General features: G+C 32.6%; 5 protein-coding genes across 9 annotated transcripts; 2 read left to right on the top strand and 3 right to left on the bottom strand.

The window, feature by feature from the left end:
• Positions 1 to 8095: 8095 nt before the first annotated feature.
• LOC111696496 (uncharacterized) lies at positions 8096 to 12446 on the bottom strand. The gene is made up of 7 exons (XM_023466109.1): positions 12238 to 12446; positions 11994 to 12041; positions 10491 to 10594; positions 10108 to 10138; positions 9701 to 9772; positions 8671 to 8733; positions 8096 to 8349 (listed from the first exon to the last, which is right to left on the bottom strand). The coding sequence occupies exons 1-7, from the start codon at positions 12284 to 12286 to the stop codon at positions 8189 to 8191; spliced, it is 528 nt and encodes a 175-aa protein (XP_023321877.1). The 5' UTR covers positions 12287 to 12446; the 3' UTR covers positions 8096 to 8188.
• Positions 12447 to 14203: 1757 nt separating this feature from the next.
• On the bottom strand, positions 14204 to 28407 carry LOC111696494 (kelch-like protein 10). 4 transcript variants are annotated; one of them, XM_023466104.1, is made up of 11 exons: positions 28270 to 28406; positions 26351 to 26474; positions 23644 to 23690; positions 22810 to 22846; positions 21820 to 21885; positions 20367 to 20427; positions 19296 to 19430; positions 18093 to 18188; positions 16782 to 16898; positions 15028 to 15160; positions 14204 to 14511 (listed from the first exon to the last, which is right to left on the bottom strand). In XM_023466104.1, exons 1-11 carry the CDS (start codon positions 28357 to 28359, stop codon positions 14302 to 14304), a joined length of 1116 nt encoding a protein of 371 aa, XP_023321872.1. In that variant the 5' UTR covers positions 28360 to 28406; the 3' UTR covers positions 14204 to 14301. The 4 variants fall into 4 exon arrangements, with proteins under 4 accessions (XP_023321872.1, XP_023321873.1, XP_023321874.1 ...); XM_023466105.1 differs by having other exon boundaries at positions 14204 to 14490; positions 28270 to 28405; XM_023466106.1 differs by lacking the exon at positions 18093 to 18188 and having other exon boundaries at positions 28270 to 28407.
• A 1140-nt stretch (positions 28408 to 29547) lies between these two features.
• LOC111696503 (uncharacterized) lies at positions 29548 to 41735 on the top strand. Its single transcript, XM_023466114.1, has 16 exons — positions 29548 to 29658; positions 29888 to 29940; positions 30753 to 30872; positions 32464 to 32517; positions 33350 to 33418; positions 33671 to 33775; positions 35042 to 35092; positions 35591 to 35701; positions 37809 to 37898; positions 37992 to 38085; positions 38634 to 38720; positions 38812 to 38942; positions 39193 to 39340; positions 40549 to 40640; positions 41363 to 41432; positions 41640 to 41735. Exons 1-16 carry the CDS (start codon positions 29577 to 29579, stop codon positions 41702 to 41704), a joined length of 1422 nt encoding a protein of 473 aa, XP_023321882.1. The 5' UTR covers positions 29548 to 29576; the 3' UTR covers positions 41705 to 41735.
• A 5038-nt stretch (positions 41736 to 46773) lies between these two features.
• Positions 46774 to 52376, bottom strand: LOC111696491 (uncharacterized). 2 transcript variants are annotated; one of them, XR_002764097.1, is made up of 7 exons: positions 52104 to 52376; positions 50146 to 50196; positions 49478 to 49555; positions 48748 to 48825; positions 48200 to 48277; positions 47533 to 47612; positions 46774 to 46935 (listed from the first exon to the last, which is right to left on the bottom strand). XR_002764097.1 is itself a non-coding variant. In XM_023466101.1 (7 exons), the coding sequence occupies exons 1-6, from the start codon at positions 51257 to 51259 to the stop codon at positions 47550 to 47552; spliced, it is 414 nt and encodes a 137-aa protein (XP_023321869.1). In that variant the 5' UTR covers positions 51260 to 51483; the 3' UTR covers positions 46774 to 46935; positions 47533 to 47549. The 2 variants fall into 2 exon arrangements, 1 of the variants encoding a protein (XP_023321869.1); XM_023466101.1 differs by lacking the exon at positions 52104 to 52376 and adding an exon at positions 51194 to 51483.
• Positions 52377 to 53737: 1361 nt separating this feature from the next.
• Positions 53738 to 57170, top strand: LOC111696514 (long-chain specific acyl-CoA dehydrogenase, mitochondrial). Its single transcript, XM_023466124.1, has 4 exons — positions 53738 to 53791; positions 54728 to 54815; positions 55171 to 55283; positions 56054 to 57170. The coding sequence occupies exons 2-4, from the start codon at positions 54732 to 54734 to the stop codon at positions 57147 to 57149; spliced, it is 1293 nt and encodes a 430-aa protein (XP_023321892.1). The 5' UTR covers positions 53738 to 53791; positions 54728 to 54731; the 3' UTR covers positions 57150 to 57170.
• The last annotated feature ends 666 nt before the right edge of the window (positions 57171 to 57836 follow it).

Genomic DNA, 57836 nt, shown 5'->3' with positions numbered 1-57836 from the left:
ATAAGATTAAGTAAGATTATTAAATCTAATTTAAGTAAAATTATTAAATCTAATTTAAGTAAAAATATTAAATCTAATTTAAGTAAAATTATTAAATCTAGTTTAAGTAAAATTATTAAATCTAATTTAAGTAAAATTATTAAATCTAATTTAAGTAAAGTATTAAATCTAATTTAAGTAAAATTATTAAATCTAATTTTCAGGGACTTTAATTCCTAGATTTTTAAAGAACATTTAGCCCTGTGAGGTTTTGGGGCCTCTAATATTTTGAAAAACAAAAAACTTGATTCTTGATTAGACAATCATTTACAAATCAGACAAAAGACAGTCACTAGAAAAAAGTGCATCAAGATGAATTTCTTTTATCAATGAATTGTAACTCAGTAAGTAACAGGGTATTTTTGGGGGGAAATAATGGGGGGGGGGTTGCAAAATGTAGATATAAACCATGTCTGTAAAATATATAATTTATCTCCCATATTTGCAAAGTTTCGTGTGTGCAAATCTACCTATGGCTTTATCATGTTCATCTGCAGATTTATCCTATGCAATGTGCAGAATATCCTAAACATTGCAAATATATGAGAACATATTTCACAAAGGACAGGTTTACAGGTTTTTAACAAGTTAGCCGGACGCCTTCTGTCTGCATACGTTATGTCGGAGATAGGATTGCCCAACCAAGGATGTTCAATGAAAGGAGTGCTAAATCAATGATTGTTTATAAAAGGACAGGCATGCTGTGACATTTTAATGCAATAACAATTATATATTGTGGAATGATGGCAACATCAAGGATTAATATAAAGGATATTAACAAGGTTAATTGATGAAAGGAATGCTAAATCTTTTTTCCTTTCGATCATGCTTCTTTTTTCCTTTCGATCATGCTTTTTTTTCCTTTCGATCATGCATCTTTATTCCTTTCGATCATGCTTTTTTTTCTTTTCGATCATGATTCTTTTTCCTTTTAATCATGCTTGTTTTTTCCTTTCGATCATGCATCTTTATTCCTTTCGATCATGCTTGTTTTTTCCTTTCGATCATGCTTCTTTTTTCCTTTCGATCATGCTTCTTTTTTACTTTCGATCATGCTTCTTTTTTCCTTTCGATCATGCTTCCTTTAACCTTTCGATCATGCTTCATTTCTCCTTTCAATCATTCTTCTTTTCTCCTTTCGATCATGCTTCTTTTTTTCTTTCGATCATGCATCTTTTTCCTTTCGATCATTCTTCTTTTCTCCTTTCAATCATGCTTCTTTTTTCCTTTCGATTATGCTTCTTTTTTGCTTTCAATCATGATTCTTTTTTCCTTTCGATAATGCTTCTTTTTTCCTTTCGATCATTCTTCTTTTTTCCTTTGGATCATGTTTCTTTTTTTTACTTTCGATCATGCTTCTTTTCCTTTCCATCACACATCTTTTCTCCTTTTAATTATGCTTCTTTTTTCTTACGGGGTCAAAATTTGGCATGCTGCATAGTTTTCAAAATTGGGTTTTTCTACATTTGCTTTTCTTTCAATATGCCAAATACACTTGTGAAACGTTGGAAGTATTATAAAGTATGTTCGCGTATTATCTATATTGTATTATCTATATTGTTCTGAGAGGTTTTACATCAGAAACCTCAACATATTTTACATAAGTTCACTTTTTTGACAAATTGGGCCGATCATCAAGAAATTCAATTTGACTTAAAAATTATCGAATAAAGTTAAACAGAATGGGAAAAGTAATAACAAAATAAAGTTCAGTTGCGGTTTATCATATATTCTTAACTTTTTTATAACTTTGAGTTTCGGACGATCGATGTCCGTAAAATCGAAAGTTACGACCTCCTGGGATATAAGAATGAAAAATTTAGTCTAAGATCGGATTTCCAAATTCTCAAAAATGTTGTTAGGTTTTGCAATCCTAAATCTATATAATAAAACAAGACATTCATTTTCATGTTCCCTAAAGCGCGGCCGAACGGCTGGACCGAATGGGCTGACATTTGAAGAGGGAACCCATAGGTAAGATAGGAAAAAAAAACATATTTATTTTGTTTTCAATATGGTTTTTTTTCTTAAATCCACGTGAAACCCCGGGCACTTCAGCTAGTGTTTTAAATAAAATTGTAATCGATACAATTGCATATACGCACATCCGTTCCTGGTAAAAATACGTAAATGCCATAGAGTAATAAAACGAAGAGGTGAAGCTTAGCTCAGATGTACACTTGTATATAGAGCGATCGTATTTCTAGGGAGTGGTTTAATGCAGATATTTGAATATTAGTATTGATAATTAGATAGACACTTAATATGGATTGTAAACACAGGATTGTATACTGCAGTACATTCAAGTTCAGTTGTTTGTTTATTTCAATACAATCATGTCTAAATATTGCATCGTGAAATGCAATGGTGAAATGGTAAATGCGTACTAATTCCGTGCCGGCCACTAATGCGTAGTGTAATAAAGTACCCTTAAGTATACATGTATATAACTATAGGACTGAAGTATACATGTATATAACTATAGGACTGAAGTANTATATACTCTATATATTAAGCACTGTACCCTGATAGCTCTATATCCTACATATACTCTATATATTAAGCACTGTACTCTGATAGCTCTATATCCTATATATACTCTCTGTATTAAGCAATGTACCCTGATAGCTCTATATCCTATATATACTCTCTCTATTAAGCAATGCACCCTGATAGCTCTATATCCTATATATACTCTATATATTAAGCAATGTACTCTGATAGCTCTGTCCTATATACTCTCTGTATTAAGCAATGTACCCTGATAGCTCTATATCCTATATACTCTCTGTATTAAGCACTGTACCCTGATAGCTCTATATCCTATATATAATCTCTGTATTAAGAACTGTGCCCTGATAGCTCTATATCATATATATACTCTCTGTATTCAGCAATGTACCCTGATTGCTCTATATCCTATATATACTCTCTGTATTAAGCAATGTGCCCTGATTGTATCAGATCTCCTTGAGTATGGGCCAGGTGGGATCTACTAATTCAATATGAAGGTTTAATCTCTTCTAATGTAGATTGTGGATTAGAGGGAGATGCTTTTTTTGGAGGGATAGGTGGGTGGGTGTTTTAGATAATTTAAAGAAAACTTTAATTTCAATAATTGTTTTCTGAAACTAAACGAACAGTCCCTTTAAACTACACAAACAGACCCAAAAACTACACAAACAGTCCCTTTTAAACTTCACGAACAGACACTTTAAACAACACGAACAGTCTCATAAAACTACACGAACAGACCCAGAAATTACACAAACAGTCCCTTTAAACTACACGAACAGATCCTTTAAACTACACGAACAGACCCTTTAAACTACACGAACAGACCCTTTAAGCTACAGAAACAGACCCTTTAAACTACACGAACAGACAAATAAACTACATGAACAGACCCTTTAAACTACACGAACAAACCCCTTTAAACTACACGAACAGTCCCATTAAACTACACGAACAGTCCCTTTAAACTACACGAACAGACCCTTTAAACTACACGAACAGAAACTTCAGAAACAGCCCCTTTAAACTACACGAACAGACCCATAAACTACACGAACAGACTCTTTAAACTACACGAACAGACCCATAAACTACACGAACAGACCTTTTAAACTACACGAACAGACCCTTTAAACTACACGAACAGACTATTTAAACTACACGAACAGACCTATAAACTACACGAACAGACCCATAAACTACACGAACAGACCCATAAACTACACGAACAGACCCATAAACTACACGAACAGGCCTTTTAAACTACACAAACAGACCCATAAACTACACTTACACTACTGACTTATAAACTACATGAACAGATTCATAAACTACACGAAGAAACCCATAAACTACACTAACAGACCCATAAACTACATGAACAGACCCATAAAATACACGAACAGACCCGTAAACTACACGAACAGACCTTTTAAACTACACGAACAGACTCATGAACTACACGAACAGATTCATAAACTACACAAACAGACCCATAAACTACACTTACACTACAGACTTATAAACTACATGAACAGACCCATAAACTACACGAACAGACCCATAAACTACACGAACAGACCCATAAAACTACACGAACAGACTCATTAACTTCACGAACAGACCCATAAAACTACACGAACAGACCCATTAACTACACGAACAGACCCATAAAACTACACGAACAGACCCATTAACTACACAAACAGACCCATAAACTACACGAACAGACCCTTTAAACTACAGAAACAGACCCATTAACTACACGAACAGACCCATAAAACTACACGAACAGACCCATGAACTACATTATATAAAATAATTGTCTGTAGACAATACCCCCAGGATCAACATAAATGATATTCTCTTTCTTATTGTCAACAATTAATCTTATTTGCAACTATCGGTTGAAGATACATAAACCCTTGAATCTTGATCCTTCTCCTCAGTTTTCAACAGTCATCCAGGAATTCATTTCAATATATGGTAGCAACCATTCTTAATACAGACTAACAATAGGTCTACAGGACAGCTTCAAAACTAATAGTCATGCTTCCTGACATATACAGACCAAACATAGAAATAATCTGAATAAGAATTATTACTTTTTAATCATGTTTATTGTATGTTAAGTGATCCTCTCTGGCGGTATTACAACGGTATCCTTTAAACCTTTATTTAAATCTGAAAACTTCTTTTGCTCTAAGGCAAGAATCCATCAGTCACTCCCTGAAAGAATACAACAGAAATTAATCAATGTTAAGCTGGAAAAAAAGGATATTTTATTGTCTTTGGTCAGACAAAGGTTTAAAAGGTACTGTTGTAAATCAGTTTTTGACTTGAAAAGTGTTTAATTCTAATACTTTCTTCATTGTTACTGTTACCATTCTATATTCTGATTTAACAAGCTCGAATGGATTCCCTTGCACCTAGTGATATGATTTACCGTTGTTAGCAAATAGGTTGTCAACCTATTTGACAACCTATTTGGTTGTTAGGTACTTTCCCAAAGGCATTTTTCCAAGGGTGACTTCCTAAGTATCAATTTCCCAAGTGGCAACTTCCCAAATGTTCAATTTCAGAAGTGGCAACTTCCTAAAGGTTAGGTTAGGCCCTCTGAGGCTCCAGGCTGCAATTGAGGCCGAGCGATGCGGCTAGGATGGGCTAGGGGGCCAAGCGCTGAGGCTAGTATAGACTTGGGAAGTTGCCGCTTGGGAAATTGCACATTTGGGAAGTTGCCCCTTGGGAAAATACCCGTGGGAAGTTGCCGCTTTGGGAAATGCCTTTGTGAGAGTACCTAACATCGGTTTACCTATTTTGCATTTATAAATCCGAAAGTTTACATTGTGGATATCAAGTTCAGTTGATTTAGCTTAGAGATATAACAGCCAGGAGTTTTAACCTCGAACAAGGAGAGGTTGGTTACCCTGACTTTTAGCAATCCTTAATTTTAAGAGTTTCATTATAGTGATTAATTCATATCTGTGTCTTTATAGAAAGAAAAGATGAAGCTGAGACATCTTTATGTTAATGATATTTTGTATTAAATTTTTTCAGAGCTGAAAACTTTAGAATGGTGGATATTGAGATTAATGCTTGATCCTCTCTTAATCTCAATATCGAGACTAACCTAATCTTGTACTTGAATCCTGAGAAGTGTATAAAATTCAACCAACCAGAGTCGCGTATATGAAGCTGATAATTTTAAATTTTGCGCGCCCTTTAAAATTAATACGCGGAAACGGGAGGGACTGTTTATATTCTAGTTTTTAAATCAAAAGCAATGACAAGATTTGAAAATTATATTATTATACTAGAAATTTCTGATATTACATTTTACAGTAAAATAATATGCTATAGAAGCAGAAATCTGAGAGGACAAATCCAAGAAATGCTCGAAAATAATGCAGAAAATCTCCGAACAAAAAAACTGTAATCAAGGAATCATTTAGTCTCCATCCTTCAACTCGAGCAGATCTATCCTGGATATAAATATATGTTTGTTAGATTGATGTTTAGTTCAATTGATATGACACCATCAACAACAGAAATCAAAACCGGGTTTTCAAAAAGATGCTGATTGGTTAAATTTTTAAAATAATCTTGTGTTTAGTAAAACCAGGAGTTTACGCATTAATCTTGATATCCACCATTCTAAAGTTTTCAGGTCTGGATAAATATAGAAAACAATGAAATAGGAAGACACCATTACAACAATAATTGATTAAATGTATCTAGTGAAATGGTCAATATGCACTGCATAATTACTGTGGCTCATGCTCATTCTTGGAGATATAACTTGATTCTAAAAGTCGTCTTCCTATCAATTTAGAATAAAAATTCTTAAAATAATGTAAATCAAAATCATACATCATTACTGGATTGCACTGTGTAAATATTTATTTCTTTTAACTAGATTATTGGAATTTATTCAAATATTAGGGAAAAGCGCGAAGACAACATTTAATTTTTTCATTTCTTTTGTGTTAAATATTATTTTAATGAAACAGTTTTAATTGTGTGTGGCGGAAATATTAATTCTTTATTTCTCGAGCCAGTGTTTTAATCAGGGAATTTTCTAAGTTGGGGGTTAAATATAATGTGTGTTGGGGGAATCTGAATTCTGTTTTTTGGGGAGGAAGTTTTTCATTTATTACTAATCTTTGGTTAAAACTTTTGTATAAAGTTTTAGGATGAATTCTATTTTTTTAGGTTTGTCATATCAATATTAATTTCTTATGAAGATCTGAAGGTTTCGAAAATATATTGGCTGTTCCCTATCAAATCCTCCGTATGTACTCTAGCCCTAACTTTAAAGATCATTGTGGTTTAAAAATTTCAGAGTTTATCTCAATTACAAGTTCACAGAAACGAAACGAAAAAACAGTTTTGATTGTCGGTTGTAAAAAAGTGTAACAAAAAAGTTTTCACAATAACGTTTCGATAAATCGTAATTAACGTTTCAAACGTTAATACTTTTGATGAACACTATCGTAACGAAAGCTAAAATCTAGAAAAATCAAAACGTTGACATCTCTAGTTCACACCTCATGGACAGTTAATTATTTAATAAAGGTTAAACATATATTATTAATGTTTAATTAATTATAGAGTTAAACATGGTAATTTTTAGCAGCTGATATACATTTGAGTACATCTATAGCAGCTTTGTCTTAAATTATCAGAACTGAAAACTTTTCTGTTTGCTAGCCTTAATCCCAAATGCTAAATCTCTTTATCCACTATGGACATTTTAAATTTTCTTCTTAATCCTTTATTTTGGTTATCTCTACTGGATTCTGACCAATAATATTTCTCTTATTGATCGTGCGCAAAATTTCAAAATATCTCAGATCCCCATTTGCAATCGACACTCTGATTGGTGGCATATAGATAATTTCCTGGATATTAATGTAGGATTAAATTAATCTTAAAGAGACAGTAAAGGAAAAATGAAAGGGGGTATAGGCTGAAAGCTAATCACTTTAGCTCTTGATCGCGACCCATAAAAGTTTAATCTGATGTTTCTGTCTCAAGAAATTGATATAAAACTGTGTTAAAATTATACGAAAGTTTATATATGTAAAATTTAGAAATCTTAAACTTAAATCACGTGACTAGAACTATCACCAATGGCAGAGCAGTATACTGGTCACGTGTCTCCGCCTGTATCACGTGACCACTTTACTGCACTGCCATTAGTGGAATTTCTGGTCAAGTAATACGGACGTATAAATAATTTTATGAATTAAATCTATTAAAAATAGAAATAAAAAATATAAAATTAGAATTGGAGTAAACCTAAGTTACAATTAGCTTTTTCTGGGATATCATAGTTTTCAGATTGGTTGCTTATTTGCTGAATTTGATCTATCTAAACCCACTACTTTTATACAAAATTGTATATATTTTAATTTTTGTATAAATTTGACAAAGTTGTATATCAATTTCTCGAGATAGGAATATCAGATATAACTTTCATGGGTCGCGATCGAGAGCTAAAGTGATTAGCTTTCAGCCTATACCCCCTTTCATTTTTCCTTTACAGTCCCTTTAAGATTAATAAAAAAGAGGAGATCAAGCATCCACAATTTAAAAGTTTTCAGCTATGACATCCTCTGCAATCAACAAAATGCTAACAGAGGAGAGATCCGGACTGAGCATTAGGATATGCTTCAAGATCAGTTAGAGTATGCTTCAGGTAACATTCAGTTCCAACATATCCCCAGTTAGTGCAACCCTTGGTCTTTGTGCACTCACAAGCACACTCATCAGGAGAACCAACAGAGTATACAACTAAAACAGCAACAAATAATTAAAAAGTTTTAAAAGAGACTTACAGCGGTACCCTGTAAACCTTTATCAGATCATTATTATAATCTGGTCTTTATGAAAAGTGGTTAATTCTGACAAGTTCCTTCATTGTTTCTCAACCAGAAATTCTCAAGTCACAGGGGGTTTAAATGGTACCAATTTGAAACAGATATTCTGCTTTATTAACAGCACTTGAAATTATTTTTAATGTTCCTTTAAATTAAATTTTTTACATGTTCTATAATGATAATTTTCATTATTTACACAACTTGGATCATAGTTGAAAGAAAAGTAAATTTTAACCTGCAAAATTGTTATCTCCAGTGTAGGACATATCCCGGCTCACACATTTCGGCTCCGCACACTCTAAACAGAAATCTATATTGAGAACCATTCAACTCTGAAAGACGACCTTTAGAATCAAATAATTGCTTAAAATAGTCCAATTAACATGAGACACAGCAGTTGTGCAGTGTAAACAGACCCATCTCACTTAAATAGTGATTTTTTAATTTATTTGTAAAATATTTGCTTTGTTTACTGGTTCTTATTGTAGGTTTTATACATGTTAAATGTACACCTAGCTAAATTTATTTAAGAAAGACCCCAAGTACAGGAATTAAGTTTTGCCAAAAACTCTGATTTTCTAATCCCCACTATCTTTGCAATTCAATATTGTAGACCTTAGATATTTAAAATATGTATTATGTAAGTTTGAAATATCAAAGGTTTACACCATTAGGTTACACAAATTCCAAAGACTCCCTCAACATAGATTAAAGAAATGTGAGATTACTTTTCTTCGATCGATAGGATTCTTAACGACAACTCTATGTTAACGGCCGTTAACGACTGTCAATGACGATCCTTCATTAACGATAAAATACAATTTTGATCAGAAAACATTATGGTCATTTGCTTCATTAAAAAAAAACATATCAGACGACTTTTTAAAAAAATTTTCATTGTAAAACAAAATGGAGTTAAATGTCGAAAGCCAAAAACAGAACTAAGCCTGAAAAAATATTAACAAAACCTTCTTTATATATTTTTACCGCCTTTAACCAACATTACCAACCATTCATTGCCCCAGCAGAGAGAGGTTAAGTTATTAACGTCCCTTGGGCTGGTTATATAGAATAACCACCTGCTCTGCAAAGTTTTCATGACAACATTCGCGAGTTTTCATTTCTAAAGACGATAAAATTGTGAACAACTGATTTTTTGGGAAATTGAAAATTCTACTTTACCCCTCGATCAAGTTTGTCTACAAAACAAAATTGGCCTTAAAATTCACTTAATTTCCCTGTAAAGTTGTTGAAATAATCATTACCTGTCTTATAGACTTTCAACCACAGTTCTGTTGCATCCAAGTATTCTACCACAGTATTTTGCCAAGAAACAACTGTCAGCAAATTATATGAAATACAAAAGGTATTGTATGCTGTAGACAGACAAGTTTCTATTCATGTATGGGATGATATTTTCTTTAATTAATGTCAAATTTGAAAATTTGTTGAAGCATCGGAGCGAAAATCAAACAAGTATCGGACAAGCTTTTTTAAAAATCAAGTTTACAAGTAAACAAAGAAAAACTGTTAATTGTCAGCTTCTCTTTGCTTCCATGTTTATGTGTTTGAAAGCTTGGTAGGAATCCAAAGTCGTCTTTATTTAAGTGATACATACAACAACGACTGCAGTATAGACTCCATTATAATTCAATTTAAACTTTAAACTTACATTTTCCTCTCCCTAGAGTACATTCTTCATTCTAAAATTTACAAAATATAAATTTTAGAAAAGAAAAAAATTTGGGAGTTTTTCTTTTTTTAATTTGTCTAGTTCATAACAAGAAAAGAAATAAAGATTCCAGTATAATTCAAGCAAACTGAAGAATAGAAAGGTGAAATGATATGTGAATTTGATGTGACAAAGCAAAAAGCTGAAAAAAGTTAGTTATTTACTACTTATTAGGTGAATTGTGCAGTGTTTTTACTGTTTACACTGCACAATGGCTGTGCCTATGTTCATTGGACTATATAATGCCATAGCTTAATTCTAAAAGTCGACTTCCTATTTCAGTTTTGTTTGGTTATCACTGTATTGTTTTAAGTTTTGTATACCTTGAAATCAAACCTATCACAATATTGGTCTTGGTTGCACTTAATTATACATTGAAACCTTGATACAGGGGATACAGTAGCACTCTTGTAGAAGGGTAGACTACCTAAATATATAAAATACAGGGGATACAGTAGCACTCTTGTAGAACGGTAGACTACCTAAACATATAAAATACAGGGGATACAGTAGCACTCTTGTAGAAGGGTAGACTACCTAAATATATAAAATACAGGGGATACAGTAGCACTCTTGTAGAAGGGTAGACTACCTAAATATATATAAAATACAGGGGATACAGTAGCACTCTTGTAGAAGGATAGACTACCTAAATATATTGGATACAATATCAATAGCGTAAGAGATTGTGCCCATTGGTTTGGCATCGATAGATTAAGAGCTTGTACCCCTGTTGACATTGATAGCTGTTCCTCGTTTTAACAGACAAGCTGAAATCGTGCCAATTGGTTTGACATTGATAGTCACGAGCTTCCGATTGATATCAATAGCTTATGAGATCGTGCCCATTGGTTTGGCATTAAAAGGTTAAGAGCTTGTGTCCCTGTTGACATTGATAGCTGGCCCTCGTTTAAACATACGATCTGAGATAATACCCATTGGTTTGGCATTGATTGAGTAAGAGCTTGTGTTCGTGTTGACATTGATAGCTGAGCTTGTGTCCGTGCTGACATTGATAGCTGACAAATTGTACCTGGATAGATATGGGTTTGAGATCCCCTTATGGAGTAGGGCATATACTGCAAAAGTGGTAGAAACCCCCCCATACTCACAGCTTGAGATCATAATGCAAAGATTGGAACAAATGGAGCAAGGAAAACGAGCTTTAGAGGTAATAGTTGGAACAGTGCAAAGAGATGTGGAAGAAGTAAAAACGAAGAAAGGGAAAGAATCATATTGGGATCCTAGGGATCAATAATTACCTGGAGATTTGAAATCCTAGTGATCTATAATTACCTGGAGATTGGGATCCTAGGGATCAATAATTACCTGGAGATTGAGATCCTAGGGATCAATAATTACCTGGAGATTTGAAATCCTAGTGATCAATAATTACCTGGAGATCGGGATCCTAGGGATCAATAATTACCTGGAGATTGAGATCCTAGGGATCAATAATTACCTGGAGATTGAGATCCTAAGGATCAATAATTATCTGGAGATTGGTATCCTAGTGATCAATAATTACCTGGAGATTTGGAATCCTAAGGATCAATAATAACCTGAAAATTGGGATCATAAGGACCACTGATGACCCGGAGATTGGTAACCTAGGACTCAATAATTACCTGGAGATTGAGATCCTAAGGATCAATAATTACCTGGAGATTGGTATCCTAGTGATCAATAATTACCTGGAGATTTGGATCCTAAGGATCAATAATTACCTGAAAATTGGGATCCTAAGGATCAATAATTACCTGGAGATTGGGATCCTAGTGATCAATAATTACCTGGAGATTTGGATCCTAAGGATCAATAATTACCTGGAGATTGGATTCTAATAAACTGTTCTCCTTGATGGAATCCCAGGACTAATATAAAAAGAAAATAAATTAGTTTTTATGTATTTTATTTCATATTTCCATATTTTTTTTCAACTACAAAGCACGAGATAATACAAACAAAAAAATCACAATTTACTATGTAGTTTGGACCCGCCTAACCAGAGTAGGTTATTTTAATTAGTTGATCCACTAAAAAATGTAATTAAAAAATGTTTTTTAATTCCTGTATTAAGGAGAAGCATCCATGCGGAGACATTTATAATCTTGACCATGATTTAATCTGAAAATTTATTAACAATGTGAAAATTGTACAAAAGGGAGTGAAAGGGGGTTCTTTTTTCAAATTAGTATTAGTATCAAATTAGTAAATAGTATTTACATACAGGGTGTCCCACGAAACATGACAGTATGCAAGAGGACTTGAATGTCGTCTTGATTTTTGATATAATTTGCTGTGTTTATTTGTCAACCTAATTTTAGAAGTAAATTTCTAGAGATAATAATCACAAAATTCCCCTAGTCCTGCCATTTCCAAAATGTGGTCTGTTTAGCGACGGCTAAATAAAAGACGAAAATCAAAAAACAACTAATATATTTTTACATGAAAATAGAACAAAGAAGACTAAATCTAAAAATGGCGACTTATATATATATCACATGAGTTTAGATCAGGTAGATGCTTGCAGACATTTTATTCACATTTTATAATTATTCAGGGATATATATTCACATTTTATAATTATTCAGGGATATATATTCACATTTTATAATTATTCAGGGATATATATTCACATTTTATAATTATTCAAGGATATATATTCACATTTTATAATTATTCAAGGATATATATTCACATTTTATAATTATTCAAGGATATATATTCACATTTTATAATTATTCAGGGATATATATTCACATTTTATAATTATAAAAGATTATTTCTATTTCTCACTTGTTCATATGTTTACGAGCATAATATTTTTTAGAAAAATTCTTTTTTCAGCTGTATATTGATTTTTATCGTTTTCTCCCATTAATATTGCATTAAAGTTATATGTTTGATTTTAATTCAGTTAATTACCACTTTTCTGGGATTTTTTATTGCAAAATTATTAATTTTTTATTTGTATTTCCAGAGCTGAAACTTGTTTATTTTATTTCTCCAAAATTAGCTTAAATGTTGGTTGCACTTAGCATTGCATGTGAATCTTTTTTGTTCTTTTTTGAAGGGGTTGAAATTTTAAAAGGTTTCAAAATATCTAAGAAGTACTAGAAATGTATAAATTCTTTATTATTATCATTTTATTTTCTTACATAAAACCAAATTTGAACCCAGAGACGAAAGACATAAAAAAAATTAAAAGTGTTCCTAAAAATTATTTCTTTTGATTAAAATATTATTATTTAATTAATAGTTTTAATGAAAGCAAACTTTAACAGATTACAGTTTTTATTGAATAAGAAGTTTTATTAAAAGTTTTAATAACAAACCAAACAACCCTATAGTTGCAATATACACTCTGTATAATTAAAAAAAAAGTTAATTTGTCCAAAATCTTTGTTTAAAATTTGGATAATTTTATGATGTTTTATCTGAAAGTACTTCCAGTAATGTAATCAAGGAATGCTAAGTTATCAAAGAATAACAACAAAATAATTAAAGTTTTCGTCTCTAAAAATGCATTAATTCATACAGAAAAATCCGCGAAAAGTTTGAGAAAGATAAAAATGGCAGCTTTTATAGTAACAGTTAACCTTATCTCGATTGGGCTATTTTTGTCGAATATAGATGAAGGGGGGGGGGGGGGTTTTCCGCCTTTAGGGTTGTGAAGGATACTTAGGGTGTAAGGAAGGATTTTAAAAAAGTTCAAAAAGTATGTCAAAAAACATTTTCAAAAATAGTTATTTTTACAAATGACAAATATTAACATGTGACACATATTATCATATTATTAGTTTTTCAAGGGCTTTTTAAATGCATAAGCTTTAGCCCGGTATCTTAATTAATACAAAAGTTTTTCATGTTACGTTATTCAGAAAAAAAAACACAGGGGGGATGGAAAACACCTACCCACCCCCTCAATTGTGATATGGTTAAAAGCAAATACTGTTAATAAAAAAAGAGGGCGCAAAGCGCCTTAAACACCCAATATTGTAAAACATACTATTTCTCTTATAACATTTAAAACTAATAAATAAATCAATTTTATTAAATCCGAATTATTAAAAAAAACACATTATTATGCTTATTACTGTTATTTTCTCATCCCAAGAATAAGTTTTTTTTTTAATTACAAGGTATTATGATGGACAGATGATCCTTATGCTCAAACTTTGTAGTCTTTTGAATCCATTTTTCATCTTCTTCCGAATAAGTTTCCATAGATTGGATCGCTTCAGTACTTTCTCCACCAAAGACTGCTAAAACTTCATTAACTACATCTAATGTAAACCGAATTCTTCCAGTATTCATTTCCTGCGAACCATCGATACAATTCTTTTTTTTTAATAGATCAGCAGGACTTAAGCTATGTATGAATTTATAATTTTCAAAACTGGATTTGTATTGGAAATGTTGTGCACGTTGTTCATAATTAATCACTTGTCGTTTTATAGGAACAGTCAGCGTAATTTCAGGTGAGCTTTTATAGGAACAGTCAGCGTAATTTCAGGTGAGCTTTTATAGGAACTGTCAGCGTAATTTCAGGTGAGCTTTTATAGGAACTGTCAGTGTAATTTCAAGTGATCTTTTAAAGGAACTGTCCGCGTAGTTTCATGTGAGATTTTATAGGAACCGTCAGCGTGATTTCAGATGAGTTTTTAAGGGAATGTCAGCATCACCTGACGTTTTAATGATATTTCAAACTATGACCTCTGTGAGATCAAAATATCAAAGTTTTCAATATCTTAGATTTACACTAAAAAGTTCCAAAGAAAAAAATCTGAGTTTGTTACAGGTATCGGTTCTTTTCGGACTTTAACATCAAATGTGTAAACTGTTTTTGATCGATTCCTTGAAAGTTTGCCAAACCCCAGTATCAACTCTATACACCTCTACAGTGTTCACAGCTTGGGTAGAACTGTAAGTTGTTAACCCTCCTGCAACGTAGATGTCACTCGAATGATACGTACATGCACATCCATACCTGAACATTATACATACATGCACATCCATACCTGAACATTATACATACATTCACATTGAACATTATACATAGATGCACATCCATACCTGAACATTATACATAGATTCACATCCATACCTGAACATTATACATACATGCACATCCATACCTGAACATTATACATACATTCACATTCATACCTGAACATTATACATAGATGCACATCCATACCTGAACATTATACATAGATTCACATCCATACCTGAACATTATACATACATGCACATCCATACCTGAACATTATACATACACATGGACATCCATACCTGAACATTTTACATACGACAAACATTGAGGTTTAGGTTCAAATCAGGGGATAGAAGTAGGTATGAGGTATTCATGCCAATTATGAAAACTTTAGAATATTAAAATTTTTCCTCTAATTCGTAATGTGTGCATATATTCATTTTTTTCTTTTAAGTTTATTTAACTTTGCTTTAATTTTTAATTTAAAAAATACTATATATGAAATATTTCATAACGAATGGTTCATAGAAATGTCCATTAATGTTTAAAATAAAAACTACGAAAGCTGGTAAACTTTACCACATTTTGAAAATTTTAAGAATATAGGGGTATTTTTAGACTATTAATTCTAGAATTTTACTTCTAAAATTTTAGTCTCGAATAAATGCCTTAAAATATTTTAAAGATCCAAGACTTATGTCATGTTTCGTGGTAATTACCCTGCACAATGCACATTCATATGCTATACCTAAATATTTTAACCTCATACAATGTAATCTTTTTTCTAAAATATCAACATGCAAACAAATATTTATTAAAACCAAAAAAAATGTAATTATTTTCGTTTAAATCATGCATATATACATCATTGGGGAGGTTGATTGCTTGAAGCTTCATAAAAAATATGCTGACAGATAAAAATATAAAAGATTAAGAAGATCTTGTAGGTAAACCACTAACATGTTAAATGATAGAGATAATTATATGAAAAATCAACTATTTGACATGCAGGTCACTGCATGGTAGTAAACTGCATTATATAGCAGTGCCATAAAGTAGTATAGGTTGGTTATCGAATCTTCTCCGAATAAATTGAAAAAAAAATTCAGTTTAAATAATCAATATTTTTCTGTCACATCTAGATATTAACAAATTGTATTGAAAAAACTACACGTTTTTAGGTTTAAGATCCTGGAATAAAGAGCTTCAGTTTTTGAATTGCGTTGAAAACATACCTTGGTGTTGGCATGCTGGCTAGAGGTTGAAAACATACCTTGGTGTTGTCATGCTGGACAAAGGTTGAAAACATACCTTGGTGTTGGCATGCTAGCTAGAGGTTGAAAACATAACTTGGTGTTGGCATGCTGGACAAAGGTTGAAAACATACCTTGGTGTTGGCATGCTGGCTAGAGGTTGAAAACATACCTTGGTGTTGGCATGCTGGCTGGAGGTTGAAAACATACCTTGGTGTTGGCATGCTGGCTAGAGGTTGAAAACATACCTTGGTGTTGGCATGCTGGCTAGAGTTTGAAAACATACCTTGGTGTTGGCATGCTGGACAAAGGTTGAAAACATACCTTGGTGTTGGCATGCTGGCTAGAGGTTGAAAACATACCTTGGTGTTGGCATGCTGGACAAAGGTTGAATTTGTTTAGTTCTGATATTGTATAGTTCAGTAGTGGACAGGACATTTGTGCCACTCAATCCTCCGATCAAAATGAACTCCTCATTACTGAATATAATAAAAGGTTTGTATACAAGGTTACTGACAGTATACGTAGGTCAAACTGTCTGTTTCTTCCAACAATAAAATTCTTTCTTTCTTGTAAAATCAATAAGTTAGCCATTTTATAAAGGCTAAAAAATATTTTAAAAATGTATCGCACTTTAGGAGTTTCAAGTCGTCTTTACAGTCTCATACTTTGTGGGTTACCCTGTACATTTATAGATGAAGCAATACAAACTGCATAGATTGGAAATGGAATTGAATTTTATACTGACTCAAAATAAACCCCCCTCCCCCTTAATCCAATTGTATGTACTTTCACCTTTTAATAAAAATGCTTATCAATAATGTTATTCTAATTAAATCGAAGGTTTTCTTTAATCTGATACAGGGCACATCATCCAGACTGAACAAACACCAGCTTGAAGATGTTAGGAAGACGACATTATATAAGTCCATTGAAGCCAAGAGGGTACATATTTAAGTACAATTAAGATACATTAGTACCTCTTGTGTAAATGTTTACAAAATTCTGGTTTGTTTTGCAACGCACCAGAAGCTTGCTACTTTACTTTTGTATTAAAATCTATAATCAATTGATAATTTATGTTATGCATTTCCATGATGATTGGTAAGGAAATTGTGTACAACCAAAAACTACTCAATGTGTAAATATGGCCTTATTTTGCGTTGTCATATTATCTTCAGTTCAAAAAAAAGAAAAGAATTTAAATTGTTATAATTTATAATCTTTATAAATAAATTGTTTTCTTAAATATTTCTTGAATTATTTTTATTATATTAAAAGTGGCTCCTAACAAAATTGGTTTCCCCACCTCGCATAGTTTAACTGTAATGCTTACCCTACCTCGCAGGAATAAAGTATTTAAAAGAAACTTTCTTTTACGTAGATTAACTAAAGTCAGAACTTTTTAGTTGTGTATTTTGATATCAATTATTGATATCTATCTTATGCATTAGAACTACTGATCAATTTTTTTATGATATCCCATGGTGGTGGTCTATACCCTGAAGGTATATAACATAAGTGAAGGATCAAGCACCTGAATTTTAAAAGTGTCCATATTTAATATCAAACTTAAGTGTTCAAGATTAACAATCCATCCACACAAAAATTCAGACCTCAGAAAAGATTGCTGAAAAAAAAATTATTCCGGCAGAAGTGAGAGAAATTCTTACCTTACAGTTGTTCCACAATGTTGGGCTCTTGGGCTTGTCATGGTCATTAATAACTCCCATTTTTTACCATTCAAAATCTCAATCATATCATACTCACTACAATTTTAAGATTTAAAGATTAAAAATCTATCTTGTTGCATGATAAAAATATCGAAGACAAACACTGAAAATTAGTTTTCAAATTTTTACACAGCTTTCCCTTTAAAGTATCGCAACATTTTAAAATTCTATCTTAATTAAGTAATTGACAAAATACTGCTCGACTATTGTGTGAGATCATCTTTATTTGCAGTGTGCCATCATGCATCATGTTGAAAAATAGAGTTTTAGGCAAGTAATCAGTTTCTTTTTAAGCATTAGTCATAACTAATTTATACTGTTAACACCCCTTAAATTGAAAATATTCTGCATAGAAGAAGATATATAAGCTTAATAGATATAGGATTGATAACTTTGTGAGAGGATGAGAAGAAATTCTGTTGTGAAGTTCAGCAGGTACTAGGCCCTCTGCTCACGTAATGAAAGGAACCTTTATAAATACTGTGGAAATGGTACGGAAACGCCTCAACACGGAATCGGACCCAAAAAAAACGGAAACCTCCCCAAAATGAATTTTTTTTAGGCGTTTCCTGTTTTTTCAAAAATTATCAGAAATCCCTCAAATCCAATTTTTAGAGGAATTTCCCGTTTTTTTTATCCGTTTCCTCGATTTTTAGGTCGGATTCCGGTTTATCAGGGTCTTATATTGTTGAGGGATTTCCCAATATTTTGGAGGGATTTCCCAATATTTTCGATCCGTTTCCTCATTTTTTGGGTCCGTTTCCGGTTTTCATACTTTCATGGGTCGCGATCAAGAGCTAAAGTGATTAGCTTTCAGCCTATACCCCCTTACATTTTTCCTTTACTGTCCCTTTAAAATATGCTTACTGAACATTTTAATGATTAACTGTAACATTCATTTTCATTTCTAGAAATGTATGAAATATTTTGAGAAAATCCACAAAATTTTGGCTATTAAATTCAATCTTTTCCATTGAAGTTCCTAATATTACCGCCACACAGGTTAAGAAACTATAAGATTTCGATCAGTTTTTTCTGCTGCCTTTTTAACCAGGGGTGGACTAAGGGGTGGAGGGGGGGGGGTGCCCCCCCTAAGGATATTTATTGGTCTGCTAATTTTAAACAAGTGTTTAAAATACATACTCTGTGTAACCAGCTCCACCAGTCATTACTATCATGTCCCCGACAGTGTTCAGCGTGATATATTCTTTCTCTAAGTCCATCACAGCTAGATGACTGAAGCTAGTAGGTGAAACCAGATTAGTCAAGCACCAAGGACTGAAGTAAAAATGCGAAATTAAGAAAATGTACAATTTATAGGGAAGCTAAAGATTAATTGAACATACAAATAATATTGAATGGGTCGTTCACATGTTTAGTTTAGTTGCCAGTTACTGAAGATTCTCATTAAACCCAAACTTATCAATTTATCCTGAATAACTGTTAATATTTTACAATTTATCATTTTTTATTTTCTCCCTTCCAGATACCTTTTGTCATTCTCTAAAATTAAATACGATATTTAGATATCCATTTTTATTATCCTTGAGTGTTAATTTAATTGTATATCCTTTGTGCTTTCTAAACTGTGGTCTATATACTTTCCTTGTATCTTGAAAATGGACAATAGATATACTTGCAATGGTTTATTTAGTTTTGTGCTAAACGGCTCCTCAGAGTCTGTCGGGGAGCCCGCATGGATCCCTTGGACTAGGGCTGGGCATGTTCCAACTTTTTCTAGCCCTTTTATTTACGGTTGGTTCCAACCGTTAAAAAATAAAAATTTCAGTTAGCCGTTAATTTTAAAGGTATAATTACGGAATGTCTGTTCCGTAAACGGCATTCTCCGTTTAAAAAAAAAAAATTTTAACGGTTAAAAAAATTGTTAACTGCACAGCCGTTAACGGTATATTACAGTTAAGGGTTTATAAACACAGAAGATGACATTTAAATACATCAATATGTGTAAAAATTTTAAATCTTAAAAAAATATTCATACAATTTTAATCTGAAAATAATAATCAATTAACCGTTTTTAGCTTTTTAGTTAACATTTTTAAAACGGCTAATCTGTTTCATTAACAATTAAAAAATTAACGGTTTTTGTTGTTTGCTAGCGGACGCTTCTGTTAATGTTAACAGTGCCCAGCCCTGGCTTTATTGCGTCTCTAAATCCCCTTTTTATCATGGGACACCCTGTAAACCCTACTATACCTTCTTATTCCTCCTACCCATCCGCCACAAACATAGTAGGAACCATTGTACTCCGTTATCCCTGATCAATCATAAATTAAAGAAACCATAAAATGTAGTTTTAAATGACCCTTTATGTTTAGAGTTAAATGTAGATAACATTTGTCTGTGAAAAGAAAAGTTTACTATTGTGAAAATTTCTAATAAAAATCTGTCATATTTTGACAAGATTCACAAAATGGTCATGCCAAAAAAATCTTTCGTGGTATTTTGTGTTTAAAGGAACTATACACGTAATTTCCATGTGTTTAAAGGGACCGTTCACTTATTTAATTTAATTTAATTTAATTTCCATGTGCTTAAAGGGACTATACACGTAATTTCCATGTGTTTAAAGGAACTATACACGTAATTTCCAGGTGTTTAAAGGAACTATATACGTAATTTCCATGTGTTTAAAGGGACTATACAAGTAATTTCCACGTGTTTAAAGGGACTATACAAGTAATTTCCACGTGTTTAAAGGGATTATACACGTAATTTCCATGTGTTTAAAGGGATTATACACGTAATTTCCATGTGTTTCAAGGGATTATACACTTAATTTCCATGTGCTTAAAGGGACTATAAACGTAATTTCCATGTGTTTAAAGGGATTATACACGTAATTTCCATGTGTTTAAAGGGGCTATACAAGTAATTTACATGTGTTTAAAGGGACAATACACATAATTTCCATGTGTTGAAAGGAACTATACACGTAATTTCCATTTGTTTAAAGGGACTATAATTCACGTAATTTCCACGTGTTTAAAGGGAATATACATGTAATTTCCATGTGTTTAAAGGGACTATACACATAATTTCCATGTGTTTAATGGGACTATTCACGCAATTTCCATGCCACAATGACAATGCCCGTTTAACAATGATACCCTTGAAACCATACTATTTCTGGCTCGAAAAGTGTTGAACTCCAATATTTTCTATATTGCTTCTTTTAAGCAAGAAAAGCGCAGGCCACTTCGCAAAGAAACTGCAAATGAAAATAAACAGTTTAGAGAAGCAAAAACATGAATATCTCATTCATACTTTATCATACAAAGCTGTTAAAGGTACCGTTATAAATCGGGCATTGCATAGAGGCTTACTTGAAGTTCACAGTCCCTTAAATACACAATGTTGTTAAAGACCCATTGTTTGTTTGTTTGTTTAACATACAATGTTTGTATAAGACACAATGTTTGTTGAAGACACAATGTTTGTTGAAGGCACAATGTTTGTTGAAGCCACAATGTTTGTTGAAGACACAATGTTTGTTGAAGACACAATGTTTGTTGAAAACACGATGTTTGTTGAAAACACAATGTTTGTTGAGAACACAATGTTTGTTGAAAACACAATTTTTGTTGAAAACACAATGTTTGTTGAGAACACAATGTTTGTCGAAAACAGAATGTTTGTTGTAAAATACCTGCGGCTTCTATTTTACTCTCTCTATTGAAAAAAGCTCTATCACAAGGATATCCCTCAGCTTTACCTAGAATATTTATTTATTATTTATCAGAAATAAGATACATGTTATTTCCTTTCTGGAGAAAAGAAACCATAGTTATGACATATCACATGTATATGTGAAATGAAAACATTTGCTTCGGCCAAAATAACATATGGATATGTGTTGGCTTGAAACATAAACATTTTGGAATTTTGAAGTGTTTTTGAGTTTTTGAAGCCACTTTATTAGATATTCAGCCAATCAAAGTGAATAAAAAGCATGTTTGACCTCAAAAATGGACAACTAGAGCCAAAAAAACACAGAAAAGACATATCGCATGTATGAACAAAGTGAAAAATTAAAGATTTTATTATTTTTGAGAACTTTGGGCCCTTTTGAGCCCCCTAACATACCAAAAAAGTCCGATAGCAATGAATTTTATTTTTGGAAACCAATACAGAATTATAGAAATTAAAGAAAAAAATTTTAAATAGCTATACTATGTTTTTTATATTTAATATTGTTTTGTTCTTTTTACCCCTAAAACATTTTGAAAAAAAAATCAAAAAATTTAGTTTTAAGTAATTTTTGTTCAAAGGGACTGTAAAGGAAAAATGAAAGGGGGTATAGGCTGGAAGATGTCACTTTAGCTCTTGATCGCGACCTATGAAAGTTACATCTGATCTTGTAAAATGAAATTTTTTTTCCCTAATATTAAGCCGTTTGCGTAATTTTAACCAAATCTAGAATCTTAAATTGTCAAAAAATTGTCCCTTTTGCTAGGGAATGACCTTAATACAGAGAAAGGGTCCTATAGAAATTAACACAGCTGAACCAAACCTCACATGACCTCAGGGAAGATCAATGAACAGTCAGAGTTAAAAATGATTTTCCTCAAAAAATGTGGGCGAAAGCGTCCTAAAAGCATAGATTCAATAATTTTAATGTTAAATCTTAAATGTTTACCAGTTGTGCCTCCAAACAAATATACAGTATCAAGTACCTAAACAGGAAAATTGAGCATAAATAAGTATAAATGAGTATACATATGAATAAAAATGAGTATACATGGATAAAAATGGGCATAAATGAGCATAAATAAGCATAAATGAGCATAATGAGCATAAATGAGTATAAAGGAGCATAAATAAGGAGCATAAAGGAGCATAAATCACATATAGATGGGCATACATGAGTAAAAATGATTTCATAATTTCTTGAACATTTTCTTTATTACTACATTCTGTGATCTGTCATAACTTACCAAGGAGGTACAAGGCTATAAATGAGTATCGTAATTGTGAAAGAACCCACGAAATTTTTTGTGAACAATGGTTTCGTTCAGAAAATGAATGAGCAATGAACAAAGAAATTCGTTCAAAGAAAATAAAAACTATCGTTTTAGAATCGTAAACGATTGTATGAATTTTATAGATTGTTTTTTTACTGAACAAACGCATTTTTTGACAGAATTTTTGAATAACGATTGTTTTTTATTACTGCACAAACGATTTATTGAATGAACAATTTTACTGAACAAAATATCTCACTTAATAAACGATTTAATTGAATGATTATTCGGTTAGACAATGAACGAACAAGATGAAATATGAACAATAATTTTGAAAATCAAATGAGTAGTTAACAAGGCATCTTTAATAATGCATTTTTATCGTTTCTCGGTGACATAGTTTGAATATAATACTTTTTTTGAATTATTTGAAGAAAAATAAACTAATTCGATTTCTTACAATCGAACTATCTTTGACTTTTATAAATACAGAAAATAGATGTATTTACCCTGCACTCTGAACCAATATCACCATCTCCAAAGCAAAACAACTCTCCTATATAATAGTTTCAGCATAGGAGTAAATATTTCCATTTACTTATAGCGCCGATTGAAGGATTCAGAACTCTAATTGGATAATGAGATAGATAGATGTTACCGCCATACTATTTTTATTGGTTCAGAATAGACAACAAACACATGACTAACCCCTGATTGGATCAGGCGCAAATGGAATCGACATACAAGAGTGAATTGTATAAAGGTTGTTTACAACTTTTAAATTGAGAGTAAAACTTTAGAATTTTAGATATTGAGGTTGTCCTAAAGTCTAATTAAAAAAATATAATCTCTGAATCACAACATTATTCTATACACTATTATCCCAAAAAAAAATAATGGTAATATTTATTGGTTTTCCAATTAAAAACAAAAATTTACAATTAAGAATTAAGTTTCTTTAAATAAAAAGCTTGCAATAAAAGTTCAAGAATTTATTTCATTTCTCTTTGTTACTCAGGTACGAGTTAAAATGGAACCGTTAATCCTTACATAGAAGGTTTCAGTTGTTAAATGTATTATTGTGACTTCAAAGGGATTGTTAGGTATTTTCCCTCAGGCCTTTTACCAAGCGGCAACTTTCCAAGGGTATTTTCCCAACAGCAACTTTCATAATTAGTATAATTCCTAGACGGTAACTTCCAAAAGGATAGGTTAGGTCTTCTAAGGCGCCGTAGGCTGTAATGGAGACCAAGCCCTGCAGCTAGGCTGTGCTTTGGGGCCGAGCACGATTGGGAAGTTGCAACGCGACATGGTAAAATACCCTTTGCAGGGCTCAGTAACATTTTGCCTAGTACAAGTTCGCCTAGTACACTTTTGCCTAGTACACTTTCGCCTAGTTCAAGTTCGCCTAGATAACATTTTGCCTAGATAACATTTTGCCTAGACAACATTTCGCCTAGATAACATTTTGCCTAGATAACATTTTGCCTAGATAACATTAGAGAGTAATTTTCGCCTAGATTAACATTCTTCAAATTAACCAGCTTTTGGAACAAAAAATACGCAATTTTTACTGTAAAAATTTCACAATTTTTTTTTTGTAGTTTAAATCATTCAGTTTTCTACTGACATTGATGTAGACATGACGTCCTTAATTCAGGCAGGGAAAACCAAACGAGGTAGACCAGCCATAATTGATAATCAACATTTCTCATATGTCTCCAATGGACCTGGTAGTCAGAAAGTTTATAATTGGCGCTGTTCAAACAGAAAATGTGATGCCACCTTAGGAACAAGGAAATCGAGTGGAAACCTGGTTGGGGATACTCTGCCAAGTCACCAACATGGAAATCAGCTGATGAAAAAGACTGCAAAGAAAACTGAATCAGCAGTCTTGACTAAGTACGCAGGGGTTCAGGGAGCTACTCCATCTACAGTTCTCCAGGAAATTAGCTACAACATGCTTTCATTAAACTTTCCTGGACAATTGAGTAGTTCATCAACTGCTGGTGCCATCAGGATGAAGTTGTGGCGCCAGAGACAAGTTATCAGTCCAAGACCTAAGCTCCCTTCTTCATTTGAGGAGTACATGGACACTGACATTCCTGACAAGCTTACCAAGGCAGCTGATGGGGGTGAATTTCTGATTTACAAAGATTGGATTGATGTGGAATGTACACAACCTATGGCAATATTTATAAACAAAGGGGCGCAGGCTGTTTTCTCTATATGTGCTAAAGTGTTTCCAACCGTGAGCCACAAAGGTTGCAGATTTCATCACAACGCTGCAGTTTGGAAGAACCTGGGAGATCATCATCTTCAGGAACTGTTTAATCAGAACCCCAGGTTCCAATAACTAATCTATCTGATGTATACACTCTGCTACGTACCTGTGGATCAGGTGAAAAGCTATTATGATGAAGTGATCATTCCCCAGGTTCAAGAAGGAGTTGATCATGATCAAGAATGGGAGGATTATGATCAGGAGATTGATCGTTTTGGGTACTACTATTCACAGACTTGGATTGAAAAACGGGGTGGGAGGAGAGCATTGTTCCCACCCTGTCTTTGGAACCAGTACAGCACAGTTCTAGAGGATGGAATGGAAACAAACAATATGCTGGAATCCTTTAATCGTACCTGGAATTTATTGTCTGGGTACAGTCCAAAGGTTTGGCACATTCAGGACCAGTTTGTCAAACAAGATGCTGATGCAAGACGAGCATTTCTTTCTAATTCAGTTGGCCAGGATATGGCTGATAATACAAGCAGAAAGCAGAGAGCCAAGGATGCAAAACAGAGGGTTAAACTGGTGGTACAAGCTTTTGCTACAATACCTAAAACTGATTATCTGAAAATGCTGGCTCATGATCTCCAGCGAGCTAGTGCCCTTTAAGAAAAAATTTGTAAACATTATTATAATACATTTTTTTTGCTTTTAATTGAATTTCTTGATAAAAAATAGGAACTTTATAAATTTTAGTGAATTTGTCTAGGCGAAAATTACCTTCTAATGTTATCTAGGCAAAATGTTACCTAGGCGAAATGTTGTCTAGGCAAACTGTGTTTAGGCAAAATGTTATCTAGGCAAAATGTTATCTAGGCAAAAAGTTAGTAGGCGAACATGTACTAGGCGAAAGTGTACTAGGCGAACTTGTACTAGGCAAAATGTTTCAAAAAGGTTTTAGGAAAGTACCCAGTTTCGCTTTTATATACCTGAAGGATCATCTGTCTTGGTGTACAGGCAACCCTTATGACAGGGTTCAGGAAGTAATAATCTTTCAACCGTTGCATTCAGAATATATATCCCAGAACGTTCATCAGCTTTAATCTTTACAACCTGGAAAACATTTTTAGTTATCCATTAATAACAATTTTTTAACTATACATATCAATCTGCTCTTGATTATCCTATTTTGATTCTAAAAGTTATTTTAGATTCTGCAAAAGTTTTATTAGATTCTATTAATGTTTTAGATTTTAGATTCTTCAAAGTTTTGTTATATTATATCAAATATTTTTTGCTTTCTATCAAGGTTTTATTAGATTCTATCAAAGTTTTGTTTGCATAAATTAAAATTGCATTATATTCTATCAAAGTTTTATTAGATTCTATCAAAGTTTTAATTTAAGTTTTAACAATTCAAGTTTTAACAATTTAAATTTTAACAATTTAAGTTTTAACAATTTAAGTTTTAACAATTCAGAGTCTAAAACTAAAGAATGAGCGAATTTCAAGTTCGAGGTTAAAAGTTCTGTAAAATAATGAATAGCTACTTAAATATTAAACTTTCTCATTTTTAAATTTGAATTTCCCGGGAAAAATCTGAACCAATCAGAGAAAAGGATTTACGGAGAATTATTAAGTAAGTATCGGTATTAGGTAATCAGCTGTTTTTTAAATTATTTACGTGACGGAAAACCAAACATAGTTACAACCGTATTTTGGGTTTACGTTCAAACATTAATTAATCTAAAACGTGAAATTGTATTAAATCAAGGTTTTTACTTTTAAATATATCGTAATTAGTTGAATGCCACTTACCGCTGAATGATGATAGACAAATAGGATCGATTGAGGGATTTCAAGATTTTAACCCTGTGTTTAAATTTTAACTCGTCGATTTTGGCGAGATAAATATTTAACCAAAGGGTTAAATATTTAACCTCACTGTTAAAGTTTAGGTTTAAATTAAGTCAGAAGTGGCATTTAACCATGAACTTAAAATTTAAGTCAAAACTTTAATCGTTCTTTAGTTTTGACTCTGGTTTTAAGAATTTAAGTTTTAACAATTCAAGTTTTAACAATTTTAAGTTTTAACAATTTAAATTTTAACAATTCAAGTTTTAACAATTTAAGTTTTAACAATTTAAGTTTTAACAATTAAGTTTTAACAATTTAAGTTTTTATCAATTTAAAATTTAACAATTTAAGTTTTAACAATTTAAGTTTTAACAATTTAAGTTTCAACAATTTAAGTTTTAACAATTTAAGTTTTAACAATTAAGTTTTAACAATTAAGTTTAAACAATTAAGTTTTAACAATAAAGTTTTAACAATTTAAGTTTTAACAATTTAAGTTTTAACAATTTAAGTTTTAACAATTTAAGTTTTAACAATTTAAGTTTTAACAATTAAGAACTTTAAAATAGTATTTTATAAAAGTTATTTTTAAATTAAAATATGAGATCTCTAACAATATATGGGCCTGGGACCGAATTAAAAAAATTACAGGATTTGAGTTTTTGCCTCAAACTCAAATTTGCCAATCCCTCTATCTTTGCAATCTTATGGTGTAAACCTTTGATATTTCAAATTTAAACTGTTAGATCTAACAAAATTCATGGTTTGAAATATCAAAGATTTACAAAATCGGGTTGTTATGATAAAGAGCTAAAAAAATAGAGTTTGCGGCAAAAACTCATTTCGTTTCAGTCCTTTCTTAATCTTTATTTTCAATTGGTGGTTCAAATTTCAATAACATTATAGTAGCTCAGACAATTGTTTTATAACATTTAAATCTTTACAAAGTGTATTAGAAACAAACTTGAAGAGTATAAATTTTGATGAAGATTCTTAAGAATATTCCTTCTTTAAAAACTGATCAAATAGGAAACCTACTTTGATTCATTACCTTTTCTTTACAGCAACTGTAATCAAACTCAATTGTTTGAGCAGCACTAAAGACCGGGGAAAGTATCAAGAAGAAACCGATAATTTTCATTTTAGACCGCTCTCAATAAACTTTCAGTTTGAATTGAAATTGTTTTTCATTTTTTCAGACCGTAAATTAAAACCCAATAAACTTTTATACGCAGGGTTACTAAAAAACTAATTTACCTTTCAAAATATTACAAAAAAAGGTTTGAGCCTGCACATTGTAAATAGTTTTTTTAAGTTAAATTAATGTTTAAATTTCACAAGTTGTTACATAAAATTCATGTATATGTTTTATAATATAATTTTTTAGGTTTTGATCGACATAAAGGACTTATGATTATATAACTCATGACCTAATTAAAAACAGAAAAGTAAATTAAACACGAATAAAAGTCACATTTCTAAAAAGGTGTATATAGTTTATCTTATTATAAATCAATTCCTAATAATGACATTTCGAAGGTTTAAATGATCTAATTGCCATTTTTCATCTGTAGACTATTAAATGCATTTTTAACTTTTAGATTACTCAATTGTTTTTCTGGTCTTGTTATTGACTGCAGTTGTGTAAATCCAAAGTTAATGATCCAGCAAAAAATATAGTTCCCGGATTTTAGATTATAATTTTTTATGAAACTATTTTGTACTTTATCATTCTTCCTCACTTCATCGTGAATTTCATTATGAAAGTGCTATAAAGTAATCATCGTGCTATTAAGTTAAATTAGCTGTACATTATAGCACTTGTGCTATAAAGTTTTGATTGGTTCCTGGATTTTCTCTAAAAAAATTAGGATATTTCCAAAATATTTTTTTTTCAATTAGCAATCAAACTAAAATTTAAATCAACTTTATATATAAAGCTTGGGACAAAATAAAATCTAAAAATGCTTGAACCTTCTCGATAAAGAGAAAGTTTCTGTCCAAAAACGTTATAACACTTCTAACCAAAATAACAGTATTATAAATAGTTATTGAGTATTGGCGGTGTTCCTCATGACTTTCTTTATAATGCCATCTACATGAAATCCGGTGCTTTTATAAAAAAAGTCAAAAATCGCGTTTTATTTTTTAATCCCTATTTCTTAAAAATCTAATGGTGTAAACCTTTAATATTTCAAACTTAGATTATTTGATTTACCAGAATTTATAGATTGAAATATCTAAGGTCTACTACCCCTCCCCTTTTTAATCTCCACTTTAATTTAGAAGTTAAATAGTATAAATAGCGTAATTGAAAAATGCGCAAGTAAAATTATCTTTATTTTTCAACAAACAAAAATGGCGATAAGAACTCAGTTTATTTCTAGCTGGAGGATGAACACATCTTTCCTTCTTATCTTCTGTATTCAGATATTTCAGAGTAGGGGCTTTTAAATTGAAAAGAACATTTTTTTCGAAATTTTAAATAATTGTATCGAAAAAATCTTAATTACTCGAATAATCAAATTCCTACATGATTCTTAACGCTGATTTCTTTAATATTTTACTGTAAGTACCGAACTGTTTCGCTCATTTTAACATAACAATACAACGCGCTTTCAAAGTGTACGCTTAATAAATAAACAAGAAAAGATCAATTTATATTTCAGTATCGAGCTTTCCTTCTGGTGATGTTAAAACAGAAAATGCTGGAGATACAAAGGTAAAAAAAACTCAAAGGGACTGTTTACAAAGGTAATAAGAAACACAAGGGATTGTTCTCGTCAGTTCAAGTAACTCTCTTCAACCCTTTACTTGATTTTAGAAAAATTGAGATCAAAATTGTGAATGAAACTCTCTTATTTCTTACCTAACATCCTTTTAAAATCATTAGAACAAACAATAATTGCACTTCTACTTCACCTATAGAGCTAGTGCCTTTCTTAAACTTAATACCCATCTTAATTTTAACTGATCTCTATAAATTTCAAAATCCAATTGTATCTTTGTACTTTAAGATCAACATTTGTGGTTGGGGAAATCGGGACCCAAGGCACTAAGGCAAGGAAAATTAATTGCAATTTCGTATACTCTGCGTACATATTGAAACCAGTTCTCTCTGGACGGAATTTATAAACAAGAATAGATGCATCAGTGTTCGTTTAGTATCCGAGGAGGTTAAAAGCTATATTTAGAATATATAGAATATTTCATAGATTATTTTGTGAAAATGGATTCCTTGTCAGGCTGTAACATCCGTCTTGTGTTTACTTTTCCGCCCGAAGACAGCATAACTGCAGTACAAAAAATGTGTACACCTCTGAAATAACTTTCCTTGCATAAGTACCTTGTCGGGACCAATCAGTTTTCTGTATCTTTTCTCATCCAAAGGGTTATGTTAATTACTCATTTTGTGCGAAGTATCAATCGTTAATATTTGAAGGCTTGATCTCGATATCAAATGTGGGAACTTGAGCATCAATGCTTAATCCCTTGCAATATCAAAGCTATATTTTGAATTTAAATATTTGTTAGAGCATGTTGGATGCTATGGTCCAGTTACTGACCGGGAGTAATGATGGATTCAATGAAACCTATTTTGAAGAACTTGTTCAATGTATGGATGATTACGATCTAAACCTTTATACCTCACAGGTTAGGAAATACAGACACAGGGATACCCACAAAGGATGAGAATTCAGAGACGACTGTATGGAATTTTTCTTACAATTCTTACATTTTTAGTTCCTTTGATGTGAAAACTGATTTACTTCTCTGTCAAATTATTTGATAATCATAATATTATTATTATTATTATATTATTATTCTGATTATATATTTAGAAAAATCTCTTTCTTTGTGAGTATTCCTTTAGTTTGGCACATTTTTGTGAGACATTTTTTTAAGGCAATAATAATATAAACACATAATTTGTTGTTACACAGTGGGATTCATGGATTCATGGAATATGAAAACAAAATAAACATCAGAGATTTTATGACTGAACTCAGAGGAATGAACAGAAAAAAATAGTTTTAATTAAATGTGTATTTTTTATGTCCAATTCTTTAAAAGGTTTAAATACCCCTTCTTTAACTAACCGTTCCCCCCCCCCTCCCCCTCCCCCTGACTTACGCAAAAGTTCGTTAATTAGATCGACCCCCACCCTCTATATAAACACACATCTTCACAGTTTGTTTTTAATCTTTGTGAAGAAACAATCTCAAGGAATAATAATTGTCTTAAAACATTTTTTTTAAAGTGAATATTTGCAAATTATCTTTTTTCGATCTCATAATCTGAGTTCGTTTCCCTTTTTTATTTTGAATAATCTTTTTTGTTTGTTTATCTTCATGTGATTTTTACATTTTTTTATTTTTTTATCGATTTTGATGGTTATTATATCGTTAGAACTGACGAGGGTCAACCCAGACCAAAATATATTTATAATAAATGTAGAACTAACATCTACTTTTTTACTCTACAGAGGTTTGGTCCATCACCATCACCGAATTTTAAACAAAATAAACATTTTGAAGATATACACATGTAATAAATACCGTAGCAAATTACAGAAATAAAACCTGAACATACCTAGATAAACTACGTTATACATTGCCTGTAAATCTAAATGTGCTTTTAAATAACTACGCAAAACTTTTATTGGGTTTAACCTTAATACGATTGTAGATAACGTTACAAAACTTGCATTTACGTTCATTAACATAACCTGTATCATAGAACGTAAAATAAACGTCAGTTGGAATAATACTTCACTTTGATTACGGTGTGAGAGTAATTCTTTCTTGTATAGCAAAAAGGGTCCTGAATCATTTTCTGGAAAGATAAATATAGATTGGGAATTACATTGAGTTGTATCTTGGAAGACAGATACCTGAGAATACAGGATTACGTATCCGGATTAATATTAGCTATGTTATTTGAAGGTGATGAATCGCGAGTTGTAGATTGAGTTGCACCTGAAATGATACTGGTCTAAAAGAGTTTATTGGAGTAGGGCATTTACTACATACAGTCCTGCTGTACATTTTTATAAATTGTTTAAGAAACACAAGATTCTTTGCTAAAAAGTTTTTTTTACGCTTTCAATAAATTTCCAGTTATTTTGAAAACTTCCAAACCAATTACTTTTTTTTAAATAATCTTTTGCATGCAGATCCTTAATAAAAAGTTCAAAATAATTAAGTAAAAAATTGGAAATTGAGAATCCTAATTGTATTTGTAGGATGCTGCATGGGCAGGGATGATTGCTTACTCTGATTCTAATGGAACTCCAGAGGTAGAACCAGAGGCTCCAATAAATGTTAAGGTTCCAATATATGTCCAGGTTCTCATAAATGTCCAGGTTCTCATAAATGTCTTGGTTTATATAAATGTCTAGGTTTTAATGAATGTTTATATTTCAAAAAAAAGTTCAGGTTTCAATAAATGTTAAAATTCCTTTATGTCTATAATTAAAAAAATGTTTAGGTTATAATACTTTTCTACGTTCCAATAAATGTTTTGGTTCCAATAATTTTCTAGGTTCCAATAATTTTCTAGGCTCGAATAAATGTCTAGGTTCCAATAAATATAAAGGTTCCAATGTCTTGGTTCCATTAAATGTTAATTGCAATAAATATCTATAGGTTCCAATAAATATCTAGGTTCCAATCATTGTCTAGTTTCCAGCACATGTATAGGTATAAATGAATGTCTAAATTCAAAAAAATGTCTAGGTTCCCATAATTGTCTAGGTTTCAATAAATATGTAGGTTCCAATAAATGTCTAGGTTCCAATAAATGTCTAGGTTCAATAATTTTCTAGGCTCGAATAAATGTCTAGGTTCCAATAAATATAAAGGTTCCAATGTCTTGGTTCCATTAAATGTTAATTGCAATAAATATCTATAGGTTCCAATAAATATCTAGGTTCCAATCATTGTCTAGTTTCCAGCACATGTATAGGTATAAATGAATGTCTAGGTTCCAATAAATGTCTCGGTTCCAATAAATGTCAGGGTTCCAATAAATGTCTAGGTTCCAATAAATGTCTAGGTTCCAATAAATGTCTATGTTCCAATAAATATCTATAGGTTCTAATAGATGTCTAAGTTCCAATAAATGTCTAGGATGAATGGGGTGGATGTCTAGATACCGGGCACTGTCACAAGTATCATGAGCAGAATGCTACGACTCAGGGATTACAGATTTTATTTCATTTTCATCTTTGTTGTCAAATGACGCACAAGAAATCGCATTTATAAGAAGGAAAAAGATCACTTAAAGAAATATACCTGAATCTAACCTTCATTAGTCCAACAGAAGTTTGGATTATTTTAATTCGACTAATAAGAAATGTGCTAATTATCATTTCAGAAGTAACAAATCTTGGAGGGTTAGCTTTCACATTCAAAAGAATTATTTAGATTAAGTTAAGTTTCAAAAACCAGTCTAGATCTGTAAAATATCAGAATTTCCACAACATCACTATTTATGAACCCTGTAACTATGCTTCCAATGTTGCTTACTATCATGTGGTCACTCAAATATGCCAGGTGAACTAACACTTAAATATGCCTGGTGAAATAACACTCAAATATGCCAGGTGAACTAACACTAAAATATACCAGGTGAAATAATACTCAAATATGCCAGGTGAACTAACACTCAAATATGCCTTGTGAAATAACACTCAAATATGCCAGGTGAACTAACACTCAAATATGCCTGGTGAAATAACACTGAAATATGTCAGGTGAAATAACACTGAAATATGCCAGGTGAAGTAACACTCAAATATGCCAGGTGAAGTAACACTCAAATATGCCAGGTGAAATAACACTCAAATATGCCAGGTGAAATAACACTCAAGTATGCCAGGTGAACTAACACTCAAATATGCCAGGTGAAATAATACTCAAATATGCCAGGTGAAGTAACACTCAAATATGCCTGGTGAAATAACACTCAAATATGCCAGGTGAAATAACACTCAAATATGCCTGGTGAAATAACACTGAAATATGTCAGGTGAAATAACACTGTCAAATATGCCAGGTGAAATAACACTCAATTATGCCTGCTGAAATAAAACTCAAATATGCCAGGTGAAATAACACTCAAATATGCCAGGTGAAATGACACTCAAATATGCCTGGTGAAATAACACTCAAATATGCCAGGTGAAATAACACTCAAATATGTCAGGTGAAATAACACTCATATATGCCAGGTAAAATAACAGACAAATATGCCAGGTGAACTAACACTCAAATATGCCAGGTAAAATAACAGTCAAATATGCCAGGTAAAATAATACTCAAATATGCCAGGTGAAGTAACACTCAAATATGCCTGGTGAAATAACACTCAAATATGCCAGGTGAAATAACACTCAAATATGCCAGGTGAAGTAACACTCAAATATGCCAGGTAAAATAACAGTCAAATATGCCAGGAGAAATAACACTCAAGTATGCCAGGTGAAATAACACTCAAATATGCCAGGTGAAATAACACTTAAATATGCCATATAAAATAACACTCAAATATGCCTGGTGAAATAACACTCAAATATGCCAGGTAAAAAAATATTTTTGTAAAGAAATACTATCAGCTCTGAGAATGGCCTATGCTGTAAGATGAAGAAACAAATTTTACATCCAATGAATCAAGAACAAAATAAAACAAAAACTAAAAAAAACATGTCTTACTTTAATGTTTAAAGAGCCAGAAATTACTAAAAAAAACTGTTGTCTATAAATGTAAAATAACAGATTTTGTTTTAAAGGAAAAGATTTTAAAAGTTTTACTCTTTACAGCATAAAGATCTATGGAGTATGCCTAAGGAGAATGTTAGAGCTCTTCTTCAGGTACAGTTAAACTCTAGATAGTTTATAATTGTAAACTTTATTAAAATTTGGGACAAAATATAATCTAAGAAACAAGTCAAAATCACTTAAATAAAATGATTGGCCCATTTGGTTAGACTAGTTTATTCGAAGAAATCATTGTATTTGTCGGATACGGTGGCAAGCGATTTTATAATTATAATGAAGACGACTTTCGATTTCATTTTTGATTCATATCAAACGTTTAAACAGCATTGATACACCAAAACATGAAAAAAATGAAAAAAAAGAAGTTGTCAATCTGAAAAGCTTTTCTTTAATTACTTGTAACCTTGTAATTCGAAATAAGCTTTTTACTAATTAAAACTTTAATAAAAAGGTCGTCTTTATTGAATTGATATGTTCACCTACCACTGTAATTTGGTTCCTTTTTGCCTCGCCAAAAAAACTAAACATGGTTGCAGTATTCTTCTGAAAATTTGATGCAGCATCTAAAATATATATGTTTTACTAAAATAGGGATTTGCCACTCTCACTATGGGTTCATCCTTCTGGCATGGAAGCCATACATACCTGGGCAATGTAGCGGACAATAGATTTATAGATATTGTTTCGTATGTGGCTCATCAGGTTGTAAATAGTTTCTTTCAAAACTTGAAATTTTAAATTATTAATATATTTTCTCGTTTCTTCCCATTCAAAAGGGAATGTAAGCGTAATTTCAAGGTACCCTCCGGCCTCCATGCAAAGACGATTCACAATGGTACCCTTCAAAGTTTTGTCTGATCAAGTTTGTAAGACTGAAAACTGATTATTTTCAAATGCTGATTATCTACAAAAGTGACTTGCGCATTTCTACTGCGGGAAAATTTGGAACCGTCTGTAATAAACATTTTTAACACTAGAAAAATTTATCTTCCAGATATAAGATAGGGGTTTTATAGGTACCATTGTGAATCCGACTTTATCATCCACGGAATTGCGCGTACAGTCTCTTTAAGAGTTAATTTCATATATTTTTTGTTATCAATCTTTACGACTTTACCTCCTTAATACAATGGTTTCATTTACTTAAATTAGAGCTCAGTTTTTTATGCAAAGCTTAGATTTAAATCGACAAAAAGTCCATGTTGCTTAATCAGAGCTGGGAACTTTAGAATGGTGGATATCAGGATTAATGCTTAATCCTCAGTTTTTGCATCTCAAGACTAACATAATCTCGAGATTATGTTAGTCTTGAGATTAAATATTTAGATCAACAAGTTGTATTCCAAGCACGCCAGATTGGTTCGTTTTCTTGACTGGAAGGGCCTTCACTTAATTTCTTACCCATTTATTTATTAATGCATTAGTTAAAATTGGTTAAAAAAGAATCTCAAACGTATTATTAAATATTTTCTTCGCCGATTAATTTACAAAATGGCCGACAACAAATTCTTTATTTGTTAGAAATTGCGGATTTCTCTCATGGGATAGAATTTATTTTCAAGGCTGTCATTGGTCAATACAATTTCTGAACTATATTCCTGCACTCTCATTGGAGAAAATAATGTACGGATATCCAAAGAGAGAGAAAAAGAGTGGATTAAGGACTAAAATTAAAAGTTTCCACAGTGGATATTCGGATCAAGAAGTCAGGATTAAAGGTCATCCATTCTAAAGTTCCCAGCTCAGTTGCCTTGTTTAGTAGTCTCTCGTTGGTCTTGAGCATATTTCTTCTAATAACTCATGTTTATAGAATCTTTACGGATACAGGGTTACCCACAGAGAATGAGACTTCAGAGCAGATTTATTGAATAACTACCTGAAGTGTCCGGCATTGCCCGCGGAATTTTAGAAGCATTAAAAAAATTCTGTTTTAATAAAAATTTGAATTTTTTTCTCAAGGGTCTCCTCAAAAAATGGTAGCCCATTCGGTCCAGCCGTTAAGCCGGCTAAAGCTGACATATATGTATATACAGGGTGTCCCACGAAACATGACAATAGGAAGACGACTTGAAAGTCGTCTTTGGTATTTGAATTTATTTGTGACATTTAGTCTTCTATCTACTTTAACGTGCATGATTCTTGAAACAATTATCACATAATTTTCCTAGCCCTGGCATTTCCAAAAAGTGGTCTGCGTTTTTTGTGCTTTCAATATTACCGGAGATATAAAGAGTTTGGTTCAGATTTTAATTTTGTTAAATAAAAGCAAAATTGTCGAAATCTGAACGAAATTCTTCATATCTCGGGCAATATTGAAAGCACAAAAAAGGCAGACCACATTTTGGAAATGGCAGGACAAGAGAAATTTTGTGATTATTATCTCTAGAAATTTACTTCTAAAATTAGATTGACAAATAAACGCAGCAAATTATATCAATAATCAAGACGACATTCAAGTCGTCCTGCATACTGTCATGTTTCGTGGGACACCCTGTATATGAGGATTGTTCTTAAATTGTTGGTTCCCTGTATGCTCCATTTGCCCAATATTTTAGTACTTTGAGACTCGGCGGAGATGAAAGATGATGATTCTCAAACATTTGCTAACACGTCGTCTTCATATTCCAATTTATTAGGTACCACTGTACATCTACAAAAGACTGTAATTAAGACTACAGAAAGATCAAACGTTCATATGGAATAAAACTTTATTATTTGTCTCATCCTTTGTGGGTAACCCTGTATATTCAGTACAGATTTTCCAATTGATCCACAGTATAAAAGCTTTGAACTTATTTGATGAGTTCAGGCGATGGTTGACAACCTGCCTACAGAGTCCTCTATTGTCAAAGAACTGAGTCTAACTTCACGCTCCGGCTCTGCTGTTCAAGCTACTCAGGTTTTCAAATAATTGCATTCATTTTTAAAAAGGATTATTTTTCAAGCAATGGATAAACCAACATTAGGGATTTTAACTTGAGTTGATTTAAAGGGGCTCACTGAGTTGTTTATCACTACTCCAGTTGAAAATTGGACCCAAGCAATCCTGGATCTTGATGTACCTGACTACTACCTCACATTCTCAGGTTCTCTCGAGTAGACTAATATAAGATAGTAATCTCTGTAGGTCTCATAAACCCCTTGACTGATTTGCCATAATTTGTATATTTTCTCAAGCAAGATCATATATAAAAACATCATTGAAAATAGTCACCTATCAAAATTTTGGGATAATAAAATTCGCAGCGCTTCCCCAGAAATAGTTTATCTCGAGCTAACAATACATTGACAATTATATTAACAGTATTATTTTGTCCCAAACTTGTGAAATCGAACCAACTCAACTGTAGTTAATGCTATAAAGAAATCGTGCATGAATTGACTATGAATGATAAATGGCACAAAAGTTTCCTTTTAAATATTTAGGGAAATGTAAATGGTAAATGTACTTTTCCTTTTACTTTTACTTTTATACTCACAAATGGGAAATGGTTCTTTTTAAAATGATTATTAGTATATTACAATTTACTCTACCACCTTCCTAGGTCTTGTGTGTACTTTCTTCATACTGTTACTTGACAATAATCTTGCTGATATACTAATCCCAGAACTAATGAATCTGTTTAATCTATAGGTCTTGTGTGTACCTTCTTCACTCTGTTACTTGATGATACACTTGCTGATATACTAATCCCAGAACTAATGAATCTGTTTAATCTATAGGTCTAGTGTGTACCTTCTTCACTCTGTTACTTGATGATACACTTGCTGATATACTAATCCCAGAACTAATGAATCTGTTTAATTTATAGGTCTTGTGTGTACCTTCTTCACTCTGTTACTTGATGATACACTTGCTGATATACTAATCCCAGAACTGATGAATCTGTTTAATCTTCCAGAAGAACAAAGAGAGTTCATTTTCAATTTTTATCTACCAGAGGTTGAACAATTAAAAAAAAAATATGTTAAATATTAGTTTTAGTAATTTAAAAGATATCATTTGGAAAAAAAGTCTAAAATCATGTCATTTTCTACTAAATTTCCTAGAAATGAGAAATTTAAAGTCGAATTTTAATAATAGATAAATCTTTCAGTTTTGCACGATAACTCTATCAGAGATTTGAAACGTCCAACTTTTTTTTGGTCATTTTCAAGAGTTCAATTTTATGCTAGAATACTCTGTGTTTTAGATCCGTAATGCTACAAGTCATATTGAACTGAACGAGGTGGAGAAGGGTGAGCTTCAAGGCAACATTGCCTCCACCATGATCAAGCTCATCTATGCATTCCTCTGGCAGGAGTATGTTATCTCCGAGAGTGCTTTCTTCTTGAATCCAGGGACCAAATTTAATGAATTGGAGAGGTTGCTGAAATACCTAAAGCCAGTTCTAATCCTGAATCACCGATTCAAATCCTGTGTCCTCATTATTTTTTTAGAATCACCAATTCAACCCCTTATGAATCTTTAGAATCACCGATTCGAATCCTCATGAATCTTTAAAATCACTGGTTCAAATCCTCATGAATCTTTAGAATCACCGATTCAGATCCCCATGAATCTTTAAAATCAAAGATTTGAATCCTCATGAATCTTTAAAATCACTGGTTTAAATTCTTATGAATCTTTAAAATCACTGTTTCAAATCCTTATGAATCTTTAGAATCACTGGGTCAAATCCTCATGAATCTTTAAAATCACTGGTTCAAATCCTCATGAATCTTTAGAATCACTGGTTCAAATCCTCATGAATCTTTAAAATTAGAGATTTTAATCCTCAGGAATATTTAAAAGCACTGGTTCAAATTCTTATAAAGCTTTAGAATCACCGATTCAAATCCTCCTGAAGCTTTAAAATCACAGATTTGAATCCTCGTGAAGCTTTTAAATCACTGGTTCAAATCCTCCTGAATCTTTAGAATCACTAATTCAAATCATCATGTATCTTTAAAATCACAGATTCGAATCCTCATGAATCTTTAAAATCACTTGTTCAAATCATGAATCTTTTAAATCACTGGTTCAAATCCTCCTGAATCTTTAGAATCACTAGTTCAAATCATCATGTATCTTTAAAATCACAGATTCGAATCCTCATGAATCTTTAAAATCACTTGTTCAAATCTTCCTGAATCTTTAGAATCACTGGTTCAAATACTCAGGAAGCTTTGAAATCACAGATTCCAATCCTCAGGAATATTTAAAAGCACTGGTTCAAATCCTCATGAATCTTTAGAATCACAGATTCAAATCCTCATCATTTTTCGGATCACTGATTTTATTCCTCATAAATCTTTAGAATCACTAATTCAAATCCTCCTGATTCCTTAGAATCAAAGATTCCAAATTTCCAATCCTCATGATTTTTAGAATCACAGATTCTAATCCTCATGATTCTTTAGAATCACTGTTTCAAATCCTAATGAAACTTTAGAATTACCCAATTCAAATCCTCATGAATCTTACTTTGAATTTGAGATTCAGGATGTGAACCAGTGGCGGTTGGTAGTTCAGCAAACTGCCTCAAATTCATTAAAGTTGGTCTTAGTAACTAATGTTGTCGGATCCACAATGATTAAGTACGTGAACAGATATGCCAACAGTCTGAGTACATTTCCAATATATGATCAGGAAATGCAGGTAAATATAAACTTCATTACAATCATCTTTTTTAAACATTTTACTGCTGGAGGATTAGGTTCCACTTTTTGGACCCTGCTATTTGAAGACCTCCCAAAGTTAGAGATGGGCATGCGCAGCCTTTTTTTCAGTTAATTTGCTTAATTGTGCGTGAACAACCCCTTTCGTTCGTTTTTTGTTTAAAAACAAATTGGTTTGGTTTGTTCTCAAAATTATAAATCAATTTTAATCTATTTCCTTATTTTTCTCACTAAAGAATCCCTCAGTTAAATTTTGTTCAATAAAATCGTTCAATTAGCAAAAAAAACGATAGTTTCTATAAAAAATTTGTTCATTCAGTAAAAAAAAATATCGTTTTAAAAAAATCGTTCGTATGTTTAGAAAACGATGTTTTTTTAGAACGTTTCGGTAATTTTGTTCGTTTAGTAAAAAAACGAACAATATTGATTTTTCTTTATGATTCAAGTCGTTCTTCCATTGTTCGTTTTTTTCTGAACGACACCTTTTTTCACAAAAAAATTGTTCGTGCGAAGAAACTATGACCATCTGTACCCAAAATATAGTGCAATCTTAGATGTGAGATATTTAAAGAAACGTTTTCAGGGAGCTGACAGAATCTGAAATATTACTTTTCTAAATTATTATTTTGAGTCCTAATCAAATCCATTCTGGAGAAATTATAAAATATGAAATTAAACTAATTATTATCTTGTTTGCTAAAGGATGGGGGTGATGTTTATCCAGGTTCAGATAGATGTAATCCTCAAGAGCCTCATTCAAAATGGCATCTGGGTAACCTTTTTAACTCTAAACAGGGTTTTTATTTTTTAACGCCAAGGGTAGTGCACAGGACGGTTTTTAAGATCTTACAACGCCAATAACTTTTTTGTTACAGCTACAGATCTAAAAACCATCTTTCCATTTCCCAAGCATCCAAACTAGCAAGGGCTCTCAAACACTAAAATACACTTATACATTTTCATCATTGATTTTTTTCAGAATCTGCCAATGGTCTGCTTGATTTGATCTTCTTGGCTGATTATATAAACCTGCTAACTGCTTAAACTTAAGATAAAATAAATTTCAGTTCAATGATTTTTTTGTTTGACAAAACCTTGGGATTTTACTCCAAACCCTGGGATTTTGCTTCAAATCCTGGGATTTTGCTTCAAACCCTGGGATTTTACTTCAAACTCTGGGATTTTACATCAAACCCTGGGATTTTACTCCAAACCCTGGGATTTTACTCCAAACCCTGGGATTTTGCTTCAAACCCTGGAATTTTACTCTAAACCCTGGGATTTTAATCCAAACCCTGAGATCAAGACTTCAAACCCTGGGATTTTATTCCAAACCCTGGGATTTTACTCCAAACCCTGTGATTGCTTCAACCCTGGAATTTTACTTCAAACCCTGGGATTTTACTCCCAACCCTGAGATCATTACTCCAAACCCTGGGATTTTACTCCAAACCCTGGGATTTTACCTTTCATCCATTTTTAAGTCTAATTAATATAACATAATATATGTAAAGATTGATTAGCTCATTGCCAAGAAGCTGCTTTCTTAATATAATTAAACTCAGGTTCGATCCTCCCCACTAGAAGAATGGTGGAAACTATGAAAAAGGAGAATAAATATTTTGCAAATGGCATTGAAAGGGCTCCCAAGGGCCATTGGCATTTCAAGCTGTTAGAAGAAATCGCCGAGTCATTCCATCCTTCCAAGTTCAGTTCTCCAGGGGTCGCGGGACCCGTGCATACTACATCGCAATCAGAGGTCTAGTTTACCACAGACCCCCTGATTGTTACGAAGTAATTTGCAAGGCATATGCCACCGGTCGTAGAACAAGGTCAAGAAATATCAGCCTTCCTAATCAAACAAGTTATATCAATGGGTGCACAGACCCTGCCACTCTGAGCTACAGTGGCAGAAAACTGCTAAATTAGTCCTAATGTATAAGATATAAGTATTTCCATTGATAAAATTATTGAAGTAGCAGGGTTCGAACCGTCTACCCCAGCCGGTGCAAGTCACATCTCTAGATACATGACCACTGTACATTGTAAATAGAACAGGAAATTTTCAAAAAACAATCTGGGAACCCAATTCAATCAAACTTGAATTTTTAACGTTTCAGTTACATTTATTTCTTTTTTGATGTCTGATTAAGAAAAATAATAAGTTTTTTTGATTTATTTTACAGAACATAACAATGTTGATTTAGATTCAGTGCACTAAGACATGTAAACCAATAAGAATACAGGAAATCATGTTTCAATATTGATGAATCAAAATAAATTTTTTTGTGCCCCTCTTGTAAAGCCTTTTTTGCGCCCCTCTTGTCAAGCCCCCCTTTGCACCCCTCATGATAAGCCCTGCTTTTGTGCCCTTTTGGTAAGCCCCCCTTTGTGCCCCTCTTGGTAAGCCCCCCCCCTCACGTGGATTTAATGGTTCTGTCAATATTCCAGAAAGCTGTGACTTTCGATCACAATTTGACCCATTAAACATAATTTGTTAGCCTTTTTTATAAAATACTTTTTTGTTGGCATATGTATTTTGAATGAAAATGTATAAAATAAACAAATCCGTAAAGTAAATGATTATTGAAAATAAGACCAAAACACGTTTGATTTCAAATAGAAGAAACCGAATGCTCCTCACTCTGGTTAGTCTGGGGTGCCCTTTGTGGCCCTTTGGACTCCTCTTGGTAGGCCCTTTTTTGGTAAGACCCCTGTTTTGTGCCCCTAATGGTCAGCCCCTGTTGTGCCTTCTTTTTGTACCCCTCTTGATAAGCCTCCCTTTTTTGCCCCTCTTGGTTACCCCTGTCCGTTTAAATATTACTGTTCGATTACAATTAATTGTAAGTAAAAGCTTGCACAATTATTTTTAAACTCATTTTATAAAAATAACATATGACGATTAGCTTAATTTTATTGTAACTTATAGTTCTAATTTACAGTGTTAAGTGGCGCTAGATGTATTGTATAAGAAACCGCTTAAGAATCATGTGATTTACAGGTGTTGTGTAAAGACACCGCTAGGTGTCTCTAGAATTTTAAAGAAAATAAATAATTTTCCAAAAATTTGTTGTTTTTAATTAAAATATAACTTTATTGCAAACATGTAATTTTATAATCTTTTTTTGACATATTTCATAAAGAACAACTTCTTCAAAATAAATGACACACATTATGTTCTCATGCTTGTGGTAAATAAATTAAAAAAATTGGTGCGATGTTATATAAGATACACATTTTTCACAATTCAAAGTGCTCTCTCTTCCTAGAACCCCAGATAGCTAATAAGCTTTAAAGAGTTACAGGAGACAATAATATTAATTAATTTTCGGTGTTGGGTGCTACGGAAGTTGTGTAGTAAAATGTTTGCATAAGTTTTGATCTAGTGGATCAAGCGACATGTGTTACATACTTAACATATATTACATGCATTGCTGAAAACTTCAAAATGGGTTCTCCTTAATCCCGATCGATTAATTAAGCTCAGGGGCGGATACAGGATTTAAGTGAGGGGGGGGGGGCAAGATTTTTTAGGGAACAAAAAAAAAGCAGACCCCCATTCACTTCTTGAAATTATTTTTGTGATTTATACCCGGAATCAGGGGGGGATGAAGGATTAAGTGGAAGGGGGGGGGGGCAAGATTTTTTAGGAACAAAAAAATTCAAAATTAGGAACAAAAAATCGCGCCGCACGCGAAAAAATTTTTTGACTTAAAAGACTCAAAAAGAGTCAAAATTAATGACTAAAGGATTAAACTAGATTTTAACTTTTCACACATTATAGTTTATTAAGACAGATATTTTTCGTGTTTTGCGCTAGGGTTTCTTTCCCTTAAGCATATTGAAAAGCTATTCTGAAAATAGGAACAAAAATTCCAAATTCAGGGGGGCTACGCCCCTCCCTGAATCTGTGAGGGGGGGGCGAATGTCCCCCCCCTGTATCCGCCCCTGAATTTAAACTGACGATTAATAACAAGAGGGGACAACTTAGGCGCGCAACTAGACATTTTGCTAGGTAGGTTTTAAAAAAAGTGCATGTGTGATTCAAAACAGTACCATTGAAAGCTCTGTCTGATCTCAAATAAATGAGTTTCCATGTCACACTGTAAAATACAAAAAAATGTCGGCTGTTTTCAGAAAAAAAAAAACTTTAATCCATTTTGGTCTTCTCATCTCATCAAAAAGTTTTACACTCATTTTTGACTTTTGATAAACCTTATTCCTAGAAACTACTATAGTTTAGTAAATATTTATTCAAAATGGCATCTGGGTAACCTTTTTAACTCTAAACAGGGTTTTTCTTTTTTAATGCCAAGGGTAGTGCACAGGACGGTTTTTAAGATCTTAAAACGCCAATAACTTTTTTGTTACAGGTACAGATCTAAAAACCATCTTTCCATTTCCCAAGCATCCAAGCTAGCAAGGGCTAAATTACTAAAAATACACTTCAGAATCTGCCAATGGTCTGCTTGATTTGATCTTCTTGGCGGATTATATAAACATGCTAACTGCTTAAACTTTAGATGAAATAAATTTGCGTTCAATGATTTTTTTGTTTGTCAAAACCTTGGGATTTTACTCCAACCCCTGGGATTTTACTCCAAACCCTGGGATTTTACTTAAAACTCTGGGATTTTACTTCAAACCCTGGGATTTTACTCCAAACCCTGGGATTTTACATCAAACCCTGGGATTTTGCTTCAAACCCTGGGATTTTGCTTCAAACCCTGGGATTTTACTCCAAACCCTGAGATCATTACTCCAAACCCTGGGATTTTACTCCAAACCCTGGGATTTTACTCCAAACCCTGGGATTTTACATCAAACCCTGGGATTTTGCTTCAAACCCTGGGATTTTACTTCAAACCCTGAGATTTTACTTCAAGCCCTGGGATTTTGCTTCAAACCCTGGGATTTTACTCCACCCCATGAGATCATTACTCCAAACCCTGGGATTTTACTTCAAACCCAAGGATTTTACTTCAAACCCTGGGATTTTACTCCAAACCCTGGGATTTTACTCCAAACCCTGGGATTTTGCTTCAAACCCTGGGATTCTGCGTTAAACCCTGGGATTTTGTTTCAAACCCTGGGATTTTACTCCAAACTCTGAGATTTTATTCCAAACCCTGATATTCTACTCCAAACTCTGGGATCATTACTCCAAACCCTGGGATTTTTCTCCAACCCCTGAGATAATTTTTCCCAACCCTAAAATTTTACTCCAAACCCTGAAATCAAAACTGTAAACCCTGGAATTTTACTCCAACTCCTATGATTTTGCTTCAAACTTTTAGGATTTTTATGATTTCTATTGAAAAATCAATAATCTTCAATTGTGTTTCCTCTGTGCAAGTAACGTGCAGATTACTGTCACAGAAAGAATTGAACGAAATTGGCGTTTTCAAGTTAAGATCCGCAAGATGTTGGCACCCTGGATCCGAATCCAATTAGGTTGAATATCAACCAAAACCAAAAATGTTGCTCTTTGAACAGATTTAAAATCGTTTACTAATAAAGAATAACAAAAATTTACAAATCCCTTAATGGTTCGCAAAATTTCAGCACACAAAATCAAGCGGGAAAAAATCATTAAATGTGCTGAACCTGACTCCGGACCCACCAGAAGCCGGATCGGCATAAAAAGTAAATGAATCCTAAGGACTGCTGTAAACTGATTAACCCTTTAAATAAAGTTTACAGTCCCTTTGATATAACCCTCAAACTAATGGAAATAGAGATTTGTACTCAGGGTGATTCAAAATACGCTAAACCTTGAATACAAGAAATTTAATCATTATTATTCATAGTCATAGTGACTCCCGTCGTGCCTGGTGCCTGACATTGCCCGTGGAATTTTAAAAAGTTTTTAAAAAATTAAGGGTTTCCGGGAAAAAAACTTTAATCCATTTTGGTCTTCTCATCTTATCAAAAAAGTCTAGATTTTGCACTCATTTTTTTGCTTTTGATAAACTTTATTCCTAGAAACTATTTTAGTTTATGAAGTAAATAAATGCGGTAAGCAAAACATCAACATTTTTTAAGACTGTTAAATATTAATATGTAACTGTGTATAACCAAACCAAAATCAACAATTCTCTTAGAACGAAATGTTAAAGATGTTAGATAAGAAAAGAAAAGATTTTCTTTTCTTTTTTATCTTAAACTTTTATTAAAGATGCATTTACACAATGGATAATATATAGTTCAATGTTTTAGTTCTTGTTATTTAGAACTCTGGTTCTGACTGCATCTATTGTTCTTTCAATTGCCTCCTAGAAAAAAAAATATTGAGAATTTACAATCAAAATATTCTACAGTTTGATCAGGCGCTTACTCAGGCGCTTCTTAGAGAAGGGGGGTTGAGGGAAAACACCCTTTTGAAGATGGTTAGGTTAGGTCATTTTTTAACCTGCCACACCTGATCTGGGAGGGGGCAAGAGGACTATTGCTCACCCCCAATGTTACACTTATGAGTGTAATCAAAATGTTGGAACTTTTGTGTTGAGTATCGTTAAGCTTGAATGCTTTATCTTGATATCCAATGTGGACACTTTTAGATGTGAGGATCAATGCCTGATCTTTGAATTAAAGTAAATACTGTTGATCCCGAGATTTTCAACACAATAGTTCTGATTTATATTTGATTTCAGGCATTCAAGATTAACAACGCCATCTATTTTAAAATTTAACCTTATTAATTTATTTTATTTTAACTAGCCCCCCCCCCCTCCCCACTGATCTCTAATCTTTTTATTTGACACTTTAATATCTAATGTCTTAATTTTAATGATTTAGTATTTTCGAAATATTTTGGAGAATTAAAATTACTGAAAATACAAGTTTATAAATAAAGTGGAATTTTCCTGGACCTTTGTATTTCTAACTGTTAAGCTGAAAACTGAGGTTCTGTTAAATCCCGAACAGAATCAATTGATCTTCCAACTGCCTCCTTAAAGAAACTATGATTAAAGGGACTGTATGAGGTAATTTCAAAGTAGCCTCCATTTAATGAGATGGCTGAAATTAGTGTCCTTTAAACCTTTATCTGATAAATGAAATATTCTATATTTTCTCTGTAAACCACAATGAAAAAAACTGTCATAATCTAATACAGTAAAAATTTTCAAAATGTACTAAAGTTATTTAAAATGTGTCGACAGATGTAAATCAAATTGTTCACCACCTATGACCAACATTAATGACCTATGAGTGGTGGGAGGTTCAATCACTTAATGTCCCTATAAAACAGTTAAGTAAAATAACGACCCGCTCTGCGAAGTTTTCGTGAAAAAATTCGCCCATTTGCATCTCAAAAGACGATAAAACTGTATACAACTACTTTTTCGGGAAATTAAAATAATACTTAACCACGTTTTCCCTCGACCAATTTTGCCTACAAAACATCCCTCGCTGCGCTGTGGATGTGTTGAAGGCAATATTGATGTTGGGAACCCTTGGTAAAGTAAAATACTCTAAACTTCCCTGTAAAGTATAGTTGTAAATAATTAAAATTGAATTTCAAATACAGAAAAGGACCTGTGTATTTCTGTCTATAACTGAAAACTCTGACTCTTCAAGATCTCGTACAGCATCTATGGCCCTTGCGACGGCCTCCTGTAGAAAATGTTACAAATACTTGAGTTTAAATGCAGTTTACAGTGATCCAACGATTGCATTTTCTTACCTGCAAATAATTGATAACTTTGCCAATTACTTTTTTTAAAACTTAAGCTAAAAGCAAATGCTATATGTTTCTAAAATGTAAATGCCAAGGGCTACAATACAGTTTGAGTGAGTTAGGGAGGTGAAATCAGAGATAACGATGTTGCGACACTGTAAAATTGAGCAAACGTTTAGAAACCTTATGCAACTTTTTTTAGAAGTTTTAATGTGAGTATAGATGAAAGAGACAGCTTTTAATTTGATTACACACAAGTAGATGTAAAATCTAGTTTAGAAGTCTAAATAAAATTATTTAAGCACATGCTCAAATGTTTTACAAAATTCTTTATTTTCATCATTTAAAAAATTTGCCCCCCCCCCCCTCATTGCTGAACATTTAGTTGTACCAATCATAAAAAGACCTGTGTATTCCTATCTCTAGCTGAAAATTCAGGCTCTTCAAGATCTCGTACAGCATCTATGGACCTACCCACGGCATCCTTAATTCAAAATTGGAAGAAAAGGAATCTAAATTCGGCAAAAATCTGTTCATAAAGCTGAGAGGTGGGCATCGCTTTTGTGAACGAACTCAATTTTTCAAACGAAATGTTGATGAAATGTGTAGATTTGTTCAGAAAAAAACGAGCAAAATAACTATATTTTTTTCAAATTTTCCAAAATATTTTTGAAAAAAAAACTATTATTATTAATAAATAAACGATCTGTTTAACAAAGTTTTTTTAAAAATTATTGGTTTTGTTATTGTAAGAACGATTTTTTCGAACAATATTTTTAAAAAAACTATTACTCTTTTTTTAAAGAGCAATTTCATTGTATAAACGATTACTGAATGAACAATTTTACAGAACTAACGATTTTACTGAACAATCGTGCAGTGGGAAAACGAACGAAATAGATAGAAAATGAGCAATCATTTTGAGAATGAACTAAATAAATTTTATTCCGAACGATTAAAAAAAAGAACGAATTGGGTCGCTCACAAACGATGAACAAACGAAATGAAAAAAAGTCTAATGCGATTATATATCTAACAAAACTGTGGTACAGGAAGATTAATGTTAAGCATTGCATTCCACAGTTTAATGAGTGTCACTGTACATTATAAAATATAATTTAATAAATTCATAAAACCTGAGAATTTCTGTCTCTAGCTGAAAACTCAGGTTCCTCCAGATCCCTTACTGACGCAATAGACTTTTCGATGGACTCCTTATACAGGTAAATATTTTTTTCATATTTTTTCCGGAGAAAAATGCAAAACAGCTGTTTGTTTACTACAGTGATAACCAGAAATATTAAAGTTATCGGTCTAATTTTTTTCACTGAGCTGGCCTTGAAAAATTGGGCTAAAGACAAGCATTTTAACCCTATACCTATTCTCTAAGGACTTTTTCAGATTCAGACCCCCTGCCTATAGGGTTAAAATCTTTGTCTCATCAAGCTTGAATTTGAATGTTTATAATTTTGAAAACTCTTTATGTCTAATTGGAGTTTCTCTAAAAAAGTGACTTGCGCATTTCTCATGCAGAAACACATAAAGGAAAAATCAGAAATTATCACTTTCAACCCTCGAGAAACAACTATACCTCCATATTAAAAGGTTTCAAGGGTACCGTTGTGAATCTGACATTGCCATGCATCTATGCATGGAGAGTAACTTGAAATTACGCTTATATAGTTTCTTCAATCCGTCAATAAATAAATTAGCATATTTGTCTGTCCATAAAACGTATGAATTTCATTCCCCTTTAGAGCTATCTAACTCACCTCTCAATGATAAAACAAAAGAAAAAAGTTACCTGTGTCTTCAGATATGAAAATCCTGAGCATTTCTGCGTAATCACAACAGCCTAATTTATTTGTTAAAATGAGCTTTAAACTTTTAAATGGAGGGTTGGTTTAAGTTCGAAGGGATTAAGCTGTTTAGTGGTTAATCTTCTAAACTTAATGAATATATAGTTCATGTAAACCGATTTACACTATATCGATCCATACATTTAAAAGTGTTCAGGTTGAAACTTTTGAGTGAAAGAGGTCTAGTGATTAATCTACCAGTGATGGGCAATAACTTTGTTTTATTAATACAGCTGTCGTCGAATATATTAATGCAATAAAGACGACTTTTGATTTCTACCAAGCTTTCAAACAGCATGGATACACGTTAACATGGAAACAAATAGAAAAGTGAATAAATACTAAAGTGGGCCAAAATCATCATAATAGGATGACGACATTTTGTGTCCCAAGTATTTAAAAATAATATATATATATATAAATTGGTATGTACCGAGTGCACAGTATACAACAGAAACTGGACTCCCTTTGTATACAAATAATAATAATAAATTTGTATTTAACTTAAATATAGATTAACGTAAATTAAGATTTTAGAAGTGAATTTTAGCCATTTTACTGTACAATAAATAATTTCAGACAGCACAATAATGCCTGCATGCATAATCTGTAAAACAAGGAATGCAGAATTTGTGATACCGAAAAATAATTAGATCTTCGAAATATATCTCTTGGTCTTCACCTTTGTATTTTGACAGATTTAAGAGTTGAGAACTAGACATAGCTTTAAATATATTAAGAGAGGTGCGATTCAGGTTTATTCCATTCCTTTTTCCAAACCAAATAAAACCTTATGGCCCAACCTGTCGTCGTTGCCTTAGTCTGTTCCACTTTACTATTTATTCACTTTGAACAAATAGAAGCTGTCAATCAACAGCTTCTCTTTGTTTACATGTAAATCAATTTGAAAAAATATAGAAAAGTCGTCTTGTATTGATATACACGCCAACAAATCAAATATTTCTGAAATTGTTTTAACAAACTTACACTTACCAAGAAATAAACTTTTGCGAATGAAACCATATTTTTGTCTGTAACTTGAATTTTAGTGATTGACATGAAAGTCGTCTTTTTTTAAAGGTATTCATGATATATCTAGACTTTTGTTTTCACTTTGTAGGCATATTCTTTGAACGCGTAAAAAACACAAATTGCACGCTTTACAACTTACATCCACATGAATTGTCTTTTTTCGATCTAAACTGTTGAAATAGCAGAATTTATAAGATAGGAACATTTATAAAAGTCGTCTTTCTAAAAAAAAACCCTAATATTTTGAACCCAATATTTGAAAACAACATAAATTGTATTAATGATGGGTTTGCGCGCATGTAAAAATTAGTTAGAATTCACATCTTCCTTGGCTAATAGATGGGAGAAAAGTATAACTAAAATCATTAGTAAATGTCGTCTTCTAAGTATTTTAGCATAATTTGTCAAATTCATTAGATTCATAGATTTTAAGGCGAATCCCCCTAACTAAAAATGGAGGGAAATACTAGTTAAATTTAGCTCTAAATATGTAGAACATTGATAGTAAATTTGTAACCATCAAGTAGGAGGGAACAGTTTTAAATATCTGCAGCATTCAATTACCATTAGATTAAAAAGATGACATTTTATAAATTCTTGCGATGTCTCTTAAATTCTTCGTATTACAATCATTAGTATTTTTAAAGAAAACCTTTAAAATTCAAAATTCGAAGCAAATCGGTCAAAGGTTTCCTGATATATCTAAGGGACATACAAACATCCTAATAGACAGATACCCAAGTGGAGATGATTTTTTTATAAATACATAGATGTGCCCCAAATTAACACCCGTTTTATATCTGAACATAACAAACTGTTGTAATTAACTTTTGCAATTATGATTTATCATTATAACTTCATTAAAATTTACCTAGTTTTTGGGAACCCAGCCTTGCCCAGGTTATTCATATTTACTCCCGCTGTTTACCCGCACTTGGTGGTAAATTACGATTTTAACTATTTTTCCCTATTAAAGTCGGCCAACTCAACTCATAGAATCGGTGAGGCAAATCGGTTTAAGGGTTCCTGTGTTATGATCGGAAAAACAAACAAACAAACAGACAGACAAACAGAGATTACAACTGTATATATATATAAATATAGAAGATATAGTTTTTAATCTTAGTAAGTAACAGGATGTTCCACGAAACATGACAGTTGGTGAATAGTTTAAATGTCTTCTTCCATAATTTGATAAGTTGTTTGATACTAAAGAGACTAAAAACACTGTTTCTATGACAGTTATATATTGTAGTAAAAATGATTTCACATAAAAATATATATGAGTTAAATATTTTTTTTAAAATAAATTAACTGCAAAAAGTCTTTAATATCTAATACAGTATATGGAAGAAGACATTCAAAACTATTCACCAACTTTCATGTTTCGTGAGACATCCCGTAGATGCCAGTGCTTGCGTGGTTACTTCTTAGGAGGTACTGACAACTTAAAAAAAGCTTAAATCTTAGAAAGAAATATTTTTAAATGTTTTTTAATTCAGGGGTGGTTTCTAATTTATTGTTTATTTTTTGTTTTGTAACATAAACATGAAAAATAAAATTTTGTTAATAATTTGTAAAATGTTTTTGCCCTGATTTGTTGCCAAGAAGATTGAGGAATGATATTTTCAATTTTCTTTGTTTGTTACAGTCCCAAGTATTTAAAAATAATATATATATATATACATATATAACATATATATATATATACATATATAACACTAGGATCTTTGCCTCAATCTCTGGATAAAATTACCCCTCGTAATATTCCTGAAGCTGACGTTGGTTCGAAGTTCGTCTTTCCTCCCCCTTCTCTGGAAGACGACTCGTCCACGCTTGAACCCAGTTCTAATCCTGACTCCGAGTTAGAACTTGAGTACGATGATGTATTCTCTGCTCAATCTATGACATATATAATACTATATCAAATATAAGAACCATGTAGAATATCGTTGTTGTCACAAAATCAAATTTTCTTCTCCCTTTATTGTGCAACCTAATAATGTAGACCTTTGATATTTCAAATTAAAACTTCTGTTAGACTAAATAGTCTAAGTTTGAAATATCAAAGTTTTACACTATCAGGTTTCAAAGATATAGGGATTTGAAAGGACTCAATTCCATTAAATGTATTAAAACTAATTTAAATATAAACAATTATGCATTTAAACCATATATTTATCAGTAAAGGTAATGCCTTACACTTTAGAATGGGATTACCTTAATCCCGATCGGTTAATTAATCTGGAGATTAATAACAAGGGGAGAACAAGCATTAATTAATTTCGAGATTAAGAAAAAGAGTGAATCAAGCATTAATACTGGGGCCGATATCCACCATTCAAAAGTTCCCAGCTCTGATTCCGTATCTTTTGCGCGAAAATTGTATATGATATGGATCCCTTTGGATAAACGTATATAATATATATGTACTGTATAACCCTAGAAACTAAACTTGTTGCACTATGCACTGTACAAAAACTGCCTTATCTCAGAGTCGTTATTTTATTGTGCACTAAGCAGTAGTTTCATAAACTTCAGTCCTAAAGATTAAGAAAAGTAAGCTAATATATCACAAATGTCATAAGATAAACAAAAATTTTATATTTTTTAAATATTTAGCAATTAATGCACTTTAAGATAAAAATACAACTTTTTGTTTTTAAACATCAGGTTAAAGGCTAAAGCCTGTACCGCAGTTCTATTTACGATATGTACTGCAAGACGGCCGTGTGCTGCAGTTCTATTTACAATATGTACTGTAAGACTGCCGTGTGCTGCAGTTCTATTTACAATACGTACTGCAAGACTGCCGAGTGCCGCTGTTCTATTACAATATGTACTACAAGACTGCCATGTGCTTCAGTTCTATTTACAATATGTACTGCAAGACTGCCGTGTGCTTCAGTTCTATTTACAATACGTACTACAAGACTGCCATGTGCTGCAGTTCTATTTACAATATGTACTGCAAGACTGCCGTGTGCTTAATTCTATTTACAATACGTACTACAAGACTGCCGTGTGCTGCAGTTCTATTTACAATACATACTGCAAGACTGCAGTGTGCTGAAGTTGCTTTTTACAAAACGTACTGCAAGACTGCCGAGTGCCACAGTTCTATTTTAGTATTGTCAGTATTGTATTTCACAGTATTAAATTGACCACCACACTAAAAATGTTGACTACAGGAATTGTTGAGATTAAGCAAAAACCTGCTTTCAATATGAAAAGAAGCTGCAACATTCATCAAAGTTTTCTGAAATACTAAATGGAATATTTTGGACATTCTGGTTCTCAAGAGCAGTATTCTAGACGATAACCTCCGGGAAAGTTCCTGGAATCCAAACCCCGTGACTTTTAACCGAAGTTTTTATTTCCGGATTGTTTTGCAGAAACTGTTTCAGTCAACTTTTTTAAATGTGATCCTAAACTTAACTTTTATTGTATTATTTGTATTTTAAAACAAGTGCCCAACCCTTTTTCACTTTTCAGGAATATGCTGAGTAAACTCCCCTCTCATGGCCAGATGGCAAGCTTTAAGAAGCTTTTGACAAATAACTTTAGCACAACTCAAAAACAGGAATTTTTATTATCTTGAATTTTAATTAAACTTCAAAATGTGGAATTGGCTTTATGTGCACAGGAAACATAGAAGGTTACCTATAATTCATGAGATTGTAAAGACAACTTGGAACTCTTCAGATATGACAATCTCAATTGGTTAAATTCAGGCTAATGTCGGGAATAGTTTTTTAATGTTTTAACTAACAATGAAACAAGTATACAGTTGCAGGTAGTCGTAAAAATAAGGAAAAAGACAATAAAACTTCCGCACAGTCGTCTCTGAAGTCTTATTCTTTGTGAGTAACCCTGTAAATGTTCCTCATGCAGAAATGCTTTATCAATTAATGATGATTAAAAATCCGCCAATGCAGTTGAATACCGAATCCCTAATCAGAGCTTCCGCTGCTCAGATGGATCATATGACAGATATAGGGAGCAGGAGCATATTCAGTCCAGAGCAGGATATGTTCAGACAATCTGTCAGGTACTGTTTTCATACTGTTCTTTACCAGTGTTTTAAGAGCATCTGTCAGGTACTGTTTTCATACTGTTCTTTACCAGTGTTTTAAGAGCATCTGCCAGGTACTGTTTTCATACTGTTCTTCATCAGTGTTTTAAGAGCATCTGTCAGGTACTGTTTTATATTGTTCTTTACCAGTGTTTTAAGAGCATCTGTCAGGTACTGTTTCATACTGTTCTTCACCAGTGTTTTAAGAGCATCTGTCAGGTACTGTTTTCATACTGTTCTTCATCAGTGTTTTAAGAGCTTCTGCCAGGTACTGTTTTATATTGTTCTTTACCAGTGTTTTAAGAGCATCTGTCAGGTACTGTTTCATATTGTTCTTCAACAGTGTTTTAAAAACATTTGTCAGGTACTGTTTTCATACTGTTCTTCAACAGTGTTTTAAGAGCATCTGTCAGGTACATATATATTCACAAAAAAATACCAAATTTAAATTTTATGAGTATTTTGAAATCAAATTTACTCCTAAATATATACTTTGCTCGTCTGTTTGCCTGTTTGTTTGTCAAAACAGCTTTAAACTGATTTTGCCTCCAACAAATTCGATTTTTATTAAATTTTTAACATTCAAGAAATTTAAATTTAAAATCCGCGAACTTTTTTTGTTTTTATTTTACTATTTATCAAAAGAGAAAATTTTCACAAGTTAAAATAGAAGATTGTGCGAAGCGCACTGTAAGCCTAGTATCAAATATTTGGCCAAATCATATGTTAAATCTTTATTTTTTCAGGAAGTTTATGCGTGAGGAAATTCAACCTTTACAGGAGAGTTTTGAGTTGGCTGGCCAACCTTCTAGAGAAGCATGGGCCGCAATGGGAGCTAACGGTTTACTTGGAGTTAACATTCCTGCAGAGGTTGGTGGCATTGGAGGTTCATTTACTGATGAGGCGATAGTTCATGAAGAGATGTCTTATGCTTTTTCTCCAGCTATGGATGTCGGAATACACTCAACAATTGTTATGCCCTATCTTCACCATTATGGAACCAAAGAGCAGCAAGAGCGCTATATACCAGCAATGGCTGCTGGAACTCTTCTTGGATCATTGGGAATAACGGAACCAGATGCTGGATCAGATATGCAAGGAATCAGAACGAAGGCCAGACGTGATGGCTCTGATTGGATTATCAACGGGAGCAAGATTTATATTACTGGAGGCTGGCTTTGTGATGTATGTCTTGTTGTGGCCAAAACAAAGCCAGATGCATCCAAGGCAGCTCATGGTATCTCTTTGTTCCTAGTTGATGCTAACCTGCCTGGATTCCACAAGGGGAAAAAGCTACAGAAGCTTGGTCTAAAAGGTCAAGACACTGCTGAGCTGTTTTTTGAAGATGTCCGTGTACCATCCTCAGCTTTACTTGGCAAAGAAAATGGAGGATTCTACCAACTGATGGACCAGCTACCTCAAGAGAGGCTTGTGATTGCTGTTATTTCGACGGCTCTCTGTGAAGCAATCTTTGAAGAGACAAGAAGCTGGGTAAAGCAGAGAAAAGCATTCGGTCGAAAGGTCTCTGATCTTCAAACGGTTCAGCACAAGCTTGCGGAACTCAAGACCTCCATTGCAGTGTGTCGTGCGTTTATTGACCAATGCCTTGAGCTTCATGATAAAAATCAGCTGTGCTCTGAGATGGCCAGCATGTTTAAGTACTGGGCAACTGACCTTGAGAACAAGGTTGCTGGAGACTGTCTTCAGCTTCATGGAGGCTGGGGTTTCATGTGGGAGACTACAATTGCCAAGGTTTATGCTAATGCTAGAGTGAAGACCATCTATGGAGGAACAAATGAAATCATGAAAGAACTCATTGCAAGAAAAATTACTAAAAATTAAAATATATGATAATTAAATCAATCAATATCACATTAATTTCTCTGGAAGGTTTGCCTTATACAGTTTGCAAACGTACTGTACAGCATGCTCTAGCTGGTTAAATGCCAGCCTGGTACTTTAAATGAACCGGAGTACACAGTGATATAGCTCATAGCATTAAAGATATCACAGACATAATTTTCAGAGATCTTCCAGTTTTAGTGAGGGGCATGTCTGTATAATTCACAACTTTTGTCTGAGCTAAAATTATAGAGATATTCCTCTTTTCTATCTTAAAATTTATTAATGCTCATTCTTACTCAGATGAAAGTGAAAAGGGTGAATCCGACATGTAACTTTTTCATTGATAGGGTCACCTGAAATTACGTTAACAGCCCCTTTAAGTCTGATATATCTTACAAAAACAGAATATTATAAAGCTGGGGAGGGAAACATCTTGGTAAGAGAGGGGACATATCTTGATAGCGAGGCGGTATATATTACAATTGGGAGGGGATACATCTTAATAGGGAGGGATACATATCGCAATTGGGAGGGGATACAGCTTAATAGGGAGGGATACATATCACAATTGGGAGGGGATACATCTTAATAGGGAGGGATACATATCACAATTGGGAGGGGATACATCTTAATAGGGAGGGATACATATCACAATTGGGAGGGGATACATCTTAATAGGGAGGG

This window comes from Eurytemora carolleeae, unplaced genomic scaffold (genome assembly GCF_000591075.1).
Source record: "Eurytemora carolleeae unplaced genomic scaffold, Eaff_2.0 scaffold199, whole genome shotgun sequence".
Classification (NCBI taxonomy): Eukaryota; Metazoa; Arthropoda; class Copepoda; order Calanoida; family Temoridae; genus Eurytemora; species Eurytemora carolleeae.
The sequence above is the reverse complement of the archived record's forward strand: the minus strand, read 5'-3'. Positions and strand labels throughout refer to the sequence as shown.

Bases quoted from the DNA above. Each gene is read 5' to 3' on its own strand.
- LOC111696496 (XM_023466109.1), bottom strand. From the start codon at position 12,286: ATGGTCAAGATTATAAATGTCTCCGCATGGATGCTTCTCCTTAATACA. The intron at 8,734-9,700 runs GTAATGATTATT...ATTTCTGTTTAG, and splicing joins GTTGAAAGTCTATAAGACAG to AGTGTGCGGAGCCGAAATGT. The intron at 8,350-8,670 runs GTTAAAATTTAC...TTGCTGTTTTAG, and splicing joins TGGAGATAACAATTTTGCAG to TTGTATACTCTGTTGGTTCT.
- LOC111696494 (XM_023466104.1), bottom strand. From the start codon at position 28,359: ATGAAAATTATCGGTTTCTTCTTGATACTTTCCCCGGTCTTTAGTGCT. The intron at 23,691-26,350 runs GTATATAAAAGC...ACTATTATATAG, and splicing joins CAAGACAGATGATCCTTCAG to GAGAGTTGTTTTGCTTTGGA. The intron at 14,512-15,027 runs GAATCGATCAAA...TTAAAAAAAAAG, and splicing joins GGGTTTGGCAAACTTTCAAG to AATTGTATCGATGGTTCGCA.
- LOC111696503 (XM_023466114.1), top strand. From the start codon at position 29,577: ATGGCGATAAGAACTCAGTTTATTTCTAGCTGGAGGATGAACACATCT. The intron at 37,899-37,991 runs GTTTTCAAATAA...GTTGATTTAAAG, and splicing joins CTGCTGTTCAAGCTACTCAG to GGGCTCACTGAGTTGTTTAT. The intron at 38,943-39,192 runs GTTGAACAATTA...TCTGTGTTTTAG, and splicing joins TCAATTTTTATCTACCAGAG to ATCCGTAATGCTACAAGTCA.
- LOC111696491 (XM_023466101.1), bottom strand. From the start codon at position 51,259: ATGTCAATCACTAAAATTCAAGTTACAGACAAAAATATGGTTTCATTC. The intron at 50,197-51,193 runs GTAAGTGTAAGT...CAAATAAATTAG, and splicing joins TCGCAAAAGTTTATTTCTTG to GCTGTTGTGATTACGCAGAA. The intron at 48,826-49,477 runs GTTTTATGAATT...TTTTGAATTAAG, and splicing joins CTAGAGACAGAAATTCTCAG to GATGCCGTGGGTAGGTCCAT.
- LOC111696514 (XM_023466124.1), top strand. From the start codon at position 54,732: ATGCTGAGTAAACTCCCCTCTCATGGCCAGATGGCAAGCTTTAAGAAG. The intron at 54,816-55,170 runs GAATTTTTATTA...CCGCCAATGCAG, and splicing joins TTAGCACAACTCAAAAACAG to TTGAATACCGAATCCCTAAT. The intron at 55,284-56,053 runs GTACTGTTTTCA...TTATTTTTTCAG, and splicing joins ATGTTCAGACAATCTGTCAG to GAAGTTTATGCGTGAGGAAA.